General features: G+C 36.9%; 2 pseudogenes; one reads left to right on the top strand and one right to left on the bottom strand.

The window, feature by feature from the left end:
- Positions 1–23735: 23735 nt before the first annotated feature.
- LOC101567037 lies at positions 23736–39403 on the bottom strand (annotated as a pseudogene).
- Positions 39404–39525: 122 nt separating this feature from the next.
- Positions 39526–41506, top strand: LOC111815843 (annotated as a pseudogene).
- The last annotated feature ends 10264 nt before the right edge of the window (positions 41507–51770 follow it).

Here is a 51770-nt window from a genome sequence, read left to right as displayed (position 1 = left end):
GAACCGCGGTCCCTGATGCTTTTGCTAAGCTTGTTCCAAGTAGGTGCTTTAGACCACTGAGCCATCTCTCCAGCCCACATAAAATATTTTCAATGTTACTAATTATGTGGGAAAAACTAATTAAAACTTCAATGATCTATCATGCAAAACCGTTAGTATGGTTACTAACCAAAAAGAAAAAATAATAGGCATTGATGTGACTGTGGAGAAAAGGGAACCTTAAAACACTGTTTATGTGAATGTAAATTAGTACAGATATTAAGGAGAGCAAAATGGAGGCTTTGAAAAAAATCTGTGATGTATACATTAAAAAATTAAATTCATTACACAAAAAGATATCCACATTATTGTGTTTATTTCAATATTATTCACAATATTGAATGTGTATATACATATATATGACAAATATTATTTAATGTTTTAAAATTTCTGCCATTTGTGACAATGTGGATAAAATCATGCTAAGTGAAATAATTCAGATGCAGAAAGACAAATATTGTACGATTTCACTTATACGAGGGTTATATAACAGTCAAATTTCTAACATTTTGGTAGCTATCAGATATTGGGTATTGGGAGTTTGCCAAGACCACAAAATTTCTGTTAAACAGAAGAAATGTTTTCAAGATTTTTTATGCAAGAAAGTAAATGAAATTAATAATAATTAATTGTATATTAAAAATTAGGAAAATTGATTTTTACATACTCACTACAAAAAATTAAAAATACCCAAGGCAATGTATATGTATAGCTTGATCTAACCATTCTATAACATACTTAATCAAAAAATCATATTATAATCCATAAATAAGTACAATTATTTTATTAATTTATTGTTAAAAATAAATTTAAATAAATAAGCATCTATGAAACATATTTTTAATTGATACAAATTTTAATTAATAATGAGAGAGTGCAATAAAAAAACTAGTATACTTCGAAGCATGGTGGCATACATCTGTAGTCTTGGGTACTTAGAAGGCTGAGGCAGCAGAATAATTTGAACTCAGGATTCAAGACCATCCTGAGCAACAGCAAAATTCTATCTCCAAATCAAACCAAACCAAACCAAGTCAAACTAAGCCAAGCCAAAAGAAATTAAACTAAACCAAACCAAGCCAGCTGTTATACTCTAGTTTTATGAATAGAAATATGTCTCAAAGAAAGGAGGCTTTACAGTTGCTATGTCCCATGATGATCACATTATACCTAAATGGTTATCTTAATATCCTTTGTAGCACTTGTTAACAGCAATACACTTGATGTCCAGAATACAGAAATACAAATGGTTAAAGAAACTTTAGAATGTACTATAGGAGCAGCAGTTTTTTTTTTTTTTTTTCTGTATTTTAGAGAAAGGTCTACAGGATGTTTAGGGTCTCACCAATAGATCCGACTCATAGTGATTCTCTTATTTACATCCTCCCAAGTACTAGGATTATAGGCGAACACCACCATGCCTAATCTTAATTGCCATCTCAGCACTCCCCGGGGTCAGGCCCCTGTGCCTTTTTGCAGGCGCTTTAATCCACTGAGCCATTTGGCTGGCTCTAGCAATAGTTAAAAGATTAAAAACAAAACAAAAATCTTGGATGGTCAGCTCACAGAAAGTCTGTGAGATACTTAATAAGATTTTTATGTAAGGAAAAATCTTTTTCTTTTTTGTGGAAGGAAAAAAGAATTGCTTTGAATGACTGTCTGATTGTTTTTGGAGAAGAATTGAGCTATTGTATAGCAAATGGTGAATGTTTATGTCTGTGCTGTTAGCAGGGTATAAACTGCAGGGTGATTAAGTCCTCTCTATTTTCAGACTTGTATGAAAAAAATATCACAAGTGTTGAAAATCAGGTCTTCTATCACTTTTTGGAGGAGTATATCCATGACAATGACTTAACTTTTAGTGTTTCATTTTACAACCTACTGGTAAATGATAAACCCAATCATACAATTTATAGTTTTTGTGGAATTTTTGTGGAGTTCTTGTACTGTAAAACACTACTTGATGTACAAAATTAGATTTTTTTTCACTTTAGCATTGTAGTTTTTCCTTCAGTTATAATGACAAATTAAGTTTCTTGACAATTCCTTTGATGTACTCATGGGGTAAAATTGAGCAATAAAATCTTATTCTGGATTTCATTCATGAGATTCATAATGAGGGGAGATGGCTTCTAAAGCCTTTTATGCTTTAAACTTGGCATGTTATATCAATTAGGGTGATCTCAGAAGGTCTGCACTGCTAACTGAAGATGTAAAATGATCCTACAAGAATGACATGATTAGTTCATTTTGGCTTTAAGTGTTCAGAATTTTCTACTAAATCAGATTCCAATTTGTTGAAAACAAATGTTCTAAATTACAAAGGCTTTCTCGGTTTTTCTCTTTTCTATAAAATACTCTTAGGCATTAGGAATTATAAGAGGCTTGATCTTAAGTAACACAAGCCTGAATCTATAAGATAAAGTATTCCATGCCAACTTCTAGGGAGTAGTTGCACAAAACCTTACATATACTAGACTTTACAAAAACAGTTGCTTCATATGTCACTCTTTTCTTCAGTTGGGTAATGTTTAAGAACCAAGAATTTTAAATGAATTACTTAGCATGTGTTGGCAGCCCAAAATCTTTATACACTTCGTGTTACTGTTTTTGGTATACCAGTTAATAACATTTCTAGATACGATTGCTTTATTTTAGAAATGTGATCAGACCAGGAGTATAACTAAATCTCATAACACTGAATCATATTATTATAAATCCAATTACTATAATTGCAATAACAATTAATAATGCTACTCAGGGTAGGTAATTGTGACTCGTGTGATACTTCACAAAATTTAACAACTCATCTGAACCTATACGGATTATCCTTGAATATTTTAAAAATAATTGTCTATATTCATGAGGAAAGTAGGATTTAGACAAGATATATAACATGTGTGAAGTGTAGTTAGAAACTCACACAGGTGGAATTTAAATCCAGAATTCCAAACTCTATGCTTGTTTTATTTGGCCAAGTCGCAGGGAGTGTCTCTTGAGGGGGAGTTCAGATTACAGAGACATCTGAGAGGGATAATACAAATCTCAATCTCACTGGGAACAGTTTCCACTTGAAGAAAACAAGAACATATAATTTATGTCAAAGAGCATGAAACATGATATAATGATGGTGTGTTCATAAGAATAGGAAGTACTGATTTCATCACCAACAAGAAAAAGGAAGGCTGAGTTTTCTTGTTGAGAATATAAAAAACTTTAAGCATACATCTGATATAAAAGTGAGAGAAAACTGGAAAAATTATTGGGATAGAAATTTGTATTGTTGGGGCTGGGGAGATAACTCAGTGGAATAAGCACTTCCCTGACAAGTGCAAGGGCCTCAGTTCAATCCCAGGTTCTGCAAAAAAAAAAAAAAATTGTATTATTAAATACAGCATGACTGGCTTTGATAACACAGGAGGCATCTTCATTGATTGATGAGTTTGGAAGGAAAAACTGGATGATTGTAATCTAGAGACTTTGATGACCTCTTTATCTCATGAGAGGCCCTTCTACAAAGTCAGTGTTCTCTTGTGTTCTTCCGGACTGTGAAGTTTATGGAGACATATTGCCATACATGGGGCTTTATCGGTCAAGGTATGTGAAATTTCACAAAAGCTGGCACCATTCACAGAGTATAAATGCAGATACCACACCAGAGTTTTAAGGATGAAGGGATCATACCTAGAAATTACCAGTGATATTTATGCAACCTTACCTATTTGTGAGCTTGCCTAGGAATAGAACCCACATTCTTTGACATTACCTGATCCTATTATGGTTACATACTGAGATTCTTCAATATTGATTGTGTATTTTTACATTAGTAATAATGGTAAAATACCTTTATTCTCTATCTACCTTGTACTTTTACTTTATATCATTGGTACATTTTAAATATACATAGTGATCACTTTCATCATAGGAAATTTGTACCTGTATCGATATATCTTGCTTCTTTTTTTCCCATTCCCTTCCTGGCACTTTTATATCTCATTTAATGATAATTTATGAAATGGAAGTAATACATATTGGGCTATTCACATTTCAACACTTAGATTAGATGTTTGAGTTGTCTTTGAGTTTGGCTGTTTTTGATGATTATAGATGTTTTCAATTATAGTCACCTGATTATTAATTTTTTAAAAATTAAATTAAATTTTATTTATTTGATACAAGGACTCACAAAGCAGTTCAGACTCATAGTGATCCTCCTACCTCAGCCTCCCCAGTGCTTGGATTACAGGCATGTGCCACCATGCCCAGTTTTTGGGTGGGTACAGTGCATCCAGCATTCCTGGTCAGGAAGGGCATGCAGTATGGAGGATTGAATTTTGGTTCTTGTGCTTGCCAGGCAGGGTCTTATGCTACTGAGCTAACTCACCAGCCTAGTCAGCTGATTATCTTATTAAGGGATGTCTACTTAGTGTTTAAGATCTTGGACTCTTGAGTCAGATCACATATTTCAAATTATGTGTGAAATACTATATTGGGTTATTTTGCTGAATTCAAGTACCTACAGTCTTTAGACTGGCATCAAGTATGAAAAGGTCCTTTAAATACTTCTCCAAATACTGCTTCTCTAACAACAATGGAACACCCATCTCTGATAAAACAAAACCAAAAAAGTGGGATATAAATAAAGGACTATTTTGTAGTGAAAAAGTTATGTACATACAAGATAGTTAAGATAGATAAACAGCTACTTTCTCTTAGTTCAATGATAAGATTTGTACTAATATTGTTTAGACAAGATATCATGTCTGAATCTTGTCCTCTGAATAACTACTATGAAGACAACAAGACACAATGTATTAATTATTGTAACTGTTCTATATCCTGTTTTGACACTGCTTCATTGCTATTTTCTTTTTCTCATTAAAATGAATAAAAAGTTTAAAAATTGTGTGTGAAATAAAAAATAATAATGCTTGTCTTAATGTATGTAAGATACTTACCATGACACCTAGTTGTACTGTTAACCCCCCTGCCAATGTTCAAAGTTATTTATCTTTATTAGTGGTCCAGGATTGGGGTGGAAGGGATGGATTTGTGGTTTTGACAGATTTTTCCTTGATGAGACACTCAAAATTGTAAAAGAGTAAACATCTTTGACTGTGATAGTCAGGCTATAGTTTTTTTTCTGGTACTGGGAATACAACTCACAAATTTGTGATTGACAAGAAGGTGCTTGTGCTTCTGAGCTATCTCCCTGGCCCAGGCAACCTATTATTTAATTCTTCAGTATTCATATTTCAACTAAATTTTTTATTACTTGTGTTAATTTTTTTCTTGATAAATCAAGTATCTTTCATATTCACTTTATGAACACATAAATGCTTATTACTTATTTCTAATACATGTATAGCCATACCTAATATATGTTAGAAGGGAAATCACTCATTTGTACATAAACTTTGCTTGGATCAAAGGAAAGCGTTAACGAATATATTAAGGACAATCCCCCACTGCTGAAGGTGATGAAAAATCTGCATTAATAGAAATTTGAGATTCAGAGAAAATGTATTTATCATTATTGTCCAGTCACAAAAGATCAATTAAATGAAAAGCAACACAATTTAATGGAATTTTAGAGCACGGTTTTTCCCTCTATAGAATACACAGCAGCTAAAAAAGAGAACACACATCACTTTTAGGCAGGTGTTTCAAATTGCCTAAAAAGAGAAATGGAGTCCACTAAATATGCTTTGTAAAGTAAGGTAGGACTTCTGTGATTTAATATGTGATCACAAATTTTAGTGAAAGACTAGACAAGACATTCTGACTGGATATATAGGGAGTTGTGTTGTTTAACAAGTCAGGTGTCAGCTCTTTCCACAGAGTGGTTAATGAGTACAGCTGATATGGAAACAAAAATGTTACTATGGGAACCCTGAACCCTTTGCCATTCCTTGGCTCACAAAAACAAATTGAAGTATGAACAAATATTTTAATGATCCAAATTATGGAACCAATTTTTGTGCCCTTACTCTTGAACTTGCCTGACAGAAACTTCTCTCTTACAGTAGAATCCATCAGACTGTCTAGACAAGCTACAAGAAGCTCAAGTTAACTAATTCACCATTTACACATTGTTCATATTGAAATGGGAATCAATAGTGGGAAAAGAGTAGCTGGGAATTTATTCCTGTTTGTTTAATCTGTTGATCAGATTGATTCAGTTTATAATTATTGTTTAACATGCATAGAAGAATCTTGTGATCAGAATAAATTAAGGCTGTTCAAAAATGATCAACTAATTCAGCATAATGAAAAATTAAAAGGGCTAAATCATTCAGCGCAATAAATTTTCAGTGAAGCTGGAGAAAATGGCTTAAAAATGCAAATTCATTTATAGTCTCAGCAAATGGTCATAAGGGCTTATAGCAAATAAAGAAATCTTTATTAAAGAAAACCTGCTAAAGCTTGGTAAAATCTGTGAAAGTCTGTGGTATTTGATTCAACACCTACTCCCAGCTCTGGCCCCCAGGCTTATAAGACACAAACTCCTCTCCAGACTAAGTTATCCAAGAATACAGGAGGCTTCCTTTGTAGTTCCTACTCAATGGTCTATAGTTTTAGAGGAATTGGATGTCAGTGTTTCACACTCTGTCCTTATCTACCTGTTGCTAATATTAAGTTCATCATGAATATGACTGAAATTATGGAGCCTCTCTTTCTGCCAAGACTGCTTCATGGAGGCAAGGTTCTAGGATGGAAAAAACATTGCAGAGATGCAGATTGTCTTTGCCTCACATTTGGTTGGATTGGTCTGTAGAGTACATTATGTCCCAGAACACTATTTGAAATGATGAAACAATTAGTTATCAATTAGGGAAAAGTGGCCATCAAGTATAGCCTGGACCAAATCATTGTTATCATGGAAATTGTAACAATACCCAAGTCTTTATCCTGTGAGGAGCAACATCAGGGGCATCACATTTTGTGAGGAAATAGACTTTAGTAAAATAAGCTTCTAGGAGCTAATCAATTTGACAAGGACTTCAAAAAATAGCCATTGAAAATATATTCAAAGCGTCAAAGAAAACCATGATTAAAGAGAAGCACCATATAAATATTCTTGCATATAATAGAGAATAACAATAAAGAGATAAATTTAAAAAGAAAAATTGACATTCTGGATTTGAAAAATACAGCAACCTAAATGAAAATTCACTAGCGAGGATTAACATTAAGTTTGAACTGGCAGAGGACATAGTTAACAAACTTCAAAATACATTTAAGGGGACTATGTAATCTAATTAAGATAGGAAGAGAGTGGGGCCTTAAAGTAATGTTGAATACCATTGAGAGGGCCAATATAAAAAGTAATGGGACTATCAAAAGGAAAAGAGGAAATGAAAGGATTTTTTTTCTCTGAATGCTTTCAGGGCAGGTATGGCTGGCTTGAGTTGTGGGGATTGAACCACAGCAACCTGAGCCTGACTGCTTTGTTGAAGCAGCCACTTAAAGAACTGAGCTAAGGGGCAGGCCCCCCAAGAGAAAGTGAAGGAATCAGAAAAATTGTAATATAATTAATGGGCTCAGATTTATGGAAAAAACATTAATGTATTCATCCAGAAAAGTTAATAAATATAAAAAAATAAAATCCATGATACATATCAACAAATTCATTATAGAAACCAATGCTGATGAACAAAGACAAAGAAAATATCTTGAAGAGAGCAAGAAAAATGCTTTATCGCTCAAAAGGAATTGTCAGTATAATTTACAAATGATTTATAATCAGGAAAAATGGAAAAAAGAAAGAAGTATTATAATACATTGAAAGTGCTAAAAGGACAAAAATCATTAATCAAGAATCCTGTATTCATGGATGCTAATTCACTTTGAAAATGATGGTGAAATAAAGATATTCCTAGGTAAACAAGAATTTGTTGATGGTAGATACATGAAATTGTAAAGTGAATTCTTCACTTGAAAGCAAGGGATCACACTGAGCAATTTGAATATACTCCCTTCCTAAAAAAAATTAAAGAACACCTGTAACTGTAATAAGATACTTACATAGTACAGATGCAATGAATGCACAGAGAGTAAAATTAGGGAAACCACACTTTTCACACTGACAACCAAAAAAATGAAATACTTGGGAATCTATGCAACAAAGGATATAAAAGATTTTTTGCAGTGAATATTATAGTAATCAGAGAAAAGAGAGAATTGAGAATATGGAAAGATATTGCTTGCTCGTGGAGAGGCAGAACGAGCATTGAGAAAATGGCCATACTCCCAAAATTGTGATACAGATTCAATTAAATCCTGATTAAAATTCTATTAGTATACCTTAAAGATCTAGAGAAACCATTCCCATTATGCTTCTAAATCCAGAAAAGACACAGAATATCAAAAACAGTCCTGAACAATAAAGGAAAGGCAGGAGGAATCACAATCCCTGACCTGAAATTATACTTCAAGGCTACTGTGATAAAGTCAGTATGGCACAGGCATAAAGACAGACCTGAGGATCAATGAAACAGAATAGAATGTGCATACACAACTACAAATACACTCAGCCACCTTATCTTTGACAAAGGTGCCAAACATGCTCACTGGAAGAAATATAGCTTGTTTAATAAATTGTGGTGGGAAAAGTGGCTCTGCACATCCTGAAGGTTAGAATTCAACCCATCTCTATCACCATACACTAAACTATAGTAAAAATGGATCAAAAATTTAAACATTAAAACAGAAACACTAAATTTGAAAAAAATGTAGATAGCATACTTAAAGACATAGAGGTAGGTAGAGTGTTTATAAACAAAACCCAAACAGCACAGGAAATACTTCAAAGAATCAACAACTGTGATCTCATCTTCTTTGAAAAGTTTCTTCACATCAAAAAAAATCACCAACAGAGTAAAAGCAAATTTACAAACTGGGAAAAAATTATAGCTAATTGTCCTTCTGAGAAAAGCCTTTTCTCTAGAACATATAAAGATTTTTAAAAATCAGACCCTAAAATTTGAAGACCCAATCTAGAAATGGGCATTTGAGGTGAATATAGACTTCTCACATGAAGAAATACAAATGGCTAGTAAATATATGAAAAATGTTGGTCATTGAGAAATGCAAATTAAAACAAAACTGAAATTCCTTCTTATCCCAGAAAGAATAGCTAGTATCAAGAGGTTATCCAATAACAAATGCTGGAGAGACTGCGCAGAAAAAGGAACACTTCTGCACTGTTGGTGGAAGTGTAGACTAGTACACCAACTGTGAAAATCAGGGTGGAGATTCTTCAAATATCTAGGATATTGGAAGTGCAGTTCTACTCAGATGTTCCTATCCTGGGTATTTTTTCCAGAAGAACTGAAAACATTATACCACAGCGATTTATGTTTACCTATGTTAATAGCCATGCAGTGTGTCATAAATAAATCTGGGAAGCAACCCACATGCCACTTAACTGAGGAATGGGTAAAGAAGATGTGATATATTTACACAATAGAGTATTACTGAGCTGTAAAAGGATAAATTTGAGATTTTTTTTGTTGGCAAATGGATGAAGCTAGAGACCATATTCTTATTTTAAAATTAATTTTACTGTGAAAAAAATAGCAATGAGACAGTTTCAAAACAGGTTAGTAGGGCAGTTACAATAATGAATGCGTTGCATATTGTTGGCTTTCTAGTGGATATTCCTAGTACAAGATGCAGACATGATATCCTGTCCAAACACTATAACTATAGATTTTTCTTTTCATTGAATTGAGAAAGTAGCTGTATATTCATCCTATCTATATAGTACATATAGATTAAAAAACAGTATTTCATTTTATCCTCTATTTTTGGATGGTTTTGTCAGAGACGGGTATTCCCTTGCTATTTAAAGATTGTAGATGTATGAATTCAGAAAAATAATCCAATATAGTGCAGTAGACCATAATAGTAGTGGGTTATCCATAGGACAGGCAATGTCAGAAGTTGGTGACTTGAGCCTTTTACAGCACAGCACATTAGTATGGTTTTAATATTTTCAAACCAAATTGGTAGGACAGTTTCAAAAATTAGCATATTGCATACATTCTTCCTAGGGGTTAATTACTGTAGAAGATGTGGACATGATATACTAATTACAAACACTATTAGAACAAATCACTCTTCATTAAGAGAATGTAACTATATATCTATTGTAACCATTGTGAATACACAGAAATAAAATGGACATTCATCTGTATCCCCAATTTTTTTTTGTTTAGTTCTGTTATTTGAATATTATAGGTGTATTAACTGAGCAAAATATTCTAAAAGACCCCAGCAGTCCATCATAGTATTGGGTCTACAGTTTCACCGGCAATGTCAGAAATTGTTGACCTGAGTCCCCCACAGCTCAACATAACAGCATGACTTTATTTCTTATATTTCATTTTATACTTTTCTGCTGTGTGCTTAAGACCAAGGTAAAGCAGGACCTATGCAACAAGAGTTGTAGCTTTTGGGTCTGATAAGGTCAGTCAAATCCCCTCAGAATTTATCCTGAGACCCTGTACCTCAGATTGTAGAACTTTTGTCAGTGTCAGCCCTGCGGATGAGTCATGGCCATTGCTTGGCCAATGTGCTCTCTGTGAAAGCCTGAGATAATGTTTTCTTTCCATGTGATCTCCTAAGGCACACTATTCATCATCGATCACTTTCCTCTTTGGCCCCAAAACCTCCTCAATCAGAAAAGTTGGGACACGATTGAGTTACATGACGTTACAGTACAAGTTCTCATATGTCCTGTGTCTTAATTGACTTTCGAAGGCTAGGGCCAAAATGTTGGCTTTCCTTGCAGCCCTCTTTTTCTCTAATTTTGGTCTGCAAACTTTAGTGGTTAATCCTCCAGAAGAGAAGTTTATTGTTATTACCATACAACCTAGGGTCTTAAGCTTAACCTCAGTATCTGTCTGAATATTAAACATCTTAGGCATAATATGGAACAGGTATTTTTCATCAAGTATTGATATGTTGAACTTTAAGTCCCTACAGATTATGATAAAAAACATTAAAAGTTAGAATATATTTTAAAAATAAGCATAAAGAATTATATACTTCTTTTGTTTACACATAACTCCAAAAATCTAACCATATACAACCTTGAATCAGGACTGTCCCACAACATCCCTTTTCCTGTCTCCTGTCTTTATTCACCACTCCCTTCTTTTTGAACAGTCATCTATCTGGGAGACAGCACAGCAGCAACTGGTATCTCATGTCAAGCAGCCCATTTTCAGAAGACCAGAATGACAGTCACTCAAAGCATGAACCTACTATTACAAATTGCCATCTTCAGTGCAGTTGCTCAGTTCACAGCTATCAGTATATATAGTTAGTCAGGTTGAGAATCCTTCCAATTAACTGCTAGATCAACAATTTTCTGGAGAATCTCAGGATAATTGCCCTGCCCATCTTCTACATATAACTGTATGGCTTGTCACTGTCATGATTCCTAGCTCTTCTCCTTTCCTTCTCTTAATTAGTTAGTCCTCGATTTCTTGCTTTCCTTTTACTTGTATTATACCTTTCTATTTGTATTTCTTCTTCTGAGTTCATATACTGGGAAATTATATGATATTTACATATGTGTGTCTGGTTTATTACACTTATGAGTACATCCTCAAGTGGCATCCAATTCAATATAAAGGCTTCAAGTTTATTATTCTTTATAGCTGAGTAATACTCCATGTATAAAAATACCACATCTTTTTCATCCATTCCTCAGGTGATGGGCATCTTGGTTGTTTCCAAGATTTGGCTACCACAAATTGTGCTGCTATAAACATAGGCATACATATATCCCTATGACATGATGTTTTCAGATCCTCTGGGAAAATTCCTAGTAGAGGAATAGCTCATTGAAATGGGATTTCCAGTCCAACTTTTCTAAGGATTCTCCACACTGATTTCCATAATGGTTGCACCAGTCTACATTCCCACCAGCAGTGGAGAAGGGTTCCTTTTCCTCACAACCTCTCCAACATTTGTTGTTGGGTGATTTCTTTATGATAGCCATTCTTTCTGGGGTGAGATGATATCTCAATGTTGTTTTAATTTGCATTTCACAGATGACTAGTGATGTGGAGCATTTTTTCATATATTTATTCGTTTCTTTAATTTCATCCTCTGAGAAGTGTGTGTTCACTTCAGATGCCCATTTCTGGACTGGGTCTTTAAATTTTGGGCCCTAGTGTTTTTTAGCTCTTTATAAATTCTAGAGAGCAGACCTTTGTCTGAGTACTTATTTGTCATGATTTTTTCCAAATTTGTGGTTTGCCATTTCACTTTGTTGGTAATTTCTTTTGATGTGAAAGAACTTCTCAATAAGTGCAGGTCAGAGTTGTTAATTCTTTCTAGTGTTTCCCTTGCGATTTGATTTTTGTTCATAAACTCTGCCTACCCCTATGTCTTCAAGAGTTCCTCCTCCTTTTTCTTCCAGGAGATTTAGTGTCTCTGTTTTAGTGTTTAGATCTTTAATCCACTTTGACTTTAGCTTAATGCATGGTGATAGACCTGGGTCAAGTTTGATTTTTCGGCATGTAGAGAGCCAGTTTTTCCAGCACCATTTGTTAAAGATTCTATCTTTCTTCCAGTGAGTATATTTGACCCCTTTGTCAAAGATAAGTTGGCTGAGTGTGTTCAAAGGGGCTTTAGCATCTTCTAATCTATTCCATTGATCCTCAGGTCTATTTTGTTGCCAGTACCATGTTGATTTTATCACAGTAGCCTTGAAGTATAATTTCAAGTCAGGAATTGTGACGCCTCTGGCCTTGTGTTTATTGCTCAGGATTGCCTTGGCTATTTTAGGTCTTTTCTGGCTCCAAATAAAATTCAAGGATGATTTCTCTAGCTCTGTGAGGTATGTTGGTGGTAGTCTGATAGGGATTGTATTAAATCTGTACAGCAATTTTGGGAGTATGGGCATCTTCACAATGTTGGTTCTCTCTATCCAGGAGCAAAGAATAGCTTTCCTTTTTCTGACATCCTCTATGATCTTTTTTAAGAGTACTGTAATTTTCCTGAAAACATCTAGGACTTCTTTAATTAGATTAATTCCAAGGTATTTCATTTTCCTCAGTGCAATTGTAAAAGGTATTTTTTCTATAATTTCCCTCTCAGTGTGTTTGTTGTCTGTGTAGAGGAATGGTACTGACTTTTGGGTATTGACTTTATAACCTGCTGTGCTACTGAATTTCTGTATTAATTCTAGTAGCTTCTTGGTTGAGTTTTCTGGGTCTTCCAAGTAAAGTATGATGTCATCTGCAAATAATAATAGTTTAACTTCTTTACCTATTCTTATTCCTTTTATTTCTTTCTCTTGTCTAATGGCTCTATCTAATAATTCAAAGAGTACATTGAATAGGAGGGGTGATAGAGGGCATCCTTGTGTTGTACCAGTTTTGAGTAAAATATTTCTGTTTTTCCCATTTAAAATTATGTTAGCTTTTGTGTTTTCATAAATGGCTTTTACCAGATTGAAGTAGAGGTCATCGATTCCAATTTTCTGTAGGACTTTGAACATGAATGAGTGTTGGACTTTCTCTGAAGCCTTTTCTGCATCAATGGAGATGATCTTGTGGTTTTTAGTTTTCACTCTATTGATATCATGTATTACACTTATAGATTTTTGAATATTGAACCATACTTGCATCCCTGGGATGAATCCTACTTGGTCATGGTGTATGATCTTCTTGATGATTTTCTGTATTCTATTTGCTAGAATTTTGTTGAAGATTTTGGCATCTATGTTCATGAGGGAGAGTGGTCTGTAGTTCTCTTTCTTAGTTGTGCCTATCCCTGCTTATGGTATCAGTATAATACTTGCCTCCAGGAATGATTTTTGGAGGATTGCTTCCTTTTTCAATTTCTTGGAAGAGTTTGAGTAGTATAGGGACTACATCTTCTGTCAATTCCTTCTAGAATTCAGCTGTGAATCCATCTGCACCTGGATTTTTGTTTGTCAGTAGTTTTTTAATTACATCTTGTAATTTATGGGCTGTTATTGGGCTATTGAGAGTGGTTATATCTTGTTGATTCTCTTGTAGTAATTTGTTCCTTTCTAGGAATCTGTTTTCTTCTGTGTTTTCCATTCTGTCAGAGTAAAGATTCTCAAAGTAGCTATTGGTAATCTTCTGACCTATGTACCAGTATGTGGTCTACTTTAGAAAATGACCCATGTGCAGCTGATAAAAATGTGTATTCAGTGTATTTGGGTGGCACATTCTGTATATGTCCACCATGTCCATTTGTTTCAAGCTCTGATTCAGTTCTGTTATTTCTTTGCTAAGTTTTTATCTGGTTCACCTATCTTTTTGGGATAAGGGGGTGTTAAGGTCTCCTGTTAAGATTGTGGTATTGGATATTAGATTTTTCATGTCCATTAAGATTTGTTTTATATAGTTGGTTGCTCCCATGTTTGTTGCATACATATTTATGAGTGTTATCTCTTCCTCTTGGATTTTTCCGAAACAGTAAATAGTGGCCTTCTTTATTTCGCTTGATCATTGTTGGTTTGAATTTGAGACTGTCTGAGAATAAGATTGCTACGCGTTTTTTTTTCTGAGGTGTTAGGGCATGTAGTATTGTGTTCCATCCTTTGAGTTTCAACCTATGAATGTCTTTATGAGTTAAATGTGTTTCTTGTGTACAGCATATTGTTGGATTTTGTTTCCTAATCCATTGTGCCAGTCTGTTTCTCTTAATTGCTGAATCAAGTCCATTTACATTGATGATTATAATTGAAATGTATTGACTTACGGTTGACATGTTATTTATCTGTTGTCATGTACTTCTTTTTCTCCTGTGTTTAATTGCTTGCCCTATTTCATTTACTTCTGATCTCATTCATAGAGTTCTGATCATTTTGGTCCCTCTCTAGAATATTTTTCTGGATCCTGTGTAGGGTTGCCTTTGTCATTGTGAAATTCTTTAGTTGTTCTTTGTCATTTAAGTATTTCAATTCTCCATTAAACTTGAAAGAGAGTTTTGCAGCGTATAGTAGTCTGGACTGGAATTTGTTTTCATAGAGGACTTGAAGTACTGACCTCCATGCTCTTCTTGCCTTCATGGTTTATGAAGGGAAGTGGGCCATAATCCTGATGTGTTTTCCTTTGAATGTGATCTGCTTCTTTTCTTTAGCGGCTTTCAGTATATCATTCTTGTGCTGAATTTGTTAGTTCTTGACTGTTATATGTGTTGGTGTGTTTTTCATTGGGTTGAGGTTACTTGCCATTCTGTATGCTTCTGTTATCTGAATATCAGATTGTTTCTTTGTATTTGGATAGTTTTCTGCTATTACTTCTGCCCCTATTTTTAAAATGTGATTTGTCTTGACGCCTTCTTTCTCATTGATGCCTATTAGTCTCACATTGTTTATCTTTGCATCCTCTTGCAGGTGATGGATTATTTTTTCCTGTATCCTAGTTGTTTTTAAGTGATCCTTTCTTACCTTTTCACTAGCTGCACAAGCTTCTTCAAGATCTGAAACTCTGTCTTCAGTTTCACTTAAACAGTTTTGCAAGCTTTTGGTTGAGATTTTTAATTCCTCTAAATCTCTTTGACTCTGCTTCATGCGATTTATTTTTTCCTGTATTGCTCATTAATGAAATCCGTCATTTTTCTAATCTTCTCTATTTTTTATCAATGTCTTCTTTATTTTTTTATTTTTTAATGTCTTCTTTAAAAGCAGTTATTAACTCTTTTAGTGCAGTATTTTCTTCAGATTGTATTTCCTCACTTTGTTTCTGTAGTTGATTCTTTGCTTCAGATGCTATCAGTTGCGAGAATTCTTATTTCAGAAAATTCTGCTCTGAGTTCCTCCATAACTTTCTGCTATTGCTTACTTACTATCGACACTATTAATTTGTACATTTGAGCTGAGCTAGTAGAAAAGAATTCTGCTCTGAGTTCATGTATGACTTTCTGCTGTTTCTTCTTTACTATTGACTCTATTCATACATTTGAGCTGAGCTGGTGTCTTCTGCACTTGTTCTGGGTGTGCATTGGGTTTCCTCCATATGTTTCTGCATTTGATTCTTTAATGCAGATGTTATTAATTCAGTTATTTCTTTTTACTTTTCCAATCTGAGTTCCTCTACATCTTTCTGAAGCTGTTTCTTTATTTCAGAAGCCATTGATTCATTGATTTCAGCTGAATGATTTCTAATTTGTTCTGTGTTAGTGTCCTCTGCACTTGTTATGGGTGGGCTTGGGTTCTGAGATAGCATTTTTTCCTTCTCTTTGGCATTTTGTGTAGCACTGTCTTCTGACCTTTGTTGTAGAACTTTGTTGCTGTTATAACCTTAGAACCTACTAAAGTTCAGGTGCAGTTCTACGAAATTTGGATTTATCCACCTTTGCCTAGCTTCGGTCTGGCTGCTGTGCTCAGCTTCTTTCTGCTGCCACCGTTGGTAGTAGATCCTGTTGTGCTCCTCTGGCAAGATGTTCTGCTCCTGGACTAGCTGAGTGGTTCTTTCCTCTCTTCTCTCTGCAGGGATTGCAGCTGCAGGGTTTCACCTCTTGCCTTTATGCCATGCCTGAGCTTAATCTGGAGGGGATAAGTTGGAGTAGAGGGGAGAGGCAGCTCTCACACTCACTCACCAGGCCTAGACTAAGACTGGATCTGGAGGCCCCCAGAACGTGGCAGAAATTCTCACTGTGTGGGTAGGTGGGGGTGAAGTTGCTGCAGTGTGGTGGGGTGGTTTCAAGGTGGTTTAAGCGGGTCTCATGCACTTTGTGCCTTGGCTGTGACCAGCAAGTTCCCTGGTGCAGGGTAGTCGGAAACTCTCCCACACACTCTCCAGGCTTGGGCTAGGAATGGATCTGGGGTCCCTAGAACATGGCAGAATTCTAACACAGTGAGTGGGGTAGGGAGGTGCTGTGGAGTGCCGGGGGGCCCAAAGGTAGTGAAGAGGTTCTCACCCACCCTGTGCCTTGATTGTGACTGTTAGGTCCCACCAGCGCAGAGAATTTGGAAGCTCTCCCACACACTCACTGGGCCTGTGCTATGACTGGATCTTGAGACAATATTCTTAAGTGAGATAAATCAAACCTGTAGGTGCAAACATTGTATTGTCTCCTTAGTGCAAGAATCTAAAAGAGTAAATAAAATCTGAAGGATATAATAGATACAGTGAAAAGTGAATGAACCTGTTCAAAGGGAGGGAATTTCTGAGATTAGGAGAAGGACAGGAGAGGGACTGGGGGAAAGGGATTTATCTATGTATGTAAGCAGAATGGTTTGGATAATTCACTGGGAATTTGTGCTTGTGTATGGAGAGGAGATTTAATGCTTTTTTGTTGTTGTTTGTCTGTTTTCTTGTCTTCTTTCTTCAGTTTTCCCTATTTGTCCTTTCTTAATTTCTTATATCTTTTTTTATCCCAATTTGCACACGTATTTCTCATAATCTGAACAACTAATCTGAAGACAGCACTATGCATTACAACAAGCACTTTCCAATTCATTCTGTTTGTGACGTTCTGTGTAATTTCTAATTTTTATGTTACTATTCTGTATTCTCTTTAATTTTTTTTAAAAAACGAAGAGTTTTCTTATCACTAGAGAAGACAATGCTTAGTTCTTCAGTTGCTTCTAATATTTCTTCTTATCCAAGAAATAAAAATGCAATGTACAGTAGCATTTCAACTAACACAGCATGATAGGTAGAGATTGCAGACTACTTGAGCTGTGGTTGTTGCTTAAAAGTGGACATAGGGATTTCAGTGATTCTGCTTAGCTGTCCTGAACACACAATTTCTTCATTGTATTAATGGCATGTGTCATGATATTTCCGTTAAGTATTTGTTTGTATGTGTAAGCAATTGATTGCTTATAAGTAGCATACACATCTCAAACAGCTACATATGGTGTGACATCTTTGCTATTCTGATGGGTTAGGGTACACAAACTGTTTCATGTACAACTTTTATAAAATACTATAAAATTACGTTTAAGTTATATGTGTAGGTTACATATAAGAATTGATTTTGAGTTTAGGCTTAGTCTGTGGCTGCAACATATATCATTAAGCATATGCAAATATTCCAAAATCCAAAACAAAACATTTAAAATCTAAGACATTTCTCATCCCAAGAATTTTAGACAAGGGTCACTAAATGTGTAGCATAATTAGATACCACTTTTTATACACTAGGATATTTTTGGGGAAAAAAAGCTCAGAAATCATTGTTCTGTTAAGGATGTAGAGAAATAAATACCCTCATGCAACACTGGTGGACAATCATTTTAGAAAACAGTCTGGCTGTTCTTTACATATAATTAAACGGAATTATTACATCACCTAGCAGCTCCACTCCTAAATGTATACACAAGGTAAATACAAACTCATTTGTACAAAAATTCTAATAGGGGCAATCACCAGCAGACACAGATAGAATGAACTCAAGTGTTCATGTAATGAATGGAAAAATGTGTTGTGTCTGTGCAATAGGAAAACAGTCTATCTTTAAAAAAATGAAGTGTTTTAAAGAGAACTGATAAAAGTTTCAGTATAATCATCACAGCCATCCTGTATATATACTTGCATGATTTTTCCCTCTCTTTTCTGTTTTCTCTCATCTTCATTGTTTAATCCATAAATTCAGTTTCTTTCTATTTTACTATATCATTATACCCTGCAGATTTTATTTCTTCTTTTGGACTCTTACACTAGGGAGACAATATGATATTTACACATGGAGGTCTGATTTATTTCACTTATGAGTATAGCCTCTAGTTGCATCCATCTACCTATGAAGGCTTCCAGTTTGTGGTTAATGTGTAGAATTTTTACCTTGATTAAATCTATATGCTGATATCTGCAATCCAAGCAACTACATCGAGGACAACAATGTGTGATACAAAAACAATGATTGAATACCTGTGATCTTGATCATATAAATGCATACCATCTCTATCATATCAATTATTAATATATTCCCTTCAAATTTAAAAAAAGGTAAAAGAAAAAAAGCGAGTCTAGAAGAGAAATTTAAGGCTACTTCAAAGGAAACATTAATATGCAATCATATGTTCAGTCTTGCATAACTATGTCTGTTAATCTGAGCAACAGATTTAATGATAAAAACAGATAATATGTCAACAATTGTTAGTCAGCTCTTCTTGTTTTGAAAATCTGTAACATATGTATTGTTGTACGTTATCCTGTTTCTATCTTTCTTATATTTTGTTCTTGCTTTTGTTCTTACTTTTCAAAAGAAAATTTAATTGAAAAAAGAGAACAACCATTACACATTAAAAAAATGAAGTGCTGGTACATACTACAACATGGTTGAATATTGAAAATATGTGAAGTGAGAGAAGCCAGACACAGCAGGTAACATATGATTCCATTTATATATAATTTACTGAGCAAGCAAATCACTAAGGATGAAAAGCAGATGAGGGTCTGCTTAAACCTCAGTGTCATGGAGTTAAGGATTATATTTAGAGGGTACAAAGATTTTTGAGGTTATTAAACTGTTATGCAATTGACTATCTGAGGCTTATATATATATCTATAGATATACTAAAAATTGACTTATTCATGAATGAATTTTGTGGAATGAGAATTGTTTCTCAATAATGTTGTTTGTAGCTTGGATAATTGTACTGCTGATTTCTGCTGGTCTATTGAAAGGAGTAGTTAATGCTTAATTTTTTTTCTCTCTCCTTTTTGATTTTTCATAACTTTCTTTTGACCAATTTTACATGCTTATATTTGGTAATCTGGGCAACTAATTTGAATACAACAATACACAATGCAACAACCATTGTTGCATTCCTATTACTTTGTTTAGGGAAATTTTGTATCGTTGTTAATTTTTTTATTACCATTTTTATTCTTTTAAAACTACACTATTTAGAAAACCATGGCGAGTAAAATTTTAGATCTTTACATTTCTGAAATTACACTAGTCTATAAATCCTAGAGCATGCCTTTTCATTTCCAGTTCTACCTTGCATGCCTATTCTTGGGAAGCTGAAAAATAATGTGGGTCAATAGGAGGCCATCACAGGCACCAGCAGAATTCTTTAAAACTTCCTTCTATTTACAAGAATAAGATCTCAAATTCCTAAACACCAGCTCTCAATCCTACAAATTGATAAGAAATAGTTACTGTCACTTTCATGAGCAAATTTTGATTTTATGAAGAAAGTTTTGGCTTTGGTTGTTTTCTTGTTTCTTATTTTCAGAAAAGTTTCTTTTCCTTGAATTAATATTCATCTCTAATTTTCCTCTTAGCATGCATGACCAAAGGGGCCAGCTCAATAAAATTTTTTTATATAAATCTTAAAGCTGGTTTGAGCACTGTTTGCTTGCTTATTACATTAAAGAAACTATCTCATTGGAAGAAAAGAGATTCCCATTCAAGTAGCAATTACAGAGAATATACATTTTCTCACAGGGCCAGTGATAAATATGCAAAAGAGAAAATGTTTTAAGGCAGAAAACAGACATCTATTCTCTTTACTGGGATGTTTTATGGTAGAGTTACATTCAGGTAGGCATTTAAAGAGGAATTCAGTTGGAAAAGACTAATTCACAGAAAGCCTATCTTCTGTGTTCCTCTTAAGGGAAACTAAAGGCAGTGAATTTTAAAATAGGCTAAATAAGACTAGAAAATAATAATAATAAGAATCCAGATAAAGGAGAATTTAAGGCAGCCTCTACAAATTCCATGATGTTCAAAATCTTTACAAACCTCAGGTTACAACTTATGCCAGAATCTAGCTGAGATCTGAAGCTCTAGAATTATGGTTCTTGGATCTTATTCTTTTACTCTGGTATAAGGAATATACCAGCGTATATTTCTTTCCTCTCAGACTATACCTCACAGCAATCAAATGTTTGGTTCAAGATGTTTCTCTGTGTAGACATAGCTCAGCCAATGAATAGGGAATGATAAAATTAGAATATCATGGCTGTAGGCAGGGTTATCAAGGGAAGAGATTTAATATGGACACATAATTTATAGGATTATTTTATAATATTCACTTAAAAAGTCAAATGTAGATGAGTGCAAGAGATATGTTCATGTACTGCAGACCCAAAGAATCCAGCTGAGGGCCTGAATCCCACATCAATGTCCTGCACAAGTCTGGTTGAAATCCTAGAGCCTATGACAATGTTCTCAAGCCATCTGGAGGCCTTGAGTCCACAACAATGTCTCATGCAAGTCTATATCAAGGATCTGCACTGGGCAGGTCTAAAAGGCAGTGGTAAAAGCTAGAAAGTTACTGGAATAAAGGATCTATGCCAGCTGCCTGAGGGATCTGAATTGGAGCCAGACAGCAACCCTCAAGGTAAGGAACAGAGCCACCCTGAAGAGAACCATAGCCACCCTCAGTGACAGCAAGGATCTGAGCTCTTATGATGAGTACAGCTGAGTTCATATCAGAGAAACCAGCATGAGAGTCTTCTTCAGGAGAATCAGCACACAATCTTCCCCTCAGTTTTGTTTTGTTTTGCTGGCAATAATCCTCAAATGGGCCTTCCACACCCAGAATCATACTGATTCACTTCAGTTGGGTGCTACAGGTTGATTATTAGTTAATCCAACAGAGCCATCATTTTGCACTCATCAATAAATTAACAGATAGATGAAATTATCTTCAGTACAAGTGGCAACCATAAAGATAAATATTTAAATATTATGTGACTCCTGATGGAATAACTGCCATAATAAATAGTTTTGCTCCCCAAGTTGAATTTTAATCTGATTTTTCATTTATTTATATCAATTTATAGAAAGTTCAGGGGACAAAGAAACATGGTAAGTGGTATCATGAGAAGGTAATTAAAAATGCATATTATAGGAAGTTCTATGCTTGGTTGGAATGTTGATAGTATCCCTCACAGGTCCATCTGGTCTGCCTGGTGGTGACATTTAGAAGGTGGTACAACTGTTCTCTTACTTACTCTTCTCTCATTGCTGGGATAAATATGTGACACTCAAAATGAGGGAGGGAAAGGCTTATTTAGCTCACAGTTACTGGAGGTTTCAAGACACTGGAGGAGAGGTTAGGGCACAGCCATATCCAGGATGGCCTCTCTTCATCTCCAAGAGAAAGCACAGGCTAGCCAGTTTAATGGTTCATGCCTCTCTGGCTCCACTCCTTGGGCCCTTCCCTGGTCCTCTGGCTCCAGGGACTTGTTGCTCCTCCAGCCACATTTGCCCCATAACTTACACGAGGCTTTGGGGGGACAACTAGCCACAAACTATAACATTCCACCCCTGGACCCTCAAAATCTCATGCACACCTCTTTGTTCAAAAGGCATTTTAGTCCATCTCTAAGAGTTGCCAGAGTGCCAACAGTTTCAGCATGGCTGAAATATCTAACACCCAAGTTGCCTCTAAGATCCAAGGCAAACTCTCAACTGTGAGTCCCTGTACAAATGAAAAATCAAATATATCCAACATTCAAAGGCATAAGATAAACATTACCATCCCAAAAGGTATACATGGAAGCATACAAACTACTGGGGCCAAAACAAGTCCAAAGTCCATCAGGGTAAACATTAAGTCCTATAGCTCCATGTGGAACTTCTGAAGCAATCTGTGGCAAATTGTGAGCTCCATGTGGCTCCATACTTATGGCACTTCTAGTGGTTGTGGCTCCCACGGCCTCTCTCTTAGGCTGGCTTTGCTCCCTCTTTGCAGTTTCCCTTAGATATCCATGTTCCTATTTTTTCCAAATTTCTGGGGTTTCCACTGAATAGGCTTCTCACAGCTTCACACACTACCCTCTCAGGGGCACACTGCCTGGCCTCCCTGGCCTTCTTTTAAAGTCTGGGTGGTAGCCTTCTTAATCTCATAACTCTTGCATTCTACATGCACCTAAAATCAGTGCCTTGTGGATGATGCCAAGGACTGCTGCCAGCTGGAGTAGTAGCCAGGCTTTCCTCTATTGACTGTAGGGGTCAAGTGCCTAGATCACTGAGAACTTTGACCTCGATTCTGAGGAACAAATTCTCCATGCCATTGCCTTTCTAGAATCTGGTGTGGCTGCTGCCTCCATTCTGCAATCTGGTTTGGCTGCCACCTCCATTATGGAAGATAGAGCTCTCTGGATTTCTCCTCAAAGCAAATACCCTCACCCTTGAGATTCTAAGGCTGCAAAAGGTGAGAACCTTCCATCTCCTGTAATGCCCTCAGGACACCCTTTTTACTCTCCTGGTCCTCCTGGGCAGTGGAGATCTCAGCTCTCTCTTTACAGCCCAGAACCTTCTTGGTGCTTCCTTTCTGGCCAAACTCACAACATTTTAGATCATTCTTCTGGGCTCTTTGCTTTCTCTCTCTCTCTCTCTCTCTCTCTCTCTCTCTCTCTCTCCCCTCTGTCTCTCTGTCTCTCTGTCTCTCTCTCTGAAATTACTTTTATTGGAGGCAAGCACAGTGAGAGCTGTGGATCCATATGCTGAAAAGCCTTGAGTCAGAGCCCCTTATTTGGGCATAAGTGTTGCCTTCTGAAAAGGATTTATTTTAGGGCAAAGTCTAGGCAGTTGGGCATAGGCAGCGCTGCCTCAGGTCATGCTTTCTGTTTGGAGCAGAGAAACTTGGGCAGCTTTAGGTGTCCCAGGTTCTTTCTTGGCATCAGGCAGAGGCTCCAGCTGGGCTATGAACTGCCCTCCTTGGCTTCAGTCAGGCCTGAAGCGAGGGGCTTGATGAGCATGGGCAGGGGCACTGTGGGACCCTTTCAGCCTGAAAAGGAACTTTGCGGGTTGTTCACTTCCAAACCCGTGCGCTGCAGCCACCCGGATTGCACTCCATCAGCTCCTCATCTGAGCTCTCTCCGACTTCAGCCTCTGGCTGCTCTAGGCCCAGCTCAGACTGGTCCGCCAGGCCCAAGGATTCAGGCACCTTCTAGAATGCGCCAGCTGGAATCGCAGCCTCCTCCTTGAAGAGAAGTACTTGCAGCTTTCCGCGCACCAACAACAGCCAGTGGTTGTCCCTAAGCTGCTACCATGAGCAGCGTGCTCCTGGGTGGTGTGTGCATGCAAGCCCACATACTCTGCCTTGGCCAGCAGCTACTCCAGCCCATGGTTCGCAGAGTCATGGCTGTGGCTCAGCACACTCAGGCCACTCGATGCGGAGCATGGAACTGGCTAGGTCGCCTTGCCTCCAAGCCAGGCCTCCCTGCCGCTTAGGCAGAACCTACCACATGGTGGCCAGCTTCTCCAGCAGGTTGACCACTGTCATGGCATGCACTAGGCCTGGGCAGGGGAAGCTGTACAGGCTCCAGCTCTAGCGTGCCCTCCCCCATGGCTCAACAGCCCTGCCTGTGCTCCCTATAGCTGCTGGCTACTTTCTTTTCATTCTCAACATAAATCTCACTAAGCCCGCAAGAATAACCATGCCAGTGCCTCCAATATTTGACTACTTTGAGATTTCCTTTGAAAGATTATTCAGTCCTCCATGTTTAATCTCAGTCTCAGGCAAAGTGGTGGGACAAGGACAAAATTCAGAAAACTTTCTGCTAAGCCAAAACATAAATGATCTGGAGTCCAACAACTAATGCAGTCCTTCTTCCCAGCAGAAACCTTCCCAGCCTGATCTTTACAGGCAGCATTTCTATCAGTCTTCTAATCTGAGCTCTGACCAGAACCTTCCCTACAGAACAGCCAAAGCTGTTCTAGTGCTTCACTTGTAGGTGACACCTCCAAACCTTTCTTATCTCTTCCCATAAGCCATTCCCAAAAGCTTGTAATCCATGTCATCAGGTACAGGCATAACAACAACCCCACTTCTCTGGTACCAAATTCTGTCTTAGTTACTCTTCTCTTGTTGTTGGGACAAATACCTGACACTCAAAATAAGGGAAGTAAAGGTTTATTTAGCTCACAGTTATTGGAGGCTTCAAGACTCTGCCCCTACTCTACAGGGTCTGGAGGAGATGTTGTGGTGCTGCTGTGTCCAGCATGACCCTTTCCACATCTCTGAGTGAATCCACTGTCTTTCTTTGTGGTATAAAAATGATGGAATATCTTGCAATCACCAATGTCTTACACAGATAAGATAAAGTGTATGAAAGTACTAAGCAATAGTTTAATGATACACACTCCAAGTGGATTTGCTGTTTGTTTTAGTCAGGGTTTTACTAGGGGAACAGACATAATACAAGGAATAGGTATAACATAAAATGTGCCAGTCACAATGTCAGATGAGGAAGTGAGCCAAGAGTGTCCGCAAATCACTGACTGAAGTATTCATTCCCAAGGTTTTATATTCACTGCAGTGTTCAATCTCTAATAGTCTCTAATAGATGCTAATGGTCTTTAATTTGGTCATTAGAGACCAATTAAAAACTATTAGAATAGTTGGCCATTGGATCTGTATTTTAGGGCAGGGTCTACAGGGTGTTCAGTATCTCACTACTAGATCAGATTCATAGTGATCTACCTGTTTACAGCTTCCCAAGAGAGCTGGGATTACAGGCACATGCCACTATGCCCTATCTCAGTTGTAGTCTCAGGGTGCCTCGGGGGCAGGGCTGGCACCAAGGTCTGGGGACCAAGCCCCTAGCCCCTGAGCCTGCTTGCAGGTGCTTTAATCAGCTGAGCTATTTGGCTGGCCCCAATATAACTTACTTACAATAGATTTATACTACTGTACTTACTTCAGCAACACATACAGTAAAATTGGAACAATGCAGAAAAGATTAGCATGGCCTCATGCAGCATTCCATATTTTTAAAAAAGTTTAGCATATCAATACTTGATGGAAAATACCTGTTTCATGTTATGCCTAAAATGTTTGATTTTCAGACAGATAGTGAGGTTAAGCTCAATTGCCTATGTTTTAGAGTAATAATATCATTAAGCTTCTCTTCTGGAGGGTTGACAACTTAAGTTTTCAGACCAAAAGTTAGAGAAAAAGAAGGGCTGCAAGGACAGCCAACATTTTGGCCCTAGCTTTTCAAGGTCAGTGAGGACTCAGAACATACATAGAACCTGTACTGCATCATCCTGTAACTCAGTTGTGTCCCAAACTTACTGCTCAAGGAGATTCTGAAGTCACAGAGGAAAGTGATTGATGATGTAGAGTGTGTCTAAGGAGAGTCACATGGAAAGAAAACATTCTCTCAGGCTTTCACAGAGAGCAAATTGGTCAAGAAATGGCCGTGACTCATCCACATGGCTAACACTGACAAAGGATCTACAAGCTGCGGTACTGGGTTTCAGTGTAAATCCTGAAGGGATTTGACTGACCTTGTCAGATACAAAAGTTACATTTCTTGTTATATAATTCTTACTTTATTTTGGTCTTAACAATCCTGCCAAAAAGTATAAAAATGAGGTATAAAAAGTAAAGCCATATTAATATGCTGAGTTTTAAAGGACTCAAGTCAACAACTTCTGACATTATCAGTCATTGGGGTAACCCACTACTATTATGGACTACTGGATTATATTGGATTATTTTGCTGAATTCACACACCTACAATATTTAAATGGCAATGGAATACCCATCTTTGACAAAACTAAACAAAGAGGGGATACAAATGAAGGACCATTTTGTATCTATATGTACAAAATAAGATAGATATATAGCTACTTTCTCTTAATTCAGTGAAAGGAAAGATTTGTACTAATAGTGTTTGGACAGGATATCATGTCTACATCTTATACTATGAATAACCACTATGAAGATAACAATATGCAATGTATTAATTATTGAAACTATTTGGTTTGGTTTACTAGAAACTAATTTGGTTTTACTATTGTTTTTGAAACTCTCATAGCTATTTCTTAATAAAATTAATAAAAATAGTTTTACACTACTAATTAATACAGGTTATTGGAAATGTTACCATATTCTCACTTGCTCTCATTTAATAAAAAAAATAAAGATACACATATAAGTCAGTTAAACAACAGGGTCAGCATATAGTATTTCATCAAAACAATATATCTTTATGAAAACCATGTAATTTTCTCCTGCTAATCATAGTTGAAATTCTACAATTACAGGTATCATAGAAATTATAAAAGAATAGGATATTTATTTAGGGATAGTATTCTGAAATTTCAAATGATAGGAAACATGCCAACCTCCAGTATGAATAAACTTTTATGAGCACATTGAATATTTTAGCACTCTAACTACAGAATTAGTTTTTCAATAACCTAAAAAAAATCCGAGCGACAATTTTCTTCAAATGTTGAATAGCACCATATTTTTAAGAAGACAGTTAATTTAAAACATTAGGGGAAAATTGCTAGAGACATTAATAGAAAAATAGAAGATTACAGCTTTTAGTGACATGTTAGACAAGCACACTTAAACAATTTAAAATTATTTTTCTCTCACAGGATCACATTTATTGTATTTTTGAGTCATTAATGTCTTTAATTTACTCCATCTGTTTCTGATTAGTTCATGTTTTTTTGCAGTAATGCAGTTTCATTGGGAAGAGACAAACATATCTTTCCTAAGACATAAAGAAGGCAATCTCAACAGCAACATAAAGGAACTTAATTATAAGGACACCATTACAATTTAGATTTGAAGATTTCTCTGAAAACAAAAGTACTAAAGTTCTCGTTTCAGCTTTTGGGAAAAGCTATCAGATTATGTATGCTCCACATTTGTCACCTGGACTAATCCATTGGTGAGAAAATACTTTAATGGTATTATTGAAAGTTGATAGAAACAGTATGCAGAGCCTAGCTGAAGAGAATGGATCAGTGGGGTGATACCTTTGAGGCTATATCAAGTTCCAAGCCCCTTTTCTCTGACTTTTCTTTCCTCTCAATGCATCCCAGCTACAAAAAGTTGAGCACCTTTTTGCTCACCAAAAACTCTGAGCACCAGAGTGGCATGACACTCTGTCTTACTTCTGGATCATAGCAATGGTTCAGCCAGCAATGAACTAAAACCATGAACCAAAATAAGCCTGTCCTCCATTAAATTGTTTATGTCAGATATTTGTTACAGCGATACAAAAACTAAAACAAATGTATATTATGTTTAATACTAAAGGTAATATATCATCCCAAAAGAAAACATAATGACTCTAATCTGTAGTTATAAACTAAACAGGAGTGCTGGTGGCAGAAATGGATTTCAGTTGGAAAAAGCAAGCATAAGCCTGAAAATTTGAACATATGGCACCTGTGTCATACGTAAGAACAAACCTCTCATATGAGAGCTCCAGGATTGCTGTTGTTTGTGTGTAGTTTTTCCTCTAAGGATTTGTGTTGGAAATGTCTCCTTAGCAGGATAATAGTAAGGGGTGGCAGGATTTTTTGACAGATGGAGCCTAGCTTAAAGGAGGAAAGGTTTGTTTAGCTCAGTTTGTGGAGGCTTCAGTCAGTAATTGGCTGGCTTCAAGGCAGGGTGGCACATGGCAAAGGGGCATCCATTCATGGCAACAGAAGACAGCAAAAGCAACAAGAAGTGAGAGAGACAAGCATCTTTCTGTCTTTATATTTTATATGGTATATGGAGACTATGGTCGTGCCAATCCAAGTGGTGGACTGATACAGCAATCACCCACTCTTAATTCCAGCACCCTTAGTCCTAGCATTGCCCTATGAATGAATCACATCATCTAGAATCATCCACCTTCAAGAACATGAATTGTTTGAGGGGATATCTAGACACAAATCATCACAAAGTGTAAGGTATTTCTTTTTATTATTTATGTCATAACTGCTCTTGATAAGATTTCCCCCTGGGAATCAATACTTTAGATTATTTGATAATGTTTTTGCTATGACAACTTATAAAATGAGAAATCTGTGTAGTTGTTTATCTATATAGACAAAGAAGCCTATGTTTTGTATCTTTCTGCTCCAGGTATGAACCCTCACTTTATTTTATTTTTAAATTCATTTTAATGAGAAAATAGCAATGAAACAGTTTCAGAACAGGCCATTAGGACAGTTACAGTATAATACATTGCATATTTCTGTCTTTGTAGTAGTTATTCAGAAGACAAGATGCAGACATGATACTTTGTCTAAAGAATATTAGTACAATCCTTTCTTCTCACTGAACTAATAGAAGGTAGCTGTATATCTATCTTATTTTTGTTTACATATATATTCTTTTGACTACAAAATGATAATTTATTTACATCCCCATTTTTTGTTTTGTTTTGTCAGAGATAGGTGTTCCATTGTTGTCAGAGAAGCTGTATTTGGAGGTCTTTAAAGGACATTTTCATACTTGATGCCAGTTCAAATATTTTCAGATACAAAAGTTACATTTTTACTTATATATGTCTTGCTTTCAATTGGTCTTAACCATCCAGTAGAAAAGTATAAACACAAGGTATTAAAAAGTAATGCCATATTAATATGTTGAGCTGTAAAAGGCTCACATCAATAACTTCAGACAACTGTCATTTCTGCTGACAACCCACTACTATTGTGGAATATAGGACTATATTGGATTATTTTGCTGAATTCAACTACCTAAAATATTTTAATTATCATTTTAGCATGCAGTTTTCCTACTTCTAGTTGTTTTGTTTTGTTTTGTTTATTTCAGAAATCAACCCAAGGATCTTCCAGTTGCCAGGCAGGCTCTACACCACTGAGCTATATCCCTGGCTCCCTCTAATTTTACATTAATATAATTCACAGTGGATATCATATTTAGCTTGTTAAAATAATTAAAACATGTATTTCAAATTGATAGTGAATTTTTCCCCAAAGCTATTGATCATGGTAATTTCTCCACATAAAAATTTAAAAAAATGTATTTAGTACAGGGTCTACAGAGTCTCACTGCATAGATTGGACTCATAATGATACTCATGTTTACAGCCTCATAACTGCTGGGATTATAGGCATGTGCCACTGTGCCAAGTTTCAATCACTTTCTCAGTGCACCCCAGTGGCAGGGCTGGCACCCCCAGGACCTGCATCTGCCTAAGCAAGACTTTAATCCTCTGAGCTCTTTGGCTGGCCCCCTCCACATAAAGATTTAACTTCTGATTATTATTATATTCAAAAATGAAAGAAAATATTATTTAAGCATCAAGACTAACTTGAAGGTTGACAATGAAGACAAAAGAGTGTTATTTAGGCATTGTGGCTGATATTTAATCTGTCTTTCTGGAAAAGATAATGACAGAATTTTGTCAGCATGTTCCAAACATGTGACAAAGTATTGTCTTCTTAGATATGCATAACATTCCTTAGCTGGTTTCAGTTTTATGATTCAGTAGTATTAAATTTTCTTTATAGAAGGTTCTTTGCCAGGTAGCAAACATAAAGATCTTGGGACTTTTGGAACTACAAGGCGATGAGTTCCCAGCCTGACTCCCACCTTCTATCAGAGGAAGTAGATGGAAAAGATACAATTCCTTCATTGGATTTTTTCAGCATGACCAAACAAGGAGTCAATCTTCTCTACCAAACTGCCTAGTCAGGTGATGTTTTGATTCTTCTACTATGTCAGCATCACTGGGCTGAGCAGAGGGAGCTTACTTTTTGTTTAAACCCTTAGTCTGACTTCCCTTACAGAACAGATGCAAAGGAGTTCAGCAACAATCTAAGTTTCCCTCTCATTTTGGTGGCACAACCTGAATGAATGTTTGGGATTTAACACTACAGGAAAAAGCCAATACCTAAAGGTACAGGGCTTGTCTACCCTGTGTGAGGTCCTGAGTTTGGCCTACAGTTTGTGCACTCACAGACACATGTAGGCAGAATGAAATATTTAATAAAAAGACTTTCAGACTGTAGATTTGAAATCATCTCTTTTGAGAGGTTTGCCCTATAGTTGACAAATATAAATTTTTTGAGTTTCAATAAGAAATATTTTTTTCCTCCTGACTTCTAAGTGAAACATTTGTCACAGTAAACAAATTATGTGGTAGATTGACAATTTGTGGTCAGTTTCAAACACCCAGATGACTTGAATCAGCATGGTGCTTGACATGGAAATCCCACCTGTGGATTATAGCCAACAACATGGAAAGGAGAACTAGAGAGGTAGTTGTGCTGTTGATTCTTCTGGAGAATTTTGCCATACTAATTTTCTTGATATGAACTTGGCTGTTCCATCATTAGAGGAGTTCAAGACCTTATTGTCACTGAGGATGGTTGTAGTTCATTTTGGGGGAGATCTGGTCATATGGGCATCTTTTCTTGGCTCCAAGGAAGATTTCTCAGCCTGTTGGCCCAGATTCTACATCCCACTGATACAGACTTCCTAGCTTCCACCATTTCCTTGTGTACCTTCCCAGTGGAGACCCCCGGTACAGACTTCATGAAACAATTTTGTGGGCTCTAAACCTTCAGCTGGACACATGGAGGACACTGATGTGGGATCTAGTCCTTCATCTGGATTCTTTGGGTCCCAAGTATGTGGACAGATCTCCCAAACTTTTTTTGAATTTGACTGTTTTGGTGTTTCTATGAATTATGTATCCTGTATTGAGTTGCTTCCTTTGCAAACCCTGATGATGAGAACAAATTGTTAATGCAAAGTTCACACACCAACATGCCCCATGACTACATAGAAACTGCAAATCAGCATGTACACTTGTATCAGGGCTTTTTGACTCCACCGTCTGAAATTTTTACCTTAAGATAAGCAACTATCCTGAGGATAAATCCAAAAACCTTCCTGGAATTTGCTTACCATGACTGAAGGAATAAATGAACGCCATAAAGGGCGAAGAGGCAACAACTTAAAGGAATTGGTTGGTCACTACAATTGTACAAAGTACTTTGTAGTTTGTCCTGGTTTCTGTTCAGCACTCATATTCCTGAGATTAACTGGAAGTTTCTGGTCCAAAATACAACCTTTAGCATGAGCTATGGCTTACTGTTTGAGGAATAGTATCATATTAGAAGGTTTCTTCACTCTTTGTTGTTGGCAAGTTAGACACTCAGCAGTAAGAGTAGATAGATAAGCCTTGAAGAAACGGAACCCAGACTTCTGGGCCTATGCATAGTTGCCATTCTCAATTGCTATGCTGTGAAGTAGACCAAACAATCTTGTGTGGATAGAAGACTGTAAAAACATGAAGGGAGAGATGTCCTTTCATCCCCTAGGTACTATACCTTTCTGGCTTTTTCTTGAGATTCTCATGACTGACCATAAGTTAAAAGCTGCTCAGATAAATCTTTTACAAACTCATAATCTGAAGAAATCATGAAGCATTATAAAACTGATTTTGTTCTTTTAAGATGCAAGGTGTTGGAGTGATTTGATATACTTCTGTGGGGACTAGAACAGGCTGACATAGAGCCAGAGCCCTTTGCTTTCTAGCATCAATGAATCATATCACACCAGTAATAGACACCCATTATTCCTCATTTGTCAACTAGCTGTAGGGAATATGGGGCTCTGGGTATCAGCTGAGCAGAAAACATCAGCTAAATAGCAGTAGTTGGCATAGGAGTTTGGTCCAGTTGCTAGTGCTAGTTAGTTGTTCTTTCTGGGGTTATTGATACTGAATCCCAATATAACATTTCCTTAGATAAACTAGTTCATTATGATACCTAGTTTATAATGGACAGGGGAGGTCATATGGTCCTCCGTCTAGTTGTTCAGGCTCCTTTAGGACCCAGTAACAATTTGAAACTAGTTTCATGTGAACAGTTCTTTTCCATAGAGGACTTGACCCTGTCACAGAATTCTAGAAGTCTATTCTGCAATTATTTGGCCAGAATTTGAAATAGACTCTACAGAGCAGCATTTTATCCATTGTGAAGGCCTCTGGTAATCTGGAATCTGCAGGATCATGAAGGAGAAGCTTAGACCTGTGGTATAACATTCTTCTGCTTTGGGTGCTACCTGAAACTGGAAGCTTTCCAAGTTATGTGACAAGTGAATTAGAGAAGTACCCTTAAGTAGAGTTATATTATCTCTGAAATTCAAAGGTGCCTACCAAATTTTATGCTACAAAATTAGTAGGATAAGATGTGAGGTACAACAGCTTATTCTTTTGTCTTTGAGATTTCCCTGGAATTTCCTAAAACAATGAAACTCAAAACTTAATCATTGTGCCAGGCCTTAGAAAGCATTTGGATTTTTCTCCTGTACTCTGAATATACTTTCCTATACTTCCCCTGGGTGTTCAGAGCACTCAACAGTCCCTGCTCCCTAGATCCAACTGGCATCATAGTCTCAACATATGGTTGACCTGGGGGATCTAGCAGTACCCCTGGTTAGCCAAAGATCTGTAGACTATCAAAATCTGAGAGCAGATGAGGTTATATAGATTTTGACAAGATAGTGAGTATGTTCCAAGTCCTGACTTAAATCAACAGGGTGGCCTAAGGGTTTAAAAGAAACTTTCTCTTCGGTTTAGCCAAAATTCTAGTGATTAGTACTTATGCTTCAATTTTGAGGGAAATTCACCTATCATTTTTTGATAAAATCAGATAAATAAAATATTTTGATTGTATTTACGTATGGATTTTCACTTTTTGTAGAGAAATTATACCTCACAAAAGATAAGCATGAAATGATTCACAATGCATTTCCAGATATAAATGTTAGACATAAATTTTTTCTTTATCTATTTTTAATTTTTAAGGAGAACAAAATGTAGTAAAAAAAAGCCATTAGAAATGATACAGAGGGGTCAGGGAGATGGCTCAGTGGAATAAGCGCTTCCCTGGCAATCGCAAGGGCCTGAGTTCAATCCCCTGTTCCACAAAAAAAAAAAAAAAAAAAAAAAAGAAAAGAAAAAAGAAAAAAAAAAAAGAAAAGAAATGATACAGAATTTCACTAAGGAACACAATAGGAATCCAACCATGTTTGTTATATTAATAATGTTGTCTTCAAATTAGTTGTTTAGATACAAGGATGCAGAATTGGTTAAATGAAAAGAAAAATTTGAGCATTAACTAGTCTTATCAATAGATCAGCAGAATCAGCAGTATAATTATCCAAGCTATTCTGTATAGATACATAAATAAATCATTTTCTCTGCTTGCTTGCTTCTTTCTTTCTTTCTTTCTTTCTTTCTTTCTTTCTTTCTTTCTTCCTTCCTTCCTTCCTTCCACCCTTTTCCTCATCCAGGTTGTTTCTTTCCTTTGAATAGACACTTTCCTTTTCACAGTACCTATTGTACTTTTCAGATTATATTTATTCTTGCAGGTCTTTAGATTAAAGAGACAACATAATATTTGCACATGCAGATCTGACTTATTGCACATATTTTTATGGTCCCTAGTTGCATCCATTTTCCTTTAAAAGCCTTGAATTTATCTTTTTTATATCTGAGCAATACTCTATTGTGTGAAAATATTGTGTAAAAAAATCTTTCTATCTATTCCTAAATTGATGGGGATTTTGGTTGTTTCCAAGATTTAGCTATGACAAACTGTGGTGCTTTAAACATACTTGCACATGTATTGCTGTGGTATATTTTCGTTCTTTTGGAAAAATGCCTAGGATGAGAAGAGGTGGGTTGAAGGGACCTCTAATCCTACTTTTTTGAGGAATCTCCATGCTGATTTCCATTGTGATCGTATCAGTCTACACTCAATTTTAAAACTAAATATGTATTTTTAAAGATAAACAATTTACACATAAATATATTTTTTGTGTAGAGGGAAAAACTTAAGAATGACTTGGACATACATATAAAATAAGTTGGAATTTACAAATTTTCAGCTAAAAATTATCTTTTTGCCACAGTTTTGGAACAACTGAGAGAAAGGAGGGTAAGCTATTATTTCCACTTTGCACAAGATGAAACCCAGCTCTTACTAGGCCAGCAAGCTCAATGAGCAAGTCACCCACAGAACTGACATCAGAAACAGAGTCCTTACTTGACATGCTTTAAAAATACTAGCAAAAAATATAGCCCAAATCTGTCACAAGCAAAATATAAATCAGTCTTTGTTGAGTCTGTGTGGACTTTTGATGCCAAGTTGCCAGTTAGTCAGCACTTATGTTGTGGCAGGTAGGACAACATGATAGTTCTTTTTTTAATTTCATCTCTGACTTGAAGTTTCTCCTTTCGAAGTGGCATGATTGGTTAGTGACATGAGAATGAATATCATTGCAAAGTAGGCAATACAAACTCTGAATCAAAAACTCCTGCCTTAAAGCATTCTGGGCTAAAGATTTTTGTTATCCTGAAGCTGCCTTCCTGATGCAGTAGTAAAAAATTCAGTCCTGGATAAAGCCCTACCATATGCACTTCACACTCTGGAAACAAGTTTGACCTTCTTGTGAGGAAGGGCTTCCTCACTAATCATGGAAATCCCCTGTTCCTTACTAGCAACTTGCACCAGTCACACTATCAGACAACACGAACCCTTGTGGTCATGTCTAAGAAGATTATAGTGTGAAGTTATTGTTCTTTTTATTTTAAGGGAAATCCAGATAAAAATTGCATTGTATTCCTATGCATCATCCAGTCTAGAGGAGATGAGAGAAAGAAGAAATACCAGTGATTAAGCAACTAGATTCTGTAATCTAGACCTGGGTTTATACTCAGGCTCTGCCAACTCTGGGCTGAATGACTTAGGCTGGTAATTGGAGTTCTCAAGTTCTCCATACTTCAATTTTCTTGTCAGGGTTAATAATAACATGCATTTTGCAGTGTTGCTGTGAGGGTTGGGCAAGACCATCCGTTTATGAGATTGGCTTAGTACAAACAGTTATTAGGCATCCATTACATTCCATGCACTGGGTACAATCACTGACAGACGATTATTGCCTTCAAGGAATTCACAGTCAAGAGGTAGAGAGAGAGACAGATGTATCATAAGAGTCAGAGTATTTCAGATGGGCAGCTCCTTGAGTTTGTGAAGTTTTCACCACTTCCAGAAGGACAAATAGTTTACTGGATAAAGGAGGAGGAGGACATGGACTTATTTAGTCAGAGGAATCATTAGGTGACTCATTTCATTCCTGCTTGGAACGTGTTACCTTAAGCATGGGTCTCTCACCTTGAAAACATTCAGTTTATTAAAATCAGTTAGTAACCATGTAGCTATGCTGTGTCTTGAGCATGAGAGGGTGTGGAGAGAATGGCTTTAAGGAGACCTAAGCCTACCAGATCAGTTTCTGTCTTCATTCAGCAACCTTCCTTATTTGGAGGTCAGCATGCTCTTTCTAGCATCCTTTCCTCTTTCTTGTTCAAATCCTTTGTACACCCCCGATGTTCTATCTCTGCTTTCTGTGCCACCAAATTTCAATTCGGCCTATGTAATCTAACACTTGCTTTATTTCCTTGGCATGATCCCAAGTCCTTAAGCATGAATACTGGCTGATCTCCAATGACTTTATTCATTTTCTATTTAAATTTTTCTTTCACCATTTGCCAACATTTCCTTTATTACTTGAAATGATTTTCTATCCAACAGTTTACTTTCTCCAGGGACAGACTGTAGGATAAAGCCAACAATTGAAGAAGTTTATTTTGGAGCTTGCCCTCAGGAAACACTGAATGGAGAGAGCTAGGTACACTGGAAAGAAAAGGAAGCCAATAAGGATACAAGAAGAAAGTAATATGAAGAAATAATTGCAAGAAGAAGCCACACTTTCTTGATTCATTTACTTTGAGAAATTTATAAGTAAATGGATGCATCTTGAAACTATATTATTAAATGAAATAAATTGGATGCACAGGTATATAGTGATTGTTTCTCTGGTGTGAGAAACTGAAAATGTAAATAAGGATCAAAGGTAGAATATCTATTGTGAAATAGGAAGAAAATATCCAAGTGGAAAATGGAACTATGGAGTGGGTATGGGCAAAGGAAAAAGGTAAAAAAACCGAGAAAAGTAAAATTGGAAATAAAGCTTTTGTAAATAAGGAGAGGAAGAGGGGTTGAAAGGGGATAGGGTAATGGGAGAAAAAATAGAAGAATCAAGATATATCATGTACAGTTACAAATTCCGTATGATGAATGTGGTCATTATGTATATCTAAAATGTACAAACAAACTTAACACTAAAACAAACAATCAAATAATAGTTGAACAGATTTTTGCTCAGGGCTAGTAAATCTCCAGGACAACTGTTAAGTTGGTGACTGTCTCCCCAAGATCATAGTTTGTATTTAGGGTCAATGAGCCCATTTTTTGATTTTCACTGAATATATATATATATATATATATATATATATATATATATATAATCTCGATATATGTATATATACATATGATGACATGTATTCCACTTAAATTTTATAGTAATTTAATTAACAGGGCCTTTTTTTTTTTTAGCTAGTCCTCTCTTACTTCTCTATATAATGCATAGAATCTGCTCTCAGCATCCTTATTTTTCCTCAGATCAATTTTTAGATTTTTGCTTCAGAATTCTTTCACTCACTGAAAACCCATGTAGTGGCCACCAGCTCCTCCATCAAGGTAGTGTGCTATACAGACCTTTTTTCTGGATGCTTTCATGTAAACCCTCAAACCTGTCATTCTAATATGAACTTACATTTCTTTCTTTTTAAGTTAAAATGTAACAAATTTATAACATAAGAACCTCTCTATTTCTTATTACCATTCAGTCATTATAACCAGAAATCTGGGAATCATTCTAGATGATTGCTGGAATCTCAACTCCCATATGTAGGGAGTGGCCACATCTTGTAGGTCCTACCTCTTAAATATCTTTCCCTTATCTCTTTATCCCCACAGTTCCTGCCTTGCTGTAAACTCTTGTCATCATTAGGATAATTGTAAGTGCATTCCATGGTTACTTTCTCTATCACCAATCAAGCCTTATCTGATTATAATTTTATGGGTTTGCAGTAATCTTTACAGAGCCCAAAAATTCTTGTGTTATAGCTCTTGCCAAAATTCATTCAGAGCCTCTTCATTATTTCCCTAAAGATAAGGATCCTCTTGGGAGCCTGTCTTGACAGCCTTCCTTGCCATCCTATATACTCTGATATCACTTCAGAGAATGGTTTTATGTGAATATTGGATGAGTAAGAAAATGATGCACAAAACATGAAATTATGATGCAACCTTATAGGATGGAACTCTATGTCAGACACTCCATCTCCATGTTCTGGCAACTAGATATGCTGGACCTGATTGGTAAATGTTGTTTGAGTGAATAAACAAAAATAGTTAGAAGGGGCTTCTGATCATACTAGGTAAGGTGGATTTTGGCCAAGAAGTTCTGATTGAGAGGGAGGAGAGCCCACATTCCAATGGCTTGACGTGGGACTTAGTACTGATATTGTTCTTTTGTCTTACCTTAAAAACATGGTACTGCCAGCAGCAAACCTGATTCAGGTAAAGGAAGAATAACATAATTACTTAGCCTAGGTAGGAAGCTGAGTTAATTTTAGAAATGAATTTATTGATGAAAACAAGGATGATTTTCTGATAAATCTGTGGTAGAATAAGGGCAAGACTTTTGAGCAACATAGTAGTACTTGTAAAGAATGTCCTCAATCATGAAGAAGTGTTACCAAATAGAGTATGTGCCTCTAGTGACTAGGCACTGTGTTGAGGCTATTTCATCTTATTTCATTTTTACAGAGGTCCTGGGAGAAAGATAAAATTTCCATTTTATAAGTGAGTTGTTTTCTCTGCTTTTAGTAACTAGCTAGGCTGGAATTTGCCTCAACTTTCCTAATTTATATCCAAAGACTTTGTTACCAGATTAAAGTAGGAAACCTGAATGGTATTTATGGAATTTATTAATTGATTGTCTGAACTTCCTCAATTTCTTTTCATTTGTAAAATTCTTTTATTTAATTGTGAAGTGTGCAGTTTTTCCAGTATTTCATTGTACAAAAATAGTTTTTCATCTGCTGCTTGGTCCATTAGCATCTGGTGGGTGCCTAAATGTTTGTCAAGAGATAAATGGATGTATGTGTATGGAATGTGCTGTTATCAGGTGTGCAGACTGTTGTACATGTGCCAATTATTTGTGATGTGCTATTGCCATTTTCATTGTAGTTCATGTGGAAATTTATTTCTGATGTTCTTTTTTTAGACTTTACACCAAGAACCAGTCAATGCTGAACATTTTCATGCTTTTTTGGTAAACAATAAACATTAAAAAATGCAAAAATGATGCATGGTAGAATGGATGCTTCTACTGATACATAAGACATTCTTCTTTTGAGGATGTGATTAGAGATAGATAGAATTAGGGCTAAGTGTAGTCATTAAATGATTTTAGCGATCTTCTCTTAAACCTATAACAGTCATCATGGACTTCTCACTAGAAAGGAGGGAAGCTGTGTCAGAGAACATGATTTTTAAAGGATTTCAGGGATATGGGCATTTTCAATCCTCACAAGCACCTCTGAGTCCAACTAGCACCTGAAGCAATTGAGACATAGGAAGGATTACTTATGCAAAACTATTCAGCTAGTCAGTGTGGTGTCTCACCAACTTTGTTATAAGGAAGGTCAATAATGATCAGGGAATCACACATGTGTAATTCATCACTGTCCATTGTGTTCCCCAAAATCCTTTACTTCAACCACAGTCTTATGCTGTTTGGAAAAACTTCTCCAAAGTCTCCTCTTCATTTTCCATGATTACCTTAGGTAGGAGCTCTGTTGTGTTTGCTCATGCATGGATTCTGAGAGGGATGAACTCTCCACAGTTCTGTTTACTTCAGGGGCTGATGATTATTCAAGAAGAGATATCTTCCAAAGAGAAGAAAGAGTAGGATATTTCGACCTAGTAAACAGACTCAGCTGCTCTCTGGCAATAGGGAATATGAGTTCATCTGGCTTCTCTATTCTACTAGGGCCTGGTCCATATCCAGTAACTTTAGCATAGTAGCCACATTTACAGAATGGCAGAATAATTGAGGGAATATATCTTAAACACCTAAATGTGACACTTACTTTGTAGCCTTTGTCAAATTACTTAACCTTTCTGACCCCCCAAGTCTCTTTTCTAAAAGAATGAAAGAATGGAAGAGTGAAGAAGGCATTGTGAATGTCTGATGAAGAGCCAGAAGTGGGATGCTTTCTTCACTAAGCACCTAACTGGCTCTTCTCCAGGACCCAGGCAGGGGGTTGCTGAGTTACTCAGTAGAAACAGAATAAATGGACAAGTGACTTCTAAAATGGCTTGCTATATCTTCATCACAGCACCTCAAAATTACAGGGTCAAGGAAGCTCAAGTTGAATGCAGCCTTGATGGGTCTTTATTCTCCCACTCTTCAATCTTCTGCTAAATGGAGCTGCATCCTCTCCTTACATTGGAACTGATAAGGCCTCCCTGAAACTCTCTGTCCTTTGTAACTTCTGAGCAATGAGGCATGAAAGACTGTTCCCTTTTCATTGCAGGCAGGACCCATTTGCCCCTCATGAATAACTGTTTCTTACAGAGCACACAATAGGCTTAATTCCAGTTGCACAGGAAATCTTGTTTTCATCCTCATCCTCATCATATTTATATGTGTGCTATGTCAGAATTTAGTGAAAATAGATAAATTTTGTGGTATGTAAATTTCTGAGTTTGAATTCTGATTTTCCATTTATTTTATTTATTTATTTTTTAGCATAGCAGTGTTTAATTAAGTTGTTTTAAAATAGTGGTAATTATACTACTTTACATACTGTTTTAATATCTAAACTTCATAATTACAGTTTAAATATACAGTCTGAATTACAACTATGCACAGCTTTTGAAGCATTATTTTTCATGGGAGGGGCACGTAGAGTTGATCCTTGATTTGGAGACTGTCACACCCAGGAAGCACTGACTCTAACACATACTAAGCTAAGGAATGTAGACATATGAGATGGGATCAGCTAAACATTTTAATGGAACAGGTAGCCGAAATGCAAGATTAATTAGGTTATTTTCTAGTAGACTCTGTCGACAAGGTGTTGACCAACCAGGAAGGCATGTTCTGCAGCAGCGGCATGGATTGTCTCGACAGAACCAATGTGGTCCAGAGCTTGTTAGTGTGACGCTTACTTCAGGCCCAGCTTCAGAGAGTAGGAGTTTTGCATGTGGGACAGAAGCTTGAAGAACAAGATGAATTTGAGAAGATTTACAAGAATGCCTGGGATGACAATGCAAATACCTGTGCCAAACAGTATGCAAAAACTGATGCCTTGAAGACTGACTTTACCAGAACTGGAAAGAGAACCTAGTTGGAACTTATCATGGATGGTGGAACTTGCTGATACACTACTACAAGACCAACTTCTCTGATGGATTTAGACAAGATTCCATTGACTTATTTCCTGGGAACTATTCAGTGGATGAATTGGAATCTCATAATCTTTTAAGTGTTCCCAGGGACTGGAAATTCCTGGCTCTGCCCATGATCACAGTGGTCGCCTTTTCAATGTGCATCATCTGCTTGCTCATGGCTGGAGACACTTGGACAGAAATGCTGGCCTATGTGCTCTTCTGGGGAGTGGTAAGCACTGCAACATTTTTTATTATTCTTTTCAATGACAAAGATTTTGTTGATGCTCGTAGATTGGTCCAAAAAGAAAAGATTGAATTTGTGTTTGTGGAAAGTGACTCAGGTTGGAAGAGTCTGTGCTGCAGAACTGGAGTCTTTACTGACCCGCTTTCCACATGAACACAGGTCCTGTGAAAGGCTTTCTCAAAAACGCTTGTCCTGTGGAGTGTGGGCAATGCCACCATGGTGATCTCATGTCCTGGCCTTGATCTCTTCACTCTTGGGATGGTTGCAGCTATAATTTGTGACTATATGATAATTGAAATAGAGTCTGAATTCAGCCCACACAATGGAAAGAATCTACTCATTGTCTGGTTAATCAACTGTTGCAGATAAGTTATATATTTTAAAAGCTTAGCATCTTTCATTATCTAAAACAGTAAAATTATTTTTCTAGCTCAGTTTCATTATTTCCAGAGAAGCAGTGGCTGTGAGCAGACATACCATTCCACACCCTTTGGACTTCCTTACAAGTTTGGCACTGAGCTGACTCTCCCATGATCCTATGAGTGGGTTTCCTGCTATCAACAGCTTGGCAAGCTGACCTGTGATGACCTGCATTAGAGAAAGAGTGGGCCAGGTCTCTCTGTCAGCTCCTGCACTACCCCTGAGCTTCAGCAAGCTTGCATGGGACAGAAGAGTTCACATATACCTTAGCTTTTTAAAATGATTTTCCATTTAGAAGCTGTGTGAGCTAGTTACTTCCTCACCACCTATAAAATGCAGATAAGGACACCACCACCAGAGGATTGCCTGATAATGGTAAGGTATTTTCTTTATTTTCATAGTGGCATATTAAGGTACATATGTACATCAGAGATATGTGCATTTTAGAAAACAAAGATGCTATGAGAGTTTTATATTAGAGGGGATGGGCATAATACACTTATAAAGCTCTAGTTTTCTCCCTTTGGCAATGATGTGTATACACTGGTAATGCCTAAAATGAAGCAGCTTGCTTTAACTCATCCGTATGACAAGAGCTAGAACTGGAGGTGAGAATGATGGCATTGTGTAACTTCTTGTAAAGTAGTGGCATTGAGCCACTTATCCTCTAGCTTTATTGAAAGTGAATGGTCCTGACAGAAATCTATGCACATCAGGCACTACTCACATTCTTAAAAAGACTACAGAGGAGCCTTTGAATGTGGTCAGCATATAATGTGACACTACTTGACAGTGGGACAAACATTTGTGTCCCACTATTTGCTTTGTGCCATGTGCTGATTTTCCTTCTGTTTGATTTTCAATCATACTTAATTTGATTGCTAAAGTATTACTATAAAACACTACCAAAAGTTTTATCAAAAGTTTTAACTCTCACATGCTCTTTTAAAATTTAGGGATATTTCAGGACAAATCCTGAGGGCATTTCACTGACCTTCTCAGACCAAAAAGCTACAACTCTTGTTGCATAGGTCTTGCTTTACCTTGGTCTTAACCATCCAGTAGAAAAGTATGAAGTTAAAATATAAGAAATAAAGCCATGCTGTTAAGTTGAGCTGTGGGGGACTCAGGTCAATAATTTCTGACATTGCCAGTTAAACAGAAGACCCAATGCTATTATGGGCTACTGGACTCTTTTAGAATATTTTGCTGAGTTTACACACCTATAATATTCAATAACGGAACAGAAAAAATGGGGTATACTGATGAATGTCCATTTTGTATCTGTGTATTCAAAGAGGTTGGGATAGATATATAGTTGCATTCTCTTAATGAATAGAATGATTTGTTCTAATGGTGTTTGTAAGTAGGATCACAAGTCCGCATCTTGTACAGCAATTAACCACTAAGAAGAATATATGCAGTGTATTATTTGTTGAAACTGTACTTCCGATTTGATTTGAAACTGTCTCATTGCTGTTTATCAATAAAACTTTGAAAAAAAAGAAAAAATAATGATAACACAGAAAAAAAAAGATGTTTTATGACTACAGTGAAAATGTTCACATAGTTTCATGTTCTGATTTCCTGATGTGTTTGCTATGGTATTGTGATTTCCTGATAATGATTTTAACAGCAGCATGATTACACAACACGTTTTACTTAACAGGTCTCCCACTGGTATCTATGTAAGTTGTCTAAAGCATTTTCTCTCTCTCTTTTTTTTTTTTTTTTAAAAAAAACCTGTCTGTATCAATTTGGAGTCTGTTGCTATGATTCACAGAAATTCTTCTTGAAATAAATTGGCTTTGTGAGATTGACACTGTGTTAGTTCATGAGATTCACAAAGTTTCAACACCTAAGTGTTAAAAGAGAGCAAGGACAGTGCTGAATGCTAGAATTTCAGATTTTCACATTATAATTCTAACCACTTCGAGAGACCACCTCTTTTTTGGTTTTAGTTTCAAACAGACAGCAGGGAAAGATAGATATGGTCTTTGTAGAATCAATGATCCATCGCTGAACCAACCCATGTAGAGAGGATCTGGATTCAGCATGAGGATTATGTTCGCACGTTGGTAAGAATAGTGGTATAGGGCTGAGTCAGGTCTACAGAAGGAATGTTCCCATGGAAATATATATATATATATAAAATTAGGGGCAGCTTCCAAAGATAGTGGACTAGAAAAATAAACACCTAATGCAGTCATAAAGCTTTAGTATTTATATTTTTATCATTCTTTTTATTTTTTTATTTTTTATTTTAGGGATGGTTCTACGGGGTATTCAGGGTCTCACTGTTAGACCAGACTCATAGTGATCTGCCTGTTTACAGCCTCCTAAAAGCTGGGACTACAGGCACACACTACCATTCCCTTAACGTGGCCCAGAGGCGGGGCCAGCACAGCAGGTCCGGGGATTGAACTCGCAGCCCCTACGCCTGATTGCAGGGGCTTTAATTGCCCCTGAGCTATTTGGCTGGCCCTGTTCTTTTGATTAATTTATTTTGTAAAATTACATATGGCCTTCTAATGATCCTCAAGATGTTTTACCAGTTTACTTTTCCCGAAGTTCCTCGAAGTGAATCCCAATCATGCTTTGGTTACAATCTCCTACCCCCTGTCCTTGCTGGCATAGAACATTGTGGGTGTGATTGTATCAACAACCTTGGTGACAGGGCCAGAGAGGGTTGCTTAGGCATTATTTGAGCCAAAAAGAGGCCTGGGGCGATCTAGAGGCCACTTCTTCCCCTTCACTCCCTCTGGCTGCCCTCTGTGTGGTCTTTGTTCCTTTCTGCTGCCATTACCCTTTCATACTTTCTGAGCTTCCTTCTCTGTCCTACCTCTCTACAGAATGGATTATTTGTATTCTTCCCTGCTATTTCTGAAATAAGCAAAACACCCATTTAGATGATGTGTTTTTACTGTTGGTCACAGGAAAGCTAAGAGGATTGGCCAAAATGACAAATTCTGGTGAGTGCTTCCCATAGTTCATAAGTTCTGAAACTGTTCAATAATCTTGAAAGAAATGTTTGTCTTCTTTTTTAAAATTTAATTTAATTTTATTTTGAAGAACAAAAAAGCAGAAACAAATAGAAACAAAGACAAAAACAGGGGAACATACAAAAATACATATATTACAGATTTTCAAAGCAAGTATAGCTAATTAACAATGGTTATTCTAGTATCTATTTTTATCATCAAATCTGTTTCTCAGATTAACAAGATATAGTTATACAAATTGGATGAATAATTGAATATTACTGTTTGCTTTCAAGAAAACTTAAATTTTTGTCTTTGCTTTTTTATTTTTTAAAGAATTATTTAAACAAAAGTACAATAATAATTGATAAGACGTTAAAAATGGTATACATTTAGAAGACCAAAATGAGATGTATTCAATTTTTTTTTCAGAACTGGGGATTGAACTCAGGCCCTTGTACTTGCTAGGGAAGAGCTTATTCCACTGAGCCTTCTCCCCAGACCTCAAGTGTGGTTTTTGTTACACATTGCTGTCCTCTAATTTAGAAAATGTCCCATGTGCAGCTGAAAATGATGTGTATTCAGATGTCGTTTGGTGGAACACTCTGTAAGTGTGCACCCACCAAGTCCATTTATTCAAAGGTCTGGTTCATTTCTACTGCCTTTTTGCTAATTATTTTGCCTGCTTGACCTATCTTTTTGAGATAATGGGTGTTAAAGTCCCAAGTTAAGATCATGATGTTGGTTGGTTATTAGATTTTTTGTGTCCATTATGATTTGTCTTATATAGTTGGGTGCTCCCATATTTGGTGCATACACATTTAAGACTGTTATCTCTTCTTGAATTTTTCTCCTAACCAACATGTAGCGACCTTCTTTATGTCATTTGATCATTCTTGGTTTGAAGTTCAGATTATCTGCAAACAGAGTAGTTACCTCTGCTTTTCTCTGAGATCCTGGAGCATGTAGTATTGTTTTCCATCCTTTGACATTCAGCCTATGAATTTCTTTATGGGTTGTGTTTTTTATATGTAGCATATGGTTGGATTTTGTTTCTTAATTCATTTTTCCAATCTATTTTTTAATGGGTGAATTGAGTCCATTTACATTGGTGGTTATAATTGATATGTATTGATTATGTTATTATATTTTCTTGTTGCTGGTTGCCTACTTTTCTCCTAGGTTTAATTGCTTGCTGTGTTTGGTGAGTTATTTCTGTGTTCTTGGGGTTGTGGCTATTTTAATTCCATTCTAGAATATCTTTTAGTATACTTTGTAGGTTTGATTAGTTGTCATAAATTTCTTTAGTTATTTGTTATGGAAATATTTCACTTCTCCTTTGAAAGTGTTTTTCAGGGTATATCAGTCTGGGTTGGGATTTGTTTCCTTGTAGGACTTGAGATGCTTTGCTCCATGCTCTTCTTGACTTGATGATTTGTGAGGAGAAATCTGCTCTTCTTCTGATGGTCTTTCCTTTAAACGTGATATCTTCATTTTCTCCTGAAGCTTTTAATATGTTGTTCTTTTACTGAATTTCTAGGATTTTTTTTTCTGTACTGGGGATTGAACGTAGGACCCTGCACTTGCCAGGAAAGCACTTATTTTACTGAGCTATCACCCCAGCCCCTAGGATCTTGATTACTATATGTCTGGGTGTAGTTTTCATTGGATTGATATCATTTGCATTTCTATATACCTCAGTTATCTGAATGTCAGATTGTTTCCCCAAATTTGGAAAGTTTTCTGCTATTACTTCTGTCCATATTCTTTTTATATGATTTGTGTTGACTGTTTCATTCTCATTGATGCCTATTAGCCTTATGTTGTTCATCTTTGCTTCATCTTGTAGCTGTTAAATTATTATTTCCTGGATCATAGTTGTTTTTAAGAGAGTTTTCCTTTCCTTTTCACTAGCTGCAATAGTGTCTTCAAGATCTGAAACTCTATCTTAACTTTCATTCAAACAGGTTTGCCAGCTTGCTTTGGGGTTTATAATTTCCTGTGTATTTGTGAATTTGCTTCATGCATTCTATTTGTTTCTTATGTTGCTCATTCAAGGTTTCCATCATTTTTCTATTCTCATTTTTTTTTTTTACCAGTGTCTTCCTTAGAAACATTTAGTAATGCTTTCATTATAGTTGTCATTTCTTTTTTATCTGGGAGATTCTTTCTTTCTTTCTTTCTTTCTTTCTTTCTTTCTTTCTTTCTTTCTTTCTTTTTTACTTGTTTTATTTAATTTATTTTTTTGTGGCCAGCTCAGCCCACTCTGGGAATTGGTCTGGCATGGCATGTGGTACTGGGAATTGAACTGCAGTCCCTGGGCTTACCTACGCTTGCCTAAGCAGGCTCTTTAGACCACTGAGCTATCCCACTGGCCCTGGGAGATTATTTCTGATCTTATTTCCTCTATATCCTTGTGCAGTTCTTTCTTTACTTGAGTTGCTACTATTTCAGAAATTTCAGGTGTATGGCTTCCAATTTATTCTGTGCTAATGTCCTCTTGGTTTGTTCTGGGTGGGCTTAGAGTTGGAGAATGCATTTTTCTCATTCTCTTTGTCATTTTTTATTTTAGAGAGCTCTTTATTTTGATCTCTGAAATACCTTTTTGTGAAAGTTTGATAGTAGTTAGTTGTATCACTGCAATCAGAGCCACTTTGTGAACAGTGTGTTATTTAGTTGTATTTCTAGTCAGAGATTCTTATTCTGTGTGTGTCACAAAAGTAAGACTTCTGTATTGATTGAGAGGGAGATAGTTGTTTCCATTTGTTGCTGTCCTCTGTCCTTCCAATATTAATATACAAGGGAGGACACGTGTTTAATACACATATGGTTTCCTGTTTATAGTAGTACAATTAGCAATACTAATAACAGTTAGGGAAATTTGGAAATTGATAAACTTTTGTAACTAATGGGTTTGTACTTTACACCACAAGGCCAAACATTATAGCTGTATAACAAAGCAGTTCATAAATTGGGAATTTGTATTTAAGTTCATTACTCTGAGTTTTGTCTGCGCACATCCCCTTCATGTACCTGGAGTCTTCCAGGCAGACTAGCTCACTGCAGTTACCTGCTGCCATCCCTGTGCTCCGAGGATGTTCCCATTGGTCTGGTCCTTGGTCTGCATCTCACAGGGCCTAGCAATACACCTCACTTCATCAGGTCTAGATCTACTGAACTCACACTCCACTGTCTGTGCCTGGTTTGCATCTGGCTGCTGTACTTGGCTCCTTCCTGCTGTGCCCCATTGAAGTGGACCTGCTGGGCTCTGCTGGCTGCTGGGATCCATGGCTCCTCCTGGGTTTGACCCACCAAAGTGGATTGGACACACTGTGTCCTGTTGGCTGCTAGGGTACATGGCTTCTTCCAGGTGCAACCTGCCAAATTGGAGTGGACCCACAGAGCTCCCTGGCTGCTGGGCCACTGAGGCTCCTTCCCAGTGTGACCTGCTGAAATGGCTGTCTTCTTCCCTAGATTTTTTCATTCCCTTTTGTAGATGATTTAATATGGTTTTCTTTCAATTACATTGTTAATGGCATTAAAATTTTTCATGTATGTGCTCATGGTAGAGAATTTTGAAAATACTGAGCACCTAAAATTAAAAATGAAATCAAACATCAAGGATCACATTATCCAGAGGCTTTGCCTTAAAAATCACCCCATATGGTTTATTTCAGCATATTTATTCCAGTCAAAGTTTCTCAGTTCTTTCACCAAGTTAGATTCAGTGCTATGACTACTTCCTGTTTTTGCCTATGCATCAGTGTCAGAATCATCTCTTTGACAGTATGTTAAGATCCTTAAGATCCTATGGTTATGAGAGGCTTTTTCTCATTGGACCACCTGATGTCCTTTCTGGGGCATCAGACATAATGTGACGTCAAAGATCTATGACTATGACAAAATATCTGAGATAAAGAACTTATAAGAAGGAAAAGCTTACTTTGGCTTTCAGTTTCAGAAGTTTTAGTTCATGATCAATTGGTTCTCTTGCTTTCAAGCTTCTGACAAGATGTAACACATCATGTTGAGAGTGTGTAGTTGGAGAAACTTATTCCTTGGAAGCCCAAAGGGAGGAAGTATCTGGGGTCTCAACATCCTCCTTAGGGGTGTGCCCCACAGGGTCCTCATTTCCTTCCAACAAGACCTATCTACCAATCACAAATTAGGCTGGTGACCAAACCTTTAACACATGGGCCTTTGATGAACAATGTCTTAAGTACTCTTTTCTCATTGCTGGGACAAAATACCTAACACTACGCTGTGCCAGGGATGGAGTCTGGGAGTGGTGGCACATCACACTGCCAAAAAAAAAAAAAAAAAAAAAAAAAAAAAAAACAAACCTAAAAAAAGAAAGACAAATGCTATTTGGGCTGGACAGTTAGCTCATCAGATTAAAGCATCCATTTAGGCAGACCATAGTAAGCAGGATTTGATCCTCCACTTATCTTGCCCTCCCTGCCCTCAGGGCACGCTGAGATGGCAATTGAGACTGAGAGAGGTGGCATGTGCCTGTAATCCTAGCACTTGGGAGGCTGAACACAGGAGAATCACTAGGTGTCCAATCTACCTAGTGAGACCCTGTAGACCCTGTACTAAAATACATAATCGAAAGAAAGCATTCTTAGAAAAAAAATAAGGAAGGAAAGGTTTATTTTGCTCAAGTGCATATTTCAGTGCATAGTAAGTTTGCTCCAAGGCAGAGTGCAACATGGTTTCAGAAAATAGTGAAGAGCCAAGGGAGGGGTAGCAGCTGTGGCAGCAGAAGCGAGCCTCTGTCCCTTCTTTACATCATAAAGCAGACTACCCACTCCAAGGTGGAAATAGCACTCAGACTCATACTCTCAGTGCTGGGTGATGAATTCATCACTAAATCTAGAAACTGCCCCATGAATGCTTGAGTTTTTTTGGGGACACCTAAACACAAACCATAACAGACACTTACTGAACTATTGTAGGTGGTGGTGGTGTCTTTATCTCACTGTTCTCATGGTCTCTGTCTCATTATTCCTCTTTTCTACTCTTTTCCATGAAGCAGGAACCTGCATGTAGCTCTCTCCATTATTATCCCCTAGTTTTAGGCTGGTATGCAATGGTCATGCATTGCTTTCTTTCTTGTTCTTGAGAGTTCCCAGCTCCAGAAATCCTGGGAGTCTTTTCCTGAGTTTTGTTAAGTCTGATTTTCTGCCATCCAGGAACTTGTTTGAAGGTTTATTTTTTTCCTTATCTGCTTAAAGTGTCTCTAGATACCATTCTAAGTAAATATTTTGGTTTTTTCTGTTATGTGTCTTCTGATACATGTAAATTAATGCCAAGCTTATCATGTTGATGTCTGCCTTTATGGAAGTGGTAGTGCAACATGTTCATCCAGTTCCTTTTTCTCTTTTCTTTCTATTTTGTGAGATCCACCATGTTATTTTTTCCTCATCTGCCAGCCCAGAGCAGAGGATCTAATGGTGAACTCTGAGGCCACAGAACCTCATGAAATCCTAGGGATTGGAAGGGCTCTGTGTCTCCACATGACTGTGTAGACACAGCCCTCCTTCCCTCCTCCCTACAGCCCACCAGCAGTGAATCATAATATAAAAGACTTTTTGTTTTGTAAAGCACTGAGTTTTGTTATTGCTATAATGATCACAGACTATGAAACACAACTTTTAAAAAATATCCGCCAACTTCCACTTTTCACCTTGCTTTACATTAAGTACTCCTTTATTAGCTCTTCAATAATTTTTATCCTCACTCTATGACTTCTTTCACTCTCATTTCATGCCAGAACAGAGAAAGTGACCCACTGAGATTCATGATGTGAACACTTAGCTACTCCACTTATTTGTTCATCTTATTTCCCAGTGATACCCTGGAGAGATTCTTCCTCTCCTTCTCACCTATTAAACTCCTCACTTCATCAGAGTTATTCTTTAGATTTCCCCAAGCATTTCATTATCAGTTTTTCAAAAATATATTATTTGTCTCCTCTAACATCATAATGATACATTGTATACATTATGTAACTTCCAATGACAGGCACTGCTCTGATTAAATATTATCCCAGTTATTTTTTTTTATTAATCCTGCAATGTCAATATCATTACCCTCTTTTTGCAAGAGATTAAGTACCTTGGAATTTCTGCCGCATTGGGGGAACCCCCAGACCCAGTCCTACCAAGGTTCAGTGAGTGTGTGGGAAAGCTTCCTGCTACCCTGCACCAGTGGGAACAGTCCCAGCCCAGGTGCAGCATGGGCCGAGCCCTCTCACAACCCCTTAGGCCCCCCCACAACTCCTCAGCACCTCCCCCACACCAACCTCCAAGTAGGAATTTCTGCTGCACTGGGAAGCCTCAGAACCAGTCCTAGCCCAGGTCCAGTGAGTGTGTGGGAGAGATTCCTCTTCCCCCTACTTAAACTTGCACCCTCCAGGCACAGCTCAGGCTTGGCATACACGCCTGGGGTGTAACCCTGCAGCTGCAATTCCTGCAGAGAGTGTAGAGGATAGATCCAACCAGCTAGTCCAGGAGCAGAACATCTAGGCACAGGGGCAAAACAGGTTCACCCTCATGGGCAGCAGCAGGAAGTAGCCAAGCACAGGAGCCAGACCCAAGCCAGACACAGCTGGATAAGTCCAAACTTTGTAGAGCTGCACCTGAACTTCAGTACATGCGAAGGTTATAACTACAGCAAAGATCTACAACAAAGGTCAGAAGACAGTGCTAAACAAAATGACGAGAAGGAACAAAATGCAAACTCAGAACCAAAGCCCACCTGTAACAAGTGCAGAGGACACTAACACAGAAAAACTTGGAAATCACACAGCTGAAAGCAATGAATCAACGGCTTCTGAAATAAAGAAACAGCTGCAGAAAGATATAGAGGACCTCAGATTGGAAATAAAAAAAGAAATCCCTGAATTATAACATCTGAACTAAAGAATCAAATGCAGAAACATATGGAAGAAACCCAGTGCCCACCCAGAACAAGTGCGGAGGATACTAACTCGGCTCAAATGCATGAATTAA

This window comes from Octodon degus, unplaced genomic scaffold (genome assembly GCF_000260255.1).
Source record: "Octodon degus isolate 3935 unplaced genomic scaffold, OctDeg1.0 scaffold00022, whole genome shotgun sequence".
In the NCBI taxonomy this organism is placed as follows: Eukaryota; Metazoa; Chordata; class Mammalia; order Rodentia; family Octodontidae; genus Octodon; species Octodon degus.
The sequence above is the reverse complement of the archived record's forward strand: the minus strand, read 5'-3'. Positions and strand labels throughout refer to the sequence as shown.